Raw genomic sequence first — 72,089 nt, 5'->3', positions numbered from 1 at the left:
CTCATATACAGATGTAGGATCTTAATTTGAGCCAGTAGACTACAGCAGGAAAATAATCCTGCAGCAACAGAACATTTGTATTATTATGGGGATTATAATCTATGGCCATTTTGCAGGGGTTGATACATTTTTCGTGAGGAAAAATCTAATCTGAATTTTCAAAACTGAAATTATAATAATAAAATGAAATAATAATAATGAATAACGAATCAATAATTACAAACATCAGAAGCCTTTTTAAACCTCAAATACACTACACGTTTTAAGTGTCCTACATTGCAGGAAAGTTCTTCTGCAACAGGGGGATCAAATTAAGATTCTACATATGCATAGAGCCTTTTCAGAGATGAGGGTACTTTGCTTTTGTTGGAAATCACAGGCTGTGCATTCGCTTGCAGCACCCATGTATCTTGCACCCATGTTTGTTTTGCATATGATTTTAAGGGAAAATGTTGTACTATAGACAATATTACAAGCTATGGATTTTAGTGATAAAGTGAGTTTTTTATTGTGCTCATCATTCCACTTTTGATTACACATAATACACATATCCCTGACTGAAAAATTAATTACATCCTTTTACTAAAGAAAAGCAATAGCTATTTAAAGTTGGGGGTGCACTTACCAGAGGTTCCATTCTTCAGGTGAACCATCCAATGGTAATCTTTTTTACTAGGGGACACGTCTTTTTAAAGAATTTCATTTTTGTGGGACATTTGATTTCACACAGTTTTGATTCTCTGGTTAACAAAGACGTAGCTAGATAGATGAGGCCTATGAGTAATTCCCTAAATTATTCTCCTATGATGGGTGGAAACACACTAATCTGGCTGTCATGGATTGGTGGATGGGTCAAACTTCTGATGCCAGCTTTAGTTCATTTAGAGAGACCCCATCAACGACCATTAGTTTCCAATTGATGCCGTATCTCAAATCCTTCCAGCAGGCTGATTAAAAGCGAATGTTTAGGACACTACGGTGAACGCCCATTTCTTTTGCTTCATGACATAGTGCCTCCCTTCAGAGTAAGCGAACATTATAGAGTGTGAGCAGAACACATGTGGCGGCTGTCAATGATGTAAAAAGGTATGTGAAATGTCACTGTCAGACAAGAAGGAACTCTACCCATCACCTCGTACTACCCTCAGATCGCTTTTCTCACGCTATGGGGTCCACAAAGTCTCTTTATGCCCCCTTGTCTGAATACTCACCAGGATTCGTTGACATTCCACGAGGGTGTCCGTCGCTGTTGGTGTGATGTCACTCCTAGGTGAAGGGCAAGAAAGCAGCCTTAGGGTGAACCTAAACATCTGAGCGAATGTGCAACTTTGTTTAACAAGGGGAGGGGATGTCCTCATGGAGAAACGCCCACCCTCATTGGAACATCTGAGGAGTATTTGCTCTGATAAGTTTGTGACCTCTTGGTTGGTGGATCAAAGGGCGGCAGTGCTTTCAGCGAGGACCATGTGGCTCACCCAGCCATATGCATAAGGAGGATATTTTCTAAACAGTGGTATCAACTGCAGTGGGACGTTAGGTGCATTGCCTCCTTGACTGCAGTACTTGACCGCATGGAAAGCTGTGGATGTCGGAGATGCCTCAGGACAGCTAATCTTGACAGGTTGGGGCCTTAACAGACAGCAATCAGTTGCTAACAAGCAGCCCTTGAGCTATCAAGGTCCAGGAACCTAATAACATTGGCTATCTGGTGTTAACGCCTTTTTATCCACTCCTTCCACCTCCATCTCCCCACCCACTCCCTGGCCCTTTTTCTCCTTGTAACACACTGTTACTGGGCTGTGATTGATTGTTTGGAAATAGCAGTAATGTAGCCAGGCAGGAATGCCATTACTGTGAGATTCACACACCCCTACGAAATTCCAGTGCGTCGGTGAGACAGAGCGTCAGAGACAGACTTAAAAACGCCTGGAATTTACATTAATTCATGTTTAAAAGCTCAGGGAGGAATTATTGCTCACTGTTTACAGAAAGGCGTTCCAGGAATCAATTGACCTCTTTTTTTCTCTCTTGCTTTCCCTTGGTCTTCTCCTGGGTCCATTTGGAGGCTCCAATGCAAACACTCTCTTTCATAAACAAGCTTTTAGGCCTGTCCTCTCCGACTGTCCGTCTCATAAAGTTGATGAAGCTTCACGGACCACTGGCTTACATGAGAGTGAAGGTTAAGTGTTGCGCCGCACTGTAGTCAAAAGTCACCTGTAGAAGAAAGGGGGTCTCTATGACAAATCCTTTTACTTGGCTTCAGACAAAAAAAGAAAAGCAGGAAGTATTAGGAATAGAAATCTTTTGATCATCTTACAATTCTTCCGCTTTGACAGCTGTGTCCTGACGTTGTGTCTGTAAGATGGACTTTTGCTCTCTGGATGACATCCATCTGTCTTGACACACACAGCACAGGCCTAATCAAGGTCTAATCAAAAATCAGTGGCTGCCGTTGATTTACTGAATACCCGGGCTGCGGGGTGGTTGGAGTTTTGTAAACAAAGTAGAATGATAGAAATACGATGCCAAGTTTTCGACCCGCCAGTATTTTTTTCTTTAAGATATATAGCAATCTATGCATTTATACAACAGCATAAATACACCTATTTCACTTTTGCATGTCAAAAACCGACTGACCATAGCTGCACATGCTGCCATTGTTTTAAACAGATTCAGTGGTGTAAAGTGCTTAAGTAAAAATACCTGAAAGTATTACTTAAGTAGTTTTGGGGGGTATCTGTACTTAACTATTTATATTTTTGACCATTTTTACTTGACCACATTTCTAAAGAAAATAATGCACTTTTTACTTCATACATTTTCCCTGACACCCAAAAGTACTCGTTACATTTTGAATGCTTAGCAGGACAGGAAAATGATCCAATTCACACACTTATCAAGAGAAAATCCCTCATCATCCCTACTGCCTCTGACCTGGCAGACTCACATGCTTCTTTTATAAATGATGTCTGAGTGTTGGAGTGTGCATGTGGCAATCTGTAAATAAAACAAAAAACAAAATGGTGCCGTCTGGTTTGCTTAATTTAAGGAAATAGACATTTTTATTCCTTTACTTTTGATATATAAGTATACTGTAGCAATTACATTTACTTTAATTACATTTACTTTTGATACTTAAGTATATTTAGAACCAAATACTTTTAGACTTTTACTCAAGTTATGTTTTACTGGGTGACTTTCACTTTTACTTGAGCCATTTTCTATTAAGGCATCTTAACTTTTACCGAAGTATGACAATTGGGTACATTTTCCACCACTGATTAGATTATACTATTTAGAACGAGCAGCCAGCTCACAAACTAACGGGTGACCCAGGAGGAACGTAACAAGCGTGCAGATGCAATAAGTGAAAACACATGATCTAACTGGGGATATCTAGCTAGCATAATGTCACAAAGCATGATGTGCTAGCCAATTAAGTTTAATTCTGAAATAACTTCATATTTTTGAGTTAGTCAGATATTAGTTTAGAAAGACAAGAATTTGGAATGTGAGCTAACTAGCTGGCTAGCTGTTTATCATTAGAAGAAAACGGGTTAATTTGACAGCTAGTGGGTGGGAGAGAAGGGAAAGAGGTGAATATCTTTTTTGTAAATTTGCGAATCTGTAAGTACCTGAAGAAATGTGTCTGGGGTATACTGTGCTCTCTAACTAGATGGTATACGGTGCGCTCTAAGTAAATGGTATACTGTGATATGGGGAGTGTCGACCAGTGATTGAGATTGAGGCTTTTGAATTTCCGAGTTACACAGACTCCTAAATAGGTGAAAGTATTGGGAGCTACTGTGAAAATCTGGAGATTCTATCGCAAGGGATTGAGAGAGATGTGATGGGGTCTGATATTTACAGTAGGAGGTTGTCAGCATACAGAGACAGTTTGTGGACCTGCACTCCTCGACTTATACCTGTCATCCCCAGATGTATAGAACACACTTTATTGCAAAACCTTAAGACACACACATGGACATAGCAAGAGGGGACTAGTAGAAGTGGTTTCTAGGAAAGACGGAATTAAAGAATATAATACACAGTGGTAATAAGGTGATAGCAATGTGTTATGTTAACCGTAATATAGAAAGATAGCTTGGAGTTTGATGGCTATATCAAATAGGAGCGGACTCATTGAACAGCCCTGACGATTTCCTTTATTTGATTTAACCTTTATTTAACTAGGCAAGTCAGTTAAGAACAAATTCTTATTTACAATGACGGCCTACCCCGGCCAAACTCAGACGACGGTGGGCCAATTGTGCGCCGCCCTAAGGGATTCCCAATCACGGCCAGTTGTGATACAGTCTGGATTCAAACCAGGTTGTCTGTAGTGATGCCTCTAGCTGAGATGTAGTGCCTTGGACCACTGTGCCACTTGGGAGAAATATTGTGAGAGGGTGCTGTTAGTACGAACAGATGCTTGAGGAGCTGAATACAGGACCTTTATCCACGAGACAAAAGTAAGGCCAAATACAAATCTTTCAAGTGCAGTAAAAATGCAATACATTCAAAGGCCTTCTGGGGAAACAGAAGAATTTGGTGAGTAAAGAATATGAAATAAGCGCTGTAGATTACCAAATGATTGTCTGCCTGTGATAAAGCCTGCCTGATCCCGATGTATTATTGTAGACATAACTGCTTCTAGTTGGATAGCCAGAACCTTAGTAAGTATCTTATAGTCACAGGAAAGCAGGCTTACGTGGCACTATGACTCACATTTCAGCGGGTCTTTCCCCTTTTTCAGGAGGACTGATATTATGGCCTGTGACATGGTTGGGGGGAGTGGCCCCTGCGTAAGTGCCTCAGCATAGACATTGCATAATAAGGGTGTCAGCTTAGGATACATATATTTTTAACTCAATTGGGTAACCATCTGGACCCGGGGCCTTACCCGTTTTCATTGATTTTATTGCCCGGTCAATCACTGCTACAGAGATGGGCTTCTCAAAGAATCACAAAAGAATTGACAGTGTGGTTAAAGAGCAATCATTTGCTTCTGATGAGTAAAGGTCCTTATAGATATTTTCTAATTGATAATTAATACACTTTTGGTCTGAAGTCATCACACCTGCTGGAGGTTGGGATTTCAGCTATTAGGCCAGATGCTGCTGATTGCCTTGGTCCTTATGAAGTTTGAGAAAGAGAACCACCAACTGGTGATGGTCCCCGAAAGAGGTGGCGGTTAAATATAGGTACATATGTCGGGGTGGCAGGTAGTTTAGTGGTTCAGCGCATTAGGCCAGTAACCAAAAGATCACTGGTTCTAATCCCCAAATCTGCTATGTGAAAAATATGTTAACGTACCCTGGAAAGCACTTAACTCTAATTGCTCCTGTAAATTTCTCTTTTAAATTGATCACTCTTTTGTCACAAAGAATTTTCCTGCTGCATGACGAAATTCAAATGAGCCTAGTGAGCCTAGTGAGCCCCTGAAAATGAGCAGTTCTCTTTATTTCCATGTGGGGGAAGTCAAGTCATTGGGATCAGGGCTTGCAATCAAAATAATTTCCTTGCTCAAACGCTGAAACGCTGGGCCTAGGTCCTATGACTGCAACATTCAAATGTACAGAAATGCATCTGAAATGCAGCCACACATCAACAACCATTATAACTAGACCCCCCCCGAATGACTTGATTTATTTATACATTTCAAATATGCACAGTGGAGGTATATTTTACCCCAGATCTTGATAAGAAATGACCATACCTTTTGGATAAAATAAATGGGAAATAAAATTAAAGCTTGTCAAATAAATGATACAATACCAACCAGAGGGTTATCTTTAAAGACTGGTTGCAAGCAGGATTAACGTTAAGGCAACACCGATATCGTCTTTTAGGGAGCGGTAATGAGGTGACCAATGACCAACCATTGGTGATTTTAGTACGTATTGATGGTTGATGGAGACATCAGCTGGCGATAATCTAGTGTCCTCGATGGCTGCAATAGGCCCCTTGATATTTGATTATATTCCAATAGGCTACATTCTAGCCTGGCTATTGTCACATAATGAACGGTGTGGAAACTGTTAGTAGGCTACGCTACTGTTGTGTGATGAGCTGATTTGGGCCATCAGTTGATTGACAGAATGATAAACTTTCCTCCAGTGTGGATGCTCGTCCACGTTTTATTTAATTTGTATTATTTTTGTGGTACCTTTTAACCCCCATTTTCGTGACATCCATTTGGTAGTTACAGTCTTGTTCCATCGCTGCAACTCCCGTATGGACTCGTGACAGGTGAAGTTGAGATTCATGCTTCCCCCGAAACACGACCCTGCCAAGCCGCACTTCTTCTTGACACACTGCTCGCTTAACCCGGAAGGCAGCCACACCAATGTGTTGGAGGAAACACAGTACAAGTGGCAACCGTGTCAGTGTGCATGCGCCCGGCCCGCCACGCCACAGAAGTCGCTAGAGCACGATGAGACAAAGACATGTAGTCTGTAGTGACACCTCAAGCACTGCAATGCAGTGACTTAGACCGCAGCTCCCGTCCCCCACATTTTATAATTTGTCATTATAGTTCTGTTCTTTGGTGTGGATTGAAAGCTTGTATTGTGTGGCTTCAATATTTCATTACATAAAGTGATTTTGTTGAGCTGAGACACTTTTCTTTGATGTGTAAATTATCAGACTATTCGTTTCACTTATTGAAAACATTTAGATAAATGCAATTAACTTGTGGGCCTAATATAGGCTCAGGCTGGTCACTAGATTACCCAGCACTCATGAGGCTCAGAGACGGAGCCCGCTGCTTAGATCAGGGTTTCCAAAACTCGGTCCTGGGGCCCCCCCTGGGTGCACATTTTGGTTTTTGCCCTAGCACAACACAGCTGTTTCGTTGGTTATTTGAATAAGCTGTGTAATGCTAGGGCAAACACCAAAATGTGCACCCAGGGTTAGACCACTGTGCTATGGCAGTTCACAATGCTCTAGCAAACACTCAGTATGCTATCAATAATGATGATACATAGGCGCGCCATATTTATTTTTTAAAGCCTTCCCAAAACCACAGCCCTAAGCTTATCCACTAGGAAATGAATGCCTAAATTGTTAACTTTTGTGTTGTTTCTGTTTTAACCCTGTTACCATGTGTAATAAATGCGTAAAAAAAATCTATGTGTCAAAGGGCAGTGGACCGGATTCAAATCCATGCTGACTCTGGCATACTGTATGTGTACTGAGGTCAGTGGCTGTAACCGCAAGACCACACATGCACTGAGGCATCCAAGATAATTTATTCTGCCTATTGCTTTCCTTAAACATATAATAAAACAATTGATAAAAAAATACAGTATTTTCCCAAATGAGAAATACATCTACCCCCTACAAATATGTCAATGTATTATAATCCACATAAGAATTAAGAACAGGAGACACACTGGAGCCTGCACCTAGCCTACATAAGGTATGGTACTGCATTGTATACAAACACTTCTTCCAGCTGGTCCCTTACGCCAATTCTAAGTATTTCTTCAGATGCAAGATTATTTTCCTCCTGCGACGGAAGGGATCAAATTAAAACTTGACGTCTGTACAATCGTCCCGGCTCCTCTGTTAGAAGGCGTGGTTGTCACACCCTGATCTGTTTCACCTGTCTTTGTGATTGTCTCCACCCCCCTCCAGGTGTCGCCCATCTTTCCCATTATCCCCTGTGTATTTATACCTGTGTTCTCTGTTTGTCTGTTGCCAGTTTGTCTTATTTGTCAAGTCAACCAACGTTTTCGTGTCAGCTCCTGCTTTTCCCCAGTCTCTCTTTTCTTGTTCTCCTGGTTTTTGACCCTTGCCTTTCCTGACCCTGTACCCGCCCGCCTGACCACTCTGCCTGCCCCTGACCCTGAGCCTGCCTGCCATCCTGTACCTTTGCACCTGTTGCTGTAATACATATTGTTACCTCGACAAGGTCTGCATCTGGGTCTACCTTGATACCTGATAGTGGTATGGACCAGTAGGAAAACAAATGTACAGAACACACTTTATTGCACACACTTAAGACACACACACAGCAACGTAGCAAGAGGGGACTAGTAGAAGTGGTTTCTAGGAAAGAAGGAATTAAAGAACTGCTGAAGGCTAACATGGCAACCAATATAAACAGCATGTACAGATACAACTGCTATTAGGGCTAGGCTAACCGGGTTGGCTGCTGGGGCTAATATAGCACACGGTAATATATACAATTACACGCTAGGCTACAAATTGGGGCATAGCACAGTGATATATGCCGTTTACAATTAGTGGCAATGCTAATATGTGAACAGTAGGCCTCTAGAATATGACCATGGGGGATGCTATCTTAGGTTGGGCAATAGATAGGCTGTTATGTAGTAATAAACTAACAGTCAAACTATACATACACAACATGGATAAATAGCAGTGTCCTGTCCTAGTTCACTTACATAGGTCAGTGATGCACTAACACTACATTTACATTTAAGTCATTTAGCAGACGCTCTTATCCAGAGCGACTTACAAATTGGTGCATTCACTAGCGTGTGTTGGAAGAGTCCAGGGATGCAGGAGAAAGGTCCATGGGTTGTGGCCCAGCTGTTGGTTTGCAGGGCAGAGTTCCTCACTCTGCCACTGCTGCTGAAGACTGAGAGAAAGAGGCAAGTATTGGGGATCTGTCATTGGCTGACCCCATAGTTTGATAAGGCAATCCTTACAACCTGGCCTAGCAACAGAGATGTGTTGTGCCCGTTTATGGCCCCTTAAGGCATCAGTATGCTTCAGTTCGGCTGGCGCATAGCAAAAGTAAAATAGCCGAACTGAATGAGTGTGCTGCATACTCCCTTAAAAGACCTTTGCTTGAAAAACGAGAATCTGTCATTCATTTTGACGTTTTTGTCAAGATCTTAGTCACGAATTTGACATCTAACTAAGATGTTCAGTGCAGTTTTCTCAGTGAAAAAATGTGCATGAAAATGAGTCGTCTCTTGTTGAATGACAACAAAGACTTAATTGAACGATAGGACTAAAAACAAACAAAGGATAACTAATGTAAAATATACTGTTTCCGTAGAATGTATATAAAAGTAAAAGCTGGAAGTAGAAGCCTAAGTATTGTTGTCCATTAGTTTACTCCAATTAGGAGAGGGGTGGTAGGTTTAGGAGAAAATAATAATGGAAAATATATTTTCACAAATATATACAGTACCAGTTAAAGGTTTGGACACACCTATTCATTCCACCGTATTTCTTAATTTTTAAAAAACTATTTTCTACATTGTAGATTAATAGTGAAGACATACAAACTATGAAATAACACATATGGAATCATGTAGTAATCAAAAGTGTTAAACAAATCAAAATATATTTTATATTTGAGATTATTCAAAGTAGCCACCCTTTGCCTTGACGACAGCTTTGCACACTTGGCATTCTCTCAACCAGCTTCAACTGGAATGCTTTTCCAACAGTCTTGAAGGAGTTCCCACATATGCTGAGCACTTGTTGGCTGCTTTTCTTTCACTCTGCAGTCCAACTCATCCCAAACCATCGCAATTGGGTTGAGGTCAGGTGATTGTGGAGGCCAGGTCATCTGATGCAGCACTCCATCACTCTCCTTCTTGGTCAAATAGCCCTTACACAGCCTGGAAGTGTGTTTTTTGTCATTGTCCTGTTGAAAAACAAATGATAGTCCCACTAAGCGCAAACCAGATGGGATGACGTACCACTGCAGAATGCTGTGTGCATTGAATTCTAAATAAATCAGTGACAGTGTCACCAGCAAAGCACCCCCACACCATCACACTTCCTCCTCCATGCTTCACGTGGGAACCACACATGCGGAGCTCATCTGTTCACCTACTCTGCACCTCACAAAGACACAGCGGTTAGAATCAAAAATCTCAAATTTTGACACATCAGACTAAAGGACTGATTTCCACCGTTCTAATGTCCATTGCTCTTGTTTCTTGGCAAGCAAGTCTCTTCGTCTTATTGGTGTTCTTTAGTAGTGGTTTCTTTGCAGGAATTCGACAATGAAGGCCTGATTTACGCAGTCTTCTCTGAACAGTTGATGTTGAGATGTGTCTGTTACTTGAACTCTGTGAAGCATTTGTTGGGGCTGCAATTTCTGAGGCTGGTAACTCTAATGAACTTATTCTCTGTAGCAGAGGTAACTCTGGGTTCTCATGAGAGCCAGTTTCATCATAGAGCTTGGTGGTTTTTGCGACTGCCCTTGAAGAAACTTTAAAAGTTCTTGAAATGTTCCGGATTGACTGACCTTCATGTCTTAAAGTAATTATGGACTGTCGCTTCTCTTTGCTTATTTGAGCTGTTCTTGCCATAATATGGACTTGGTCTTTTACCAAATAGGGCTATCTTCTGTATACCACCCTACCTTGTCACAACACAACTGAAATTTAAAACATAAATGTACTTTTAAGAAGGCACACCTGCTAATTGAAATGCATTCCAGATGAATGCCTCATGAAGCTGGTTGAGAGAATGCCAAGAGTGTGCAAAGCTGTCGTCAACTTTGAAGAATCTCAAATATAAAATATATTTTGTATTTGTTTAACCCTTTCTTGGTTACTATATGATTCCATATGTGTCATTTTATAGTTGTGATGTCTTCACTATTATTCTACAATGTAGAAAATAGTAAAAGAAATGAAGAAAAACCCTGGAATGAGTAGGTGTGTCCAAACGTTTAACTGGTACTGTATATATTTAAAATAATATATATATTTATAAAACATATATATGGGGGATTGGAAATTATGCAGAAAATTACATTGATAGAAGCCACAATCTATTTGCAATATTAAAGCTCATCAACACCCCCCTCAAAAAAAAATAATACAGCAGTGACTGTTGACCAATCACTGCTGAAGGGGCGTAGACTTTGGCTCTGAACTTGGGCTTGCCTCCAGAAAAAATGTTGTGTGCACAAACAGCCCCCCCCCCCCCCCCCACCAAAAAAACACAAAGACCAAAACGAACCAAAACATCACAAAATGTTGTCATAAACTCTACCCAACTTTTTTGTCTGCAAAGCATGTGGACGCCTTTAGGCTCCAGCGGGGTGCGCCTACTTGGTGCAGTTAGTAGTCCCACCGAGTTAGAAGTCCCACCGAGTTAGAAGTCCCACAGAGTTAGAAATCACAAAGTTGTGTCTCTGTCCCAGGGCTAGAGAGAAGGTTTGAGAGAGGGTTTTCTACAATGCTGGGAATAGGCTAGCCAGTGAAGGGCAGGTCCTCTCTGGATGCTTTCCCACATGACAGCGATGTCATTGTGTGGCCGCGTGCCGATCTATTGCTGATTAGCACAATGGCCTGAGGTTGGGCGTGACGTGATACTGACAGTGATGTCATGGAGTCCAAGACTCCAAGGTCCAAGGTCGACTGCAACATTTGCGTCCAGAGGACCTCAAGTCATTACTTATTGACCTGGTTTGGCACTGATATCGATTTTCCGTTCGGTTCGTCAACTCTCCGTCCGCTCCCACACAGCGATGTTTTCTGAGACATGATGGCATTACCCATAAGACGTGCTTGGTGGGATGAACGAGCCTGATACGCCTGTGAGGCCACTGTTTTCACTATGTGGGACACCAGGCTACCTCAGTCAAGGCACTAAATATTAGGTCATTCATTTCAGGTACCCTTCCCTATGCAACTCTTTAACAGGGTCTCAGTTATCATGTGCTGGGGTATCCCCTAACTGTGTGTGTTTGTGTTTGTATTAGTGTGTGTGTGTGTGTGTGTGTTTTTTGTTTACAAGTGTACAAGGATAGTAAAACAAGGAACATTTGGACAAGTGGGGACATTTTGCCGGTCCCCACAAGGAAAAATGCTATTTTAGGCTTAGGGTTTAGGTTTAGGATTACAATTGGGGTTAGAGTTAGAATTAAGGTTAGGGTTAGGGTTTACGGTTAGGTTTAAGTTTAAGTTTAGGGTTAGGTATAGTTTTAGGGTTAGGGTTAGGGTTAGAGGTTTGGGGTTGAGGTTAGGCTTAGATTTAGGGTTAGGGAAATTAGGATTTTGGATGGGAAACAATTATTTGGTCCCCACACGGATACCAATACAAAACTATGTGTGTGTGTTGAGAGGGGTGTTGTTCAGGCCACCCAACCACTTAGATACTCCCAGTGGCGCCGTTCCTTCATAAACTCAATGAACTTGCATAGTGGCATCGTTTGCTACTTGTGAGTGTTTGAATGGGCTAGTCTGTAAGTATGTATGAGTGTGTGTTAGAGAGTATGTAAGTGTGTGTTAAGTGCCTTTCCTGCTAGTGTGGGGCCTTTTCTTCTACCATTGTTCACACAGTGACTGGATACAGCTGCTGCAGCTCCTATGGTACAAGAAGCGCTTCTAGCACCAGTCCCAAAGCTCACTTCTGCTACAGAAACCAGGGGAGAGCGAGGCCAGCGTATATCTGCTTACAAACTATTTGCTAAATGTTTTATTCCAGTGTCTCAGATGACAACGGCACAACTGTCTGAGTTTGCAGCTCAGCCTACGCGTGTATCAGTCAGGTAACAAGTACAAGCATGCGGGAGGCAATCGATCAACACACAAGTTGAATGATATGTCAGCAACACAAAAAGCCCGACAAACGGTTTACAGACACCCAAAAGCTGATGTCAAGTTGTAATGCAGGAGGGAGATGAATCACAGGTCCAGATCATCAGCTAAGAAGAAAGTATTGTTGATACTTATTGTCAGAGAGCAGTGAAGATATCATTCATTTATGTATACACTAGGTGAATGATAGGGGGCGCTGTTTTGAAGCCACCGTGCCGCCATCTTGCCTCTACCCAAACGTTCAAAAAAATATTTTGGAAGCTATAGAAATGCATTTATTCATGTCTATATTCATGTTTGCCACATTTATTCTATTAAAGACACCTTAATGCATACTTTGAAATTATATTATGTGAGCTAAACATCAAAATAAGATTTATTTTATTTTATTAAAACAGCATAATTTTTGGAGATCACTAATGTTAGTGAGTCCAATACAACAAAAAAGGACTGCTCCTACTTGGGAGTGCCAATATGGCCGAACGGTGGCTTCAAAGCCTCTAAATGGCCATACATACAGTGCTTTTGGAAAGTAGTCAGACCTGTTGACTTTTTCCACATTTTGTTACGTTAAAACCTTATTCTAAAACGGATTAAATTAATTAATTTTCTCTCATCAATCTACACACAATACCCCATAATGAAAAAGCAAAAATAGTTTTTTGATTTTTTTGCAAATTTATAAAAAATAAAAAATAAACAGAAATATCACATTTACATAGTAGGTATTCAGACTCTTTACTCAGTACGTTGTTGAAGCACCTTTGGCAGCGATTACAGACTCAACTCATCTTGGGTATGATGCTACAAGCTTGGCACACCTGTATTTGGGGAGTTTCTCTCATTCTTCTCTGCAGATCCTCTCAAGCTCTGTCAGGTTGGATGGGGAGCGTCACTGCACAGCTATTTTCAGGTCTCTCCGGAGATGTTAGACTGGGTTCAAGTCCGAGCTCTGGCTGGGCCACTCACGGACATTCAGAGTCTTGGCTGTGTGCTTAGGGTCGTTGTTCTGTTGGAAGGTGAACCTTCGCCCCAGTCCTGAGCGCTCTGGAGCAGGTTTTCATCAAGGATCTCCGTTCATCTTTACCTCAATCCTGACTAGTCTCCCAGTCCCTGCCGCTGAACAACATCCCCTACAGCATGATGCTGCCACCACCATGCTTCACCGTAGGGAGGGTGCCAGGTTTCCTCCAGACGTGACGCTTGGCATTCAGGCCAAAGAGTTCAATCTTGATTTCATCAGACCAGAGAATGTTGTTTCTCATGGTTTGACAGTCTTTAGGGACCTTTTAGCAAACTCCAAGCATGCTGTCATGTGCCTTTTAGTGAGGAGTGGCTTTCGTCTTGCCACTCTACCATAAAGGCCTGATTGACGGAGTGCTGCAGAGATGGTTGTCCTTCTGGAAGGTTCTCCCATCTCCACAAAGGAACTTTGGAGCTCTGTCAGAGTGACCATCGGGTTCTTGTTCCCCTCCCTGACTAGGAAGAGTCTTGGTGGTTCCAAACTTCTCCCATTTAAGAATGATGGCCACTGTGTTTTTGGGGACATTCAATGCTGCAGAAATGTTTTGGTCTCCTTCCCTAGATCGTGCCTCAACACAATCCTGTCTCGTAGCTCTACGGACAATTCCTTCGACCTCATGGCTTTGTTTTTGCTCTGATATGCGCTGTCAACTGTGGGACCTTATATAGACAGGTGTGCGCCTTTCCAAATGATGTCCAATCAATTTAATTTACCACAGTTGGACTCCAATCAAGGATGATCAATGGAAACACAATGCACCTGAGCTCAATTTCGAGTCTCATAGCAAGGGTCTGAATACTTATTTATTTCTGGTTTTTGTTTTTAATACATTTGCAAAAAAAATACAAATGTTTTTGCTTTTTCATTATGGGGTAATGTGTGTAGATAGAGGAGGAAATTGTTTTATTTAATCCTCTTTAGACTAAGGCTGTAACGTAACAAAATGTGGGAAAAGTCAAGGGGTCTGAAAACTTTCCGAAGGCAATGTAGCATCAGCAATCCAGGGTTTACATACATCATTGGAGGATATACCTAGGCTATTGTGCACTTTTGAATCTTTGCCAGCCTTTTGTGGGGTTGAATAGGCAGATTGAGGCAGACATATTTTGTCAAAATCAAGTGGTTGTGAAAGCAGTGGGATTGGGAGGCATGGAACCACAGAGGTTGGACTGTAACTGTATACAGTGTGTGCAGCGAAGCCTCCCGACAGAGTAAACCTGCAACATTTTGATTCCACCTTGAAATCTGGAATGAGATGATGAGTATCAAATGGAAGATCTGGATAAGATCTAGTTATACAACCAAATGTGGTGCAACTATAGGCAACCCCCTAGGGCCAAGTTAACTGGGATGATGTTTTCTCAATATAGCGAACAACGCAATGAGCAAACCATACACCAGTCAACGATTGGTCGCCAATATTTAGACTTGTGATTCAGCAAACCAACCATTGTTGCCAATCAGTCACAAAGTCCCAAAGTGGTTCCCTTACAACCAATTGTAATTTCAATGCCAGATGTACCTATCAGTACTTTTGCAGGAAGCTGAACAAATTAACCTTCATAAAAACTATAATTGGAGCAGCTGGATTTGTAATGTTGATCCTCTGCTTGTACCATGTGATGAGGAGGAGGATAACTCCAAAGCTACAACAGCTGTTTGAACTAGTACAAATATTCACTGCAATTCATGAGTCACCAAACGTGGAATGTGTACAAGACAGGATGTACTGTAGGTTCACATGCAAGAGGGGTGTTTAGAACTTCGTAAAATAAAACCACATTGGCATCTTTGAATCAGTCTAGGATGTGAATCATGTCTATAATGAAACATGCCGAGACTCATCATCACATGAAAGCGTACAGCCACTGACAATGATTTAATTATCCCTCGACTACATTACTATGCAATTGCTGAAGTGCCATGTAACAACAATGTCGTTAATGCAGAAATAACAGCAACTAAATGTGGAACACTCACAGTGTTAACATGGTGAGAATAACATTAGTGCATGAGCATTCCAAACTGTCACAAGCCATATAGTCAGCAGAGCAATTCCATGTATTGCATAACAATCCCCACATGCTTCGTTTTGAGATGACAGAGTCCTAACTGCAAGGACATGGCTTCTATAAGATTCAGATTCAGTTGGAACTGTCTTCACTAGAAAACTGTATTCTCAAGATAGCTAGTCTAGAGCTGTCAAACTTGCTTCTCAACAAGCATATTTGAGTCATGTCAAGTTTTCAATTCAAGTGTTAGATTGAATTAGCCCAATATGCAGTGAGATTTTTAATTGAGTGTTGAATTGGGTTACTTTGATTCTCACAGATTCAGCATGAATTCAGCATGAACTTTGTAAACATTTTTGAACTGTGATGAAATGTTAAATATCAACGTGATCTTTCTCTGTGTTAACATGTTCTCTGTGTTAGTAAGTGCAGCATGCCCCTGTCTCATGGCAGATCTTTCTCTGTGTTAACATGTTCTCTGTGTTAGTAAGTGCAGCATGCCCCTGTCTCATGGCAGATCTTTCTCTGTGTTAACATGTTCTCTGTGTTAGTAAGTGCAGCATGCCCCTGTCTCATGGCAGATCTTTCTCTGTGTTAACATGTTCTCTGTGTTAGTAAGTGCAGCATGCCCCTGTCTCATGGCAGATCTTTCTCTGTGTTAACATGTTCTCTGTGTTAGTAAGTGCAGCATGCCCCTGTCTCATGGCAGATCTTTCTCTGTGTTAACATGTTCTCTGTGTTAGTAAGTGCAGCATGCCCCTGTCTCATGGCAGATCTTTCTCTGTGTTAACATGTTCTCTGTGTTAGTAAGTGCAGCATGCCTCTGTCTCATGGCAGATCTTTCTCTGTGTTAACATGTTCTCTGTGTTAGTAAGTGCAGCATGCCCCTGTCTCATGGCAGATCTTTCTCTGTGTTAACATGTTCTCTGTGTTAGTAAGTGCAGCATGCCCCTGTCTCATGGCAGATCTTTCTCTGTGTTAACATGTTCTCTGTGTTAGTAAGTGCAGCATGCCCCTGTCTCATGGCAGATCTTTCTCTGTGTTAACATGTTCTCTGTGTTAGTAAGTGCAGCATGCCCCTGTCTCATGGCAGATCGTTCTATGTGTTAACATGTTCTCTGTGTTAGTAAGTGCAGCATGCCCCTGTCTCATGTTGAAAGCAGGTTGCTCATGCATGATTAGACTGTTCAGAAAACTTAGCTGTAGGAGTGTACCAAGTTGACATCTGGTCTTCTCTTTCCCCCTCTGTGAACAATGTAGCTACACCTTCTCCTAGTGACTTCCATAGAGATAGTTAGAGGACACAATATTGCTATCTGTCCTATTATGGTGTCTGTGAGAGCATGGGCAGCGCCATTAAGGCCATCTCCATTTTGAAGTAGTACATATGTCTTCTCCTACTTCTATGAGTTGGTAAACAAACTGAAAGGGTGCACACTGCCACCTGGAGTGTGTTGTTTGAACAGGTATAAAGCCAAGGTTTGAGATTTACTGCCACCTGCAGTTTTGGAATGTTTGCTCACAAGTATAATTAATTGGTTGATCCCTCCTTATGACCTAGATGGAATTATGTGATCCTTCCTTAACCCATATGAAGTCCCACCCAGTTGACTACTTCAAAAGGGTGAAAGTCCTCAATGGCGCTGCCCATGCTAAAATGGGCTTTTGGGCACTAGAGTCCTCTACCTATCTCTATGGTTCCTACCCACCTTCTGCAGGTGAGGGCTGTATAAGCCCTGCCTTAGGCCATCACAGCTACATAAACTTTGAGCTTAACATAGAAGAAGACTGTTCTGACACATTAGATCCACTGTCATCTCCACATACTCAGAGAGAGCTCGTTTTCCAGAGGCTTTTTTAAGGATTGCTGCCAAAGCTAGGTCATCAGACAAATATGTTCGAATTATCTTTTGCAAAGGTCAAATATTTATTTAATTCACACCCACTTCTTGATATGATAGCTGAAGCATGCTGGCCAGGTAACATGGTGAAGACTTGAGTTAAGGCAGATGTTTGAGGGCAGTTCTTCAAAAGGAGTTTTTAGCCAATTATCAGATAAAACAACTTTTATCTATTCTCTATAGGTAACATATACAATGTTGTCGACATAGATAACACTTGAAATGATTATCACTTCTCTCTGCTGCGTACATCACATTTAAGAACTGGACCTTATGTTTTCGTAAATGATTTCCTATGGCTCCCTTTGAGTTCTTGAGAGTTCAAAATCAGTATAGTTCCTCACAGCTAAATATGTAGCCTAGTTTACAACACACAGGTTGTTGTGGAAATACATATGTTCCCTGAGGCTGTGTGTGGCAACCACACCTATGGTACAAGATACAGCTTCCATTCATCATCACATGAAAAGGTCAATAATAGAAATGGATGAATGAATACTGTATTGATCCTCAATGGGGAAATGTGTCTTGGCACAAGTAGCACACAGAAACACAATATAGAAACTAATCAAATAGATGTGTGTAGCAGCTGGGTAAACAAACAAGCAGCACAAACATTGCTGTGGCAGGTTTGATTTAATCAGATCCCCATTATAACAAAAGTACGTCATAGCTTTTGCATAGGTGTCAGTTCAATGTTTGTCAGTAAAATCATTACAGAGCCAGACCTGTCACTGTTCCCCCCCTGCTACAATTACATGAACAGAATCATTTGACTGTAATTTCGATCCTCTTCCTCAACCATTTGAGAGTGTCATCTCTTCATTCGGACCCAGCTCCTCTGTTTGCGACACAGCCTTTTTTTGCCAGGAAGTGCCGGTTCCAATAGTGAAATCACATGTCCTGACTTCTTCACACGGTTGTCTACTCTGTGGAGAGGCCTTCTCACTCTTTAGCCAGCTGAATGCTCCTACGATCTTTCAAGGCCTGCCAGATCTCTCCAACTCGCCGGCCCAGCCTGGCTCCGACTGCCTCTTCACCATGTAGTAGGAGCTCAGAAACAAAGGGCCTGCTCCGTTACCTAAGAGGGAGCAGAGTCTGCGCCAAACCCACACACAGACGCCAAAGGGGGGTCCACCGAAGGCTCCGCAAGACCCCATACCTGTGTCAGAGCCTATTAAGGCTGAGAAGGACCCCAGAATAAAGTGGACATTTCTTTTCTCTCTGCTTCTCTCCACTTTGTTTCTGTGGGACCTTCGAAACGCTTCAGTTCTTATTCTCCCCATCACCGACAAAAAGGCCTGAGGCTTGGTCCTTTTGGGAGAAATTCACGAGAAGGAGCCATCCAAATGACGAAGAGTTGGCCAGGCAACTTCTCCCTTGGTTGCTCTTACCAGTAATGCATTGCAGAGATGGACGAGCCGATAGGTTGTGAACATACATGTGCAGGGCCTCTGAGTAGGAGTGAAATGAGGAGTGGTGGTGGGAATGTCACACCGTTTGCTTTCCTTCACACACTTTAGGGCGTGAGTGTGAGTGTGAGTGTGTGTGTGCGTGTGCGTGTGTGATCTGGCAAAAGAGATTTGCAAATATAACAAACAATGAACACCAAGTTGAAAACTGCTTAGCAACCAGAAACATACCCAAGACATGAATATATTTCACATCCACAAGTGAAAATACTACGATGTCTACCAGCACATTATCTCTACATATTTATGACTACATCTTACAAAAAGTCATAAATACTCCTCTCGGAATGTCATCAAGCATATTGCATGTGTTTCATCAGTTGTAATCAATCCACAAGGTAAGGAATGCAAAGAAGTTCACAAATTCTATCATGGACATTCTGTTTGGGCGAGGTAAAACACTGATACAAAGACTGATGATACGTTATTTCAACAGTTTTAATATGCAGTCAGGGTAGACAGCAACTTTCTAAATGAGTGCTAATTGAGGACACTAAATTATCATTATATGTACAACGCCTGCATAATATAATATCTAGTCATGCATGTTGTTGTTGTTTTGTGTTGCGGTGCCATGCCGTGTGTCGTTTTTGTGTTACAGGCTTTGTCCTCATGACATACTGAGCATGTAAAGATACAAGTAATTATCTAACTGATAATAAATGTATTCGAATACATTTCTAGATCCGAATTTGTGCTTCAGTTCACAGATCTACTATCATCTCAGCCAACCTAAATCTTGAGCTTTGGTATTGGAGAGGGGTTACTGAAATTCCTTTCTTAGATCAGCAGACTAATACGTTCATATATATATATATATATATATATATATTATTTTAAATATACAAAAAAATTAAAGTTGACACACCTACTCATTCAAGGGCTTTTCTTTATTTGTACTATTTTCTACATTATCGAATAATAGTGAAGACAGAAAAACTATGAAATATCACATATGGAATCATGTAGTAACCCCAAAAAGTTTTAAACAAATCAAAATATATTTTATATTTGAGATTCTTCAAAGTAGCCACCCTTTGCCTTGACGACAGCTTTGCACACTCTTGGCATTCTCTCAACCAGCTTCACCTGGATTGCTTTTCCAACAGTCTTGAAGGAGTTTCCACATATGCTGAGCACTTGTTGGCTGCTTTTCCTTCACTCTGTTGTCCAACTCATCCCAAACCATCTCAATTGGGTTGAGGTCAGGTGATTGTTGAGGCCAGGTCATCTCATGCAGCACTCCATCACTCTCCTTGTTCAAATAGCCCTTACACAGCCTGGAGGTATTAGGTCATTGTCCTGTTGAAAAACAAATGATAGTCCCACTAAGCGCCGTCATTGTAGGCCGTCATTGTAAATAAGATTTTGTTCTTACAGTGGCAACAAAAAGTATGTAAACCCTTTGGAATTACCTGAATTTCTGCATAAATTGGTCATCACATTCTCAAAAAGATAATTGGAGTCAGGGGTTAGCAAACCTGGAGTCCAATCAATGAGACGAGATTGGAGACGTTGGTTGGATCTGCCTTGCCCTATAAAAAACACTCACAAAATTTGAGTTTACTATTCAAGCCTGATGTGAACCATGCCTCGAACAAAAGAGATCTCAGGACACCTAATATTAATAATTGTTGACTTGCATAAAGCTGGAAAGGGTTACAAAAGTATCTCTAAAAGCCTTGATATTCATCAGTTCATGGTAAGACAAATTGTCTATAATGGGAGAAAGTTCAGCACTGTTGCTACTCTCCCTAGGAGTGGCCGTCCTGCAAAGATGACTGCAAGAGCACAGCGCAGAATGCTCAATGAAGTTAAGAAGAATCCTACAGTGTCAGCTAAAGACTTACAGAAATCTCTGGAGGATGCTAACATCTCTGTTGACAAGTCTACGATACGTAAAACACTAAACAAGAATGGTGTTCATTGGAGGACACCACGGAAGAAGCCACTGCTGTCCAAAAAAAACATTGCTGTGCGTTTGAAGTTTGCAAAAGTGCACCTGGATGTTCCACAGCGCTACTGGCAAAATATTCTGTGCACAGATGAAACTGCAGTTGAGTTGTTTGGAAGGAACACACAACACTATGTGTGGAGAAAAAAAGTCACAGCACACCAACATAAAAACCTCATCCCCACTGTAAAGTATGGTGGAGAGAGCATCACAGTTTGGGGCTGCTTTGCTGCCTCATGGCCTGGACAGCTTGCTATCATTGACAGAAAAATGTATGAGTTCATCAAGACATTTTGCAGGAGAATGTTAGGCTATCTGTCCACTAATTGAAGCTCAACAGAAGTTGGGTAATGCAACAGGACAACAACCCAAAACACAGAAGTAAATCAACAACAGATTGGCTTTAACATAATAAAATACGGCTCCTGGAGTGGCCCAGTCAGAGTCCTGACCCCAACCTGATTTAAGATGCTGTGGCATGACCTCAAGAGAGCAGTTCACACCAGACATCCCAAGAATATTGCTGAACTGAAACAGTTTTGTAAAGAGGAATGGTCCAAAATTGCTCCTGACCGTTGTGCAGCTCTGATCCGCAACTACAGAAAACATTTGGTTGAGGTTATTGCTGCCAAAGGAGGGTCAACCAGTTATTAAATCCAAGGGTTCACATACTTTTTCCGCCCTGCACTGTGAGTATTTACATGGTGTGTTCAATAAAGACGTGTGTTATTAGTTTAAGCAGACTGTGTTTGTCTATTGTTGTGACCTAGAGGAAGTTCAGATCCAATTTTATAACCAATTTATGCAGAAATCCAGGAATTTTCAATGGGTTCATTTACTTTTTCTTGCCACTGTAACGGACATGTCTAGTTAAATAAAGGTTAAATAAAAAATTAAAATAATAAATAAAAGCGCAAACCAGATGGGATGGTGTATCGCTGCAGAATGCTGTGGTAGCCATGCAGGTTAAGTGTGCATTGAATTCTAAATAAATCACTGACAGTGTCACCAGCAAAGCACTCCCACACCATCATACTTCCTCCTCCGTGCTTCACGGTGGGAACCACACATGCAGAGATCATCCGTTCACCTACTCTGCATCTCACAAAGACACGGCGGTTGGAACCAAAAATATCAAATTTGAACTCATCAGAACTAAAGGACAGATTTCCACCAGTCTAATGTCCATTGCTCGTGTTTCTTGGCCAAAGGCAAGTCTCTTCTTCTTATTAGTGTCCTTTAGTAGTGGTTTCTTTGCAGCAATTCTATCATAAAGGCCGGATTCACGCAGTCTCCTCTAGACAGTTGATGTTGAGATGTGTATGTTACTTGAACTTTGTGAAGCATTTATTTGGGCTAAAATCTGAGGTGCAGTTAACTTTAATGAACTTATTCTCTGCAGCAGAGTTAACTCTGGGTCTTCCTTTCCTGTGGCGGTCCTCATGAGAGCCAGTTTCATCATAACGCTTGATGGTTTTTACGACTGCACTTGAAGAAACTTTTAAAGTTCTTGAAATTGTATGGATTGTATGACCTTCAAATTGTATGATCTTCATGTCTTAAAGTAATGATGGACTGTTGTTTCTCTTTGCTTATTTGAGCTGTTCTTGCCATAATATGGACTTGGTCTTTTACCAAATAAGGCTATCTTCTGTATACCACCCCTACCTTGTCACAACACAACTGATTGGCTCAAACACATTACGAAGGAAAGAAATTCCACAAATTAACAAGAGAAACCTGTTAATTGAAATTCATTACAGTTGACTACCTCATGAAGCTGGTTGAGAGAATGCCAAGAGTGTGCAACGCTGTTATCAAGGCAAAGGGTGGCTACTTTGAAGAATCTCAAATATAAAATATATTTGTTTAACACTTTTTTGGTTTGTTTATGATTCCATATGTATTATTTCATAGTTTTTATATCTTCACTATTATTAGAAAAACCATTGAATGAGTAGGTGTGTCCAAACTTTTGACTGGTGCTAAACTTAGCAAAAAAATAAATGTCCCTTTTTCAGGACCCTGTCTTTCAAAGATAATTCGTAAAAATCCAAATAACTTCACAGATCTTCATTGTAAAGGGTTTAAACACTGTTTCCCATGCTTGTTCAATGAACCATAAACAATTAATGAACTTGCACCTGTGGAAGGATCGTTAAGACACTAGCAGCTTACAGACAGTAGGCAATTAATTTCACAGTTATGAAAACTTAGGACACTAAAGAGGCCTTTCTACTGACTCTGAAAAACACCAAAAGAAAGATGCCCAGGGTCCCTGCTCATTTGCGTGAACGTGCCTTAGGCATGCTGCAAGGAGGCATGAGGACTGCAGATGGGGCCAGGGCAATAAATGACAATGTCCATACTGTGCGACGCATAAGACAGCGCTACAGGGAGACAGGACGGACAGCTGATCGTCCTCGCAGCGGCAGACCACGTGTAAAAACACCTGCACAGGATCGGTACATCCAAACATCACACCTGCGGGACAGATACAGGATGGCAACAAGAACTGCCCGAGTTACACCAGGAACGCACAATCCCTCCATCAGTGCTCAGACTGTCCACAATAGGTTGAGTCAGGCTGGACTGAGGACTTGTAGGCCTGTTGTAAGGCAGGTCCTCACCAGACATCACCAGACTATGGGCACAAACCCACCATCGCTGGACCAGACAGGACTGGCAAAAAGTGCTCTTCACTGACGAGTCGCGGTTTTGTCTCACCAGGGGTGATGGTCGGAATTGTGTTTATCATCGAAAGAATGAGCGTTACACAGTCCTGTACTCTGGATCGGGATGGATTTGGAGGTGGAGGGTCCGTGATGGTCTGGAACGGTATTTCACAGCATCATCGAACTGAGCTTGTTGTCATTGCAGGCAATCTCAACGCTGTGCGACAAATATTTACACATGTTAAGATGGCTGAAAATAAACGCAGTTGATAGTGAGAGAACATTTGTTTTTTTGCTGAGTTTCTATATATATATATATGTGAACTGCAAGCTATTACTTTGCATTGCCACCTGCTGGTGAAGAGTGAACCAATTCCATATCACTTAAAAATGGCTATTGAGAAAGCCCAGAGCACAGCGCCATTTCCTGTGTTGTATCCATTATGACATTACTAACATCTACATCTACAAGAGAATATGTTATATTCCATTGAGCCCAACTGAAAGTCTATAGGATTATCTAGAATCAGGTTGTTTACAACTTGTTCATAAAACATAAACAATACACCCATATAGAAGATTTGTAGCAGATTTTCTGAGAACATGAGACTATTCATAACTCAAATGTTACTGTTATCATCACCACCGCCAGCCAACACTAAAAACCCTGGCATGACACTCCTGTTAAAAATGTGTTTCTTCTTCCCTGTCTCCTTAACGGGTGCAGCACTAGAGAAATACTCACTGATTTAAAATTCCAACCATTACATTTCCAATTAGCTTGTTTTTCATTGTTTCATTGTTTTTTATTTGTTTTTCTTTGCAGTGAAGAACATAGCGTTGCATTCTGTATCTGAAATGTGCTTTATAAATACAGCTTGATTTGATTTGATATGAAGGGTACATGTGTCTGGAACACACGGACACTCATATATCAAACTGACTCAAATGGGAGACATTTGGCCGAGAGCGCTGCGCAAATGAAATATGACCGAGTTCGATTTACAGTGTGAGGGTTCTGCATGTAGGTGATGAATGAGCTTAGTATCCTACCCAGGGCCTCACACGAAGGAGTGTCTCTGCTCAAGTCCACTGTGATGATCATAATGATAATCAGCAGACCGCTGTAGCTGATACCTGCACTGTTTCTGTCCTGCACCCTAGTCAAAGAAAAGGAGCAGGTGCATGATGTCCTCAGAGTGTGTGGGTCTGTGTGTGTTCAGCTCTTGTAATTAGTATATTTTCTCAAAAATGTCAATCTGTTGTTTATTTGTATGGGGAGTGGCACAGCTGCTTTTTCATCCAGTAAGCATTGCCACAAGTGTCTTTCAGCTGCATCGCCAGAGGGATGGAATTCAGTTGAACACTGCACAGCATTGCGCAAAAATAACATTTCCGCTGTGCAGAGGAAATGCATGCATCGATTAAAATCTAAATGTTTGGTTTTCAATGAGTAATCATTACAGGTGCACTTATTTGATTTATTACTATTGAGATTTCCTGCTAGGCTGGGCGATATTTGAAGGTTTAAGAGTCATACTACCCTCCAGCAACAATAGAGATATGGAGCACACTGGGCTCTTTCAACTGCCTTAGACACTGTTATCTCCTCAAAGCCCCATCCTAGACACTTGGCTCTAATTGGTTAAACACCACCAGTTCCTCACATCACCACAAATCTGTCTCTTGATATATAGACCCCTATCTCCACGGACGCTGTGCTCTTCACACATTGCTATGACTGATTGAGCAGCTCAGCAGATAAATGTGAAAATCCATGCTTTGGGAAAGGCACAGCTCAGACGACAGACCACAGTTTATCACACTGAGGTATTTGGATTGTTTACAGCAAATTGTTCGCTATGTGAATAAAGTAACAAAAGTAAAGAAAAAAGCAATTGTTTCAAGTTTACTTCCATATATGTGGTAATATACCATTTGTAACCCGTAATACTACATTTTATTTGTATAGCACTTTTCATTTACAGGCAGAAATCACAAAGCTTGATGTCTAGTGATGATTTGTTGCCTCTTGCAGAAATATGCAACTGTCATTACAGCCATCCTGTCATTACAGCCATTAACTGATAAAAGCATTAGAAAATACTTTTACTAGTCCAGAAACTATGTGAACTTTTCAGCAGTCTGTGTTTGATCAAAGTCCAGTCTTAGTCAATCTGGTCACAGTCTGCATGGTTCAGTGCAAAGAACAGGGCTTCTGCAGTTGATCCCCATTCCAATATGGGGAAATTGTTACTGTTTTTATTAGTGATCGTGCAGTTAATTGAAGAACATGAATAGGATATAGAAAAAGGAGACTTCTTACGGCAATCACATTTTTCAGCCTCTTTCATTGATTGGCTGAATTCAGTCACTCTTTTTTTCAAAAAAAAGTTTTATTGCATTTTAAAACACAATCCACCCACTCAACTATCCAAGCCCCCCCCCCCCCCCCCCCCCCCAAAAGTCCTCCCTGAAAACCTTATTAATTGTTTGCACTACTAAAGTCTACCAACCTTGCCAGCTGGCATGCCAGCTATGATAGTTAGACAAGCTAGCTACTCTAACTTAATTGATAGCCTGAAATGGCTTCTTGGTAGCTAGTTATGAGGTTGGGCACGTGCCTATGTGCCCCCTATGGCCATGACGCCTCTGAGGTCATACACCCTCCAGATCAACCACACACATCTTCAAATCTCCACTACATGGAGCCGGACCTCAGTCCTCCTGCAATCAGCCCAGAGAAGGTGACGTGAAAAGGAGAGCCCCAAGACTTGATGGGAGATCACTTTTAAGAAAGTCTCTCATTCGACTAAACTCTCTTCTCTTTAGCCTAAGTGGTCTTTGTTCGACATTTTCCCCTCAGTTGTTTCTGATGAGGACTTGGGGTCAGTCTGATTGTGGCAGGAAACACTGCGCTGATCAGAGGTGCAATTTGAGGGAAAATGAGGTTGCATCAGATTACCTCATCATCTCTGTGGCCGGGGCAGGGAGAGCAGAGAGCCCCTAGGCTGCTCCGAAGCTTCTTCTCGGGCCAGAAGTTGCACACATGGGAAGGGTGTGTGTGTGCTGAGGGAACTTGGACAGACTCAAGGGAGGTGATCATTAGAAAAAAATCAGAGGATGAGAGTCTGGGAGGTATGGGAGACGGGGTGGGATGTTTTGTCTAAACCCTGGTGGTCACTATGATGCAACCTTGGCATCATCTTCTTTACCTTGACTCTTCATAACAGTAGTAGTAAAACACAGTTTCAAATAATACCTTCATACTGAATGGCTGACTTGAGAGAAATTCTGAAAATGCCACAGAGCACAATGCTCCAGGGTCTGCACTATGAAGCATTTTAATCATATCTCTTACGTCATCATAATATAGGGCACTATAACTCCTGTCCAAGAACAAAAAAACAACCAAGGCAAGCTTCTGAAAGAATCCATTGTCCAAATATTTACCAGCCTCCTTTTGTCCTGGTCCCTTTAATCAGATCATAACTTTGATCCACCCACCTATCAGGATATTAAAGGCTCTTGACTCACAAGTTCTCCATTAGCTCGTAAATTTGGCCACTGTTGCGCACAGGTTGTCCTCTCCAGTGTTCCACCATTTTAGCTCGGTGCCAAGCCACGCTGCACATGCACACACAGAACAAAGATCCAGCCCGCAAGTACAAATTCCTGCTTTCTTCTTTGGATCAAATAGGCTTTGAGCAATAGCAAATTGTTTTGTTTAAACTTTTTTTCACATGCCTCATTGCCATGCCTTCTATCTGTTTGTCTGTATTAAAATCGTATAAATCAATCAAATCTCATTTTTATTTGTCACATACACATGGTTAGCAGATGTTAATAAGAGTGTAGCGAAATGCTTGTGCTTCTAGTTCCTACAGTGCAGTAATATCTAACAAGTAATCTAACAATTCCCCAACAACTACCAAAAAACACAGCGCTAAAGGGGTGAATGAGAATATGTACATGTAAGTATATGGATGAGCGATGGCTGAGCGGCATAGGCAAGGTGCAGTAGATGGTATAAAAAACAGTACATACATGGAATTATGAGTAATGTAAGATATGTAAACATTATTAAAGTGCCATTATTTAGAGTGGCTTTGTTTAAAGTGACTAGTGATACATTTATTAAAGTTGCCAGTGATTGGGTCTCAATGTAGGCAGCAGCCTCTCTGAGTTAGTGATTACTGTTTAGCAGTCTGATGGCCTTGAGATAGAAGCTGTTTTTTAGTCTCTCGGCCCCAGCTTTGATGCACCTGTGCTGACCTCGCCTTCTGGATGTTAGCGGTGTGAACAAGCAGTGGCTCGGGTGGTTGATGTCCTTGATGATCGTTTTGGCCTTCTTGTGACATCGGGCGCTGTAGGTGTTATGGAGGGCCGGTAGTTTGCACCCGGTGATGCGTTGTGCAGACCGCACCACCCTCCGGAGAGCCTTGCGGTTGAGGGAGGTGCAATTGCCGTAACAGGCTGTGATACAGCCCGACAGGATGCTCTCGATTGTGCATCTGTAAACGTTTGTCAGGGTTTTGGGTAACAAGCCAAATTTCTTCAGCCACCTGAGGTTGAAGAGGCGCTGTTGCGCCTTCTTCATCACACTGTCTGTGTGGGTGGACCATTTCAGTTTGTCTGTGATGTGTATGCCGAGGAACTTAAAACTTTACACCTTCTCCACTGCTGTCCCTTCGATGTGGATAGGGGGGTGCTCCCTCTGCAGTTTCCTGAAGTCCACGATCATCTCCTTTGTTTTGTTGATGTTGCGTGAGAGGTTGTTTTCCTGAAACCACACTCTGAGTGCCCTCACCTCCTCCCTGTAGGCTGTCTCGTCGTTGTTGGTAATCAAGCCCACTACTGTTGTGTCGTCTGCAAACTTGATAATTGAGCTGGAGGGTGAACAGGGAGTACAGGAGGGGGCTGAGCACGCACGCTTGTGAGACCCCAGTGTTGAGGGTCAGCGAAGTGGAGATGTAGTTTCTTAACTTCACCACCTGGGGGCGGTCTGTCAGAAAGTCCAGGACGCAATTGCACAGGGTGGGGTTGAGACCCAGGGCCTCCAGCTTGATGATGAGATTGGAGGATACTGTAGTGTTGAATGCTGAGCTGTAGCTAACGAACAGCATTCTTACATAGATATTCCTTTTGTCCAGATGGGATAGGGCAGTGTGATGGCGATTGCATTGTCTGTTGACCTGTTGGGGCGGTATGCAAACTGCAGTGGGTCTAGGGTGGCCGGTAAAGTGGAGGTGATATGATCCTTGACTAGTCTCAAAGCACTTCATGATGACAGAAGTGAGTGCTACGGGGCGGTAGTCATTTAGTTCAGTTATCTTCGACTTCTTTGGAAAATAAACAATGGTAACCATCTTGAAGCATGTGGGGACAACAGACTGGGAAAGGGATAGATTGAATATGTCCGTATACACACCAGCCAGCTGGTCTGCGCATGCTCTGAGGATGCGGCTAGGGATGCCATCTGGGCCAGCAGTTTTGTGAAGGTTAACACATTTAAATGTTTTACTTACGTCAGCCACGGAGAAGGAGAGGGGGGTGGGGCAGTCCTTGTTAGCGGGCTGCGACGGTGGCACTGTATTATCCTCAAAGCGGGAAAAGAAGGTGTTTCTTTTGTCTGGGAGCGTGACGTCGGTGTCCGTGACGTGGCTGGTTTTCTTTTTGTAGTCTGTGATTTCCAATAGACCCTGCCACATGCGTCTCGTGTCTGAGCCATTGAATTGCGACTCCGCCTTGTCCCTGTACTGGCATTTCGCTTGTTTGTTTGCCTTGCGGAGGGAATAACTACACTATTTATATTCAGTCATATTCCCAGACCTCTTTCCATGGTTAAATGCAGTGGATCGCGCTTTCAGTTTTTCGTGAATGCCGCCATCCGTCCACAGTTTCTGGTTAGGGTAGGTTTTAATAGTCACAGTGGGTACAACATCTCCAATGCACTTCTTCATAAACGCACTCACCGAGACAGCGTCTAGGTCGATGTTGTTCTCTGAGGCTGACCGGAACATATTCCAGTCCGTGTGATCAAAACAATCTTGAAGCGTGGCTTCCGATAGGTCGGACCAGCGTTGAATGGTTCTCATTACTGGTACATCCTGTTTGAGTTTCTGCCTATAAGACGGTAGGAGCAAGATGGCGTCGTGGTCAGATTTTCCGAAGGGAGGGCGGGGGAGGGCTTTGTATACATCGCGGAAGTAGCAGTGGTCGAGGGTATTGCCCATGCGCGTAGCCCAATCAATATGCTGGTAGAATTTAGGTAGCCTTGTTCTCAAATTTGCTTTGTTAAAATCCCCAACTAGAATAAATGCAGCTTCAGGATATATGGTTTCCAATTTGCATATAGTCCAGTGACGTTCCTTGCTGGCCGTCTTGGTGTCCGCTTAAGGGGGAATGTACACAGCTGTGACTATAACTGATGAGAATTCTCTTGGTAGGTAAAATGGCCGGCATTTGATTGTAAGGAATTCTAGGTCGGGTGAGCAGAAGGACTTGAGTTCCTGTATGTTGTTATGATTACACCGTGAGTCGTTAATCATAAAACATTAACCTCGCCCTTCCTCTTCCCATAGAAGTGTTTATCTCTGTCGACGCGATGCATGGAGAAGCTCGGTGGCTGAACCGATTCCGACAACATATCCCGAGAGAGCCATGTTTCCGTGAAACAGAGAATGTTACAATCTCTGATGTCTCTCTGGAAGGCAACCCTTGCTCGAATTTCGTCTACCTTGTTGTCAAGAGACTGGACATTGGCTAATAGTATACTCGGGAGCGGTGGGCGAGGTGCACGTCTACGGAGCCTGACCAGGTGGCCGCTTCGTCTGCCCCTTCTGCGGCGCCGTTGTTTTGGGTCGACTACTTGAATGAGATCCATTGTTCTGGGTGGTGGTCCGAACAGAGGTGGTGGTTCTGGGTGGTGGTCCGCTTCAGGAAGAAAGTCGTATTTCTGGTCGTAATGTTGGTAAGATGATGTTGCTCTTATATCCAATAGTTCTTCCCAGCTGTATGTAGTAAGACTTAAGATTTCCTGGGGTAACAATGTAAGAAATAATACATAAAAAACGAAATAGTGCATAGTTTCGTAAGAACTCCAAGTGAATATATAGATATATTAATGGTAGATTTATGACTAGGGAGAAGACAAACTAGAAATATTGTCTTAAAAATATATACACTGTCAATTTTTATCTAAAGTACCCACTTTGTGTGTTTAGTTGTCAGAGATCCCACTATAATAACACCAGACACCCAAACAGCAAGGTGTGTGAGTCGTAGGTGAGCAAAGCCCTCCGTTTTCACATTTCAACGCAGAACAAACAGTCTGTCTCGCTAGTCGAATCTCTAGCCCTAATCTCCCTTCTTCCCATACTACAGGAAGCCCCCCATCCCCCTGCAAGCCCCCACCCTAAAGCCAAGGGCGAGCAGAGCACGCAGAGGCACACACCTCTGCCTGCGAAGAGCAAACAAGGGGATCTATAGTTCACCAAAGCAGGCCCCGCACTCAGGCCTGGGCAAAAGTAAACAAAAGCACTGCGGGGCCATAATTGATGGCACCATTCCCTTTCATACAGTAAATAGATGTCAAACAGTGGGGACAAGGCAGCCAGATTACCCAAGATTTGCAACACCACCAGATTACCCAAGAATGCCTGCTTTTGATCTCCCACCACTTAGCCTGTGATTCCCTGTCATTATTTCAAGTGGCTGCTTTTTTTTGCCAGAACAGTTATAAAAGGCTCTAACGATTTCTTCATTTTGCACTGTGGTGTGGTGGGGCAGACACAGCGGTCAGGTTCACCTTACAACACCTGTCCATGCATTTGAGAACAGAATAAAAAAATTGGGCTATGCTGTCATGTCGCTATTGAGATTTATGGGCAAATCGGCTTGCTCACCCTTGAGTAAAATAAATAAAGAAGTAAATGTGTGTTGATGTTTATTAACTCCTATGACTCTAAGGTTGCTTAATTGCATTGTCAATATCAATCATCGAGTCTGAATGTGAATGAAATGACACGAACAATGAGAATGAAGGAAATCTGTGAGCTGAAGTATACACACTTTTAATGGAATTAGAAGTGTGCATACTGGAAAACACAAAGAGTGATGGGAAATTGTAATTTCTCCTTAAGGAGTTTTAAGTGGCAGGGCCGGCGATGGCTCTCAGCAGCCAGTCGCATGCTACGGAAGGAGATACTGAAACAAGATGAAAGACAGCCTGCATGCAGGGACAAGAGAGAAGATGAGACAGAGAGAATACATGTCTCCAAAACAATTCCATTATTGACACAGTGCAGGCAATAAGGGCCCTTTTTTAAAAACCCCATCAAAGTTCTTTACGGGAGGCCATAAAGAAAATAATGTGCTAGGCTACAGCTACTGGCTCGTGCAGCATCAAAGGACTGCCGTTATCTCTTAGCCAAGCTCCCAAATTTTTTTGGGGGGGGGCATCTCTGTGATTCTGCACGCTTTGATGTGCCGATTATCTGGACGCGTCAGCGCAACGTAATTGGGCTAGGTGAGTAACCGTGTTCTGCTCAACCTGCATGCTGCCTGGGATTTGGCTGCTGATCCTTCAGGTTCTGTGTCGAGCATGTTTTCCCTCGGCCCCCCATCCTCTTAAATGTCTGTGAAGATAAGATGGGTGTGGGGTAATTGAGAAGGTTCTCCGTGTGGAGATACAGCAGATGGGAAGTGTGATGCCTGTTCCTTTTGGGGTTTTACGTAAGAGAGGTGATGCTGTGAGTCCTCTGTGGAGGCATGTAGTGGTGGCCTTGTCTAGTGCACGCTGGAGACAATGGCATTGAAGTGATATTTACTGTAAATATCAAACTTTCACCATGACATGATTATTATAGCATAACACCTGTTGAAATGCTGCAATACCTTAGATGGTCAACAAGCACAACGCTCCCAGATAACCGTGGAGAAATGAGTTTGTGACTTTCGCAACGCAGGGGTGTAATTCTGTTCGATGAGGAATTGTTGATGAACTCTGGGCACATGTAACAAATCACCTTATCAAGAACTGATTGTGAGAGACAACCTACTCCCTTCATGTAAGGGAGGTAAGAGGCCCAGAAGGGAAAGATGAGGAAGAGGGAAAAAGAGATTTGGGGAGTTCTGGGGTTTCTCACACGAGCCAGAGAAATCAGAGAACAATGGCAAAGTCTTGCTTCACTAGGTCCTCCCACTAGGTACTCTACTAGGTCCTCCACTAGAGATAAAACTAATAAAAACACAGCCAATAGACAGGTTGGCTGACACCGTCATGAAAATGATGCGCGCACATCGATGGGTCCGGAAACAGTGCTTTGTTATGATTCTGAACGGTCAGTTAGCTAACCAGAATGACCAGAAGCTGCCATGTGGGGAATCATAGGTGGCTGGTTTCAGCTAGTTTCATCTTGTTCTTAATACCATGTCTTGTTTTGAGATGTTTGGACTGATTTCATGTCCCTGCTAATATGGCTCAAATTTGCTAGCTAGCTAGCTAACCAACCCCTGTAACGATGTATTTGAGAGACAACAAGTTCTCAATGTGCAAATGTATTTATGTTTTCAACAGACATTTGGAGACAATATATAGTTTACATGTTGTCAACAATCCTAGCCAACCCTGTCTGTTTTGCCCCATAGTTGCGCACGCTTTGGTTTTGTTGCTGAACTACCAACCTTTCTATAGGCTTGTTTGAAGTTTAGCAAGTCCACTGGTCCCTCAGGACTCAGTGGCAGAAAGTTACTCACTCATTCACTCACTAAATTCACACACTTGCACACACACTCATCCACCTACCTGGAACTTTGCAGAGACAGGGCTGCTTGTCAAGGATTAAAATCAGATATGACTACTCAGTCCAGCTTGGTTGACCAATGAGCTAATAGGCCATATATACCCACCAAAAGAGCATGTATGTTCTAAGAGTACGTAGTAGACAACGTGCTGTGAGTTTCCTGCCAGGAAGGCCTAAAGGGCCTTGAACTACATCATCCATTCTGCCCTCCACTTCAAAAACAGCCTTTGGAGTGCTGCCTGGGGGTTTTGGAACGCTGCCTGGGGGCGTTCGCCATTAGCTTGCCACTTGGCGGCCAATTGCTGGGAGCAGCGGAGACAAAAGCCACGCCCACCCCTGCATGCTCTGATTGCTCCGAGAGGGCCGGGGATTAAAAAAAAAACGATGTGCCCCGGTTGGGACGGGATGGGGCCTCGTTTTGGCATGGCAGAGCGCAGATTCCCCGCAGAATGTTTGTTTGGCTGTTTTTGGCACAGGCCGTCCAGGACTTGGTCTTTATCAGTTATTGGATGTCAGTCAATTGATTCAGTGTGCAACGTTGGAGGATTCTTTCCTGTTTTGATGAGGACGTTGACATTCCACGATACTAATTTAAAGCAAATATTAAATTGGTAGACGAGACCCCACACTCAGCGATGTGCTGCAGGCTATATTCTAGTGCTATCTCAACAACAAACATGTTTCCTCTTTCTCAGCCAATGCCTTACTACAGTGCACACCTGAACTAGCCGTTTCATATGTCAAATCAGAAATAAAGGTGCACTGTATTTCCTGCCAACTAAAGTCTTTATTTTCTTAACCATGATATTTGTCTATAAACCTATTTATTATCTATTACTTCCTGCTATGCAAATTGTTGGGTGACATGTTCCACACGGTGCACTTATATGGATGGTGTTTCATCTTTGGACCTCTCCGTCTTGCCTGGCAGGTGTTTGAATCAGATAAACTCATCATTTCAAATAAAAGAGTGAGAAGTCAAGCAGATTTACAGACTGTCCAAGAAAAAAAGGGCCTCATTGTCTATGTTCTACGTGAGGTAATGAGAATAAACGAAAGGCTCAGTGCGCCCTCTCTGACATCTCTCTCTCTCTCTTCCCATCCCTATCTCTCCTGGCTGACGTGTTTTGCCATACTGTGATCTCCTGTCTCCGGGCCCTCAGGTAATTTGTATATTGCATGGAGTCAAAAGCTCTGTCAATCAGATAAGCACTGACCTAGCAGGCCTTATAGATAAGACATTACACAGCAAGAGGGAACGGCAGACAGTGGGTACACAAGGCCGACTATAAAGGCTCAGTGAAGCGAGGCTGATCACGACGGCTTTTCAACCACATAGGGCTGCCAAGAATTAAGTATCGCTTGTCCTCTTCTTGCCATCTCCCAATTTAGATTGACTGGATCAAATCTGGATCTGGTGGATACTCGTCTTTCCTTTCAGGTCCAGAGTTTAGACAGGTTATATGATATATGCTATATATGTTATATGATGTGAGTGGGCCTCGGTAAATAAAATAAAATAGTATTTGTCACATGTGCCAAATACAACAGGTGTACTTAACCTTGAAATTCTTGCTTACGAACCCTTCCCAACGATGCAGTTCAAAAAATAAAAGAATAGTGACACAAGAGGAATAGAATACACAATAACGGAGCTATATATTTTATTCCTCTTGTGTGACTATTTTGTATGTCTTACTCTGCATTGTAAATTACTAACTTTAGAAGCCTTTTAAACATAAAACGTAAACGTAAAACGTGTTATGTGTAAATCATGTACATATTTCCAGAATCAATTAAATGCAGCTATTAGGCCTACAGCTTTTTGACATTGCACCAAATGGGGTGCAAAAGACACTGCATGCGTATATTCCATTGGCTTACCAAACAACAAGGTGCTTTACTATGGAGTGGGAGACAATGTGCCACACATTTTGAATGAGTGCGACATTGACAAACTACAAAGGGTGAGACAACATGAGCTTTTGTTCAAGACAACATTTGGGTGGTGCACAGATAGAAAGCCACTGGGGGATTTCACTACAAATTCTAAATAAACGTTCAAGACAGCCCAGAGCACTTTCCATCAATGAAGGAGCGACTCAAAAGTTAACTTACGTGATTTTTTTTATTTTATAGATGCTACTTCTCTGAAACTTGTCACAGCAAACCTGCGCTCAAAGTGACCATACAATATCATTCCATACGGTACAAATGACATCTTTTAAAAGGCAATATGTAGTGGTGATCTCTAAAGATTCACCTAAGGGACAATTGGTTAAATTTAAGGACATAATTGATAGTTTTATAACTAGGACTGTTGTTACTGAGAATACCATCTCTTCTAAATATGTCACAGTGTAGCCTACCCCTGTGGATGAGTAGCCTATGCTCTATAACCGTAGTGGTGATTGCAATCTCCAAACTAAGATGTTGGCCAACAACTAACGTGAAAAACTATTTATATGGACAATTTCTACCCAATAAATGTTGCTGTTGTCTAACAATATTGAGTCGTATGCTTCCAGTGCCATCTACTGACAAGAGACAGGTAGCACAGAGCCTACCATTCAAACTATTCAAAAACTTTTCTGTGTGAGCCAAAACAGTGAGCCATATGGCTCTTATGTCATAGAAGGTGCCAGTGCTGTCACTAGTAGGCCTACTTAATTTCTCCATGCAAATATGATTTATTATTGAAAGTAGTATAGCTTTGTCCTACACGCAGCGTACAACCCATCATGAGAAGCTGTATGCTAAGAAATGCAAGCTGAGTAACAGGACTAACCGTTCTGTAATTTGTGTTCTGCTTTTAGTTTAGTATAGTTAGTTATTCATTAAAATACTTAACACATAGTTTTGAGTAGGAAGCGAGTGAGAAAACAGAGTAGGAAGCGAGTGAGGGTTCGAGGGCAGGACACGATGAAAGATGATTGAAATTCAGCCACAGAACGGACTTGGAGCATGCTCTTGAACACACTCCTTCCACCCGGAAATACGAATAATTCCCAAAGATGGCGGAGCAAGGGCCAATGGCGATAGCTATGCGGCTAAGAAATCAACTCCAGTCCGTATATAAGCTCGACCCGTTACGAAATGAGGTAGGTACCAATTAATTTCGGACTCTATAGACCAGTGAGAATTGTTTGAGTTGATCAGAGCTGGATCTAGCCGCATAACTAGTTACGACGAGGAAAGGCAGCAATGCGAGCGCTTTCTCCCGTCCCTAAGTGATGGGGAGAGAGCTGCCTACCATGTGTGCGCAGGCGTGTGGAAGAAGTCTACTCGTGTTGTTGTTCTGGGCAGCTAATGCAGGTAATTCGTGCAAATGTGTACCGTTCAAACTACCCATTCCCCCCGTTGTACACCAGAAACGCGATGCATTGTTTGTTAAAATACTAATGTGCGTTTTGCATGGATAAAATATTTTGACTGATGTTAGTTCTTACACTTATTAACTAGTAGCAGCTAATTGTGTTTGCTAGGCTAGCTAGCTTCTCGTGACGGGCTTGTCAAACCTTGTTTGTAAAGTGACTGTCTTAACGTTACCTGTGTCCAATATTTGCAATTCCGTGTGTAGCGTACTGGGTTGCTAACTAACTTTATACAGATATAACGTAAGGTTAGATGCTACACTTATTTGCCATTGCGTTAGCAATCATAACTAGGTACAATGTTGCAGTCACCTGACACACCCACCTGCTCAAAAGTAGTGGAAAAGAGCACGCGCAATCGACAGTGTTATTCGAATGAACTCACCAGGCTCCTCTAGAATATCATCATTCTGCTATTTATTTTTACACCAAGTAGCAACAATGTAACGAAACTGCATGGGATACTTTATATTCTTGAGATTTCAATGGCAACTTAATATTGTTGCAGGAGGAAGTGAAGTTGAAGATCAAAGACCTGAACGAGCACATAGTGTGTTATCTCTGTGCTGGGTACTTCATCGATGCCACAACTATTACCGAGTGTCTGCATACATGTAAGTGGGCCTAGCCTGTACTTTCTATGTTTTGGCTTATGACGTTACCTCTCTAAGAAATAGGCATACTTTTATAGACTTGTGGACTAGCCTTCTTACTGCCTGTGAATGCGTACAAATCAAAGTTTGTTGGTCTCGTACACAGATTTACAAGTGCAGCGAAATACTTATGTTTCTAGCTTCAAAAGTGCAGTAATACTTTTTGTGTATATATAGTGTATGTGGACACCCTTCAAATGAATGGATTCGGTCATTTCAGTCACAACTGTTGCTGACGTGTGTATAAAATCGAGCACACAGCCATGCAATCTCCAGAGACAAACATTGGCAGTAGAATGGCCTACTGAAGAGCTCAGTGACTTTCAACATGGCATGGTCATAGGATGCCACCTTTCCAACAAGTCAGTATATCAAATTTCTGCCGTGCTAGAGCTGCTCTGCTCAACTGTAAGTGCTGTTATTGTGAAGTGGAAATGTCTAGGAGCAACAACAAGTTGGCCATGAAGTGGTAGGCCACACACTCACATAATGGGATCGCCAACACTCACTACCGAGTTCCAAACTGCCTCTGGAAACAACATCAGCACAATAACTGTTCGTTGGGAGCTTCATGTGAAATGGGCTTCCATGGCCGAGCAGCTGCACGCAAGCCGAAGATCACCATGCGCAATGCCAAGTGTCGGCTGGAGTGGTGTAAAGCTTGCCCCCATTGGACTCTGGAGCAGTGGAAACGCATTCTCTGCAGTGATGAATTAAGCTTCACCATCTGGTAGTCCGACAGACAAATCTGTGTTTGGTGGATGCCAGGAGAACGCTACTTGCTCAAATACATAGTACCAACTGTAAAGTTTGTTGGAGGGGGAATAATGGTCTGGGGCTGTTTTTCATGATTTGGGCTAGGCCCCTTAGTTTCAGTGAAGGGTAATCTTAACGCTACAGCATACAATGACATTCTACGCTTCCTACTTTGTGGCAAGTTTGAGGAAGGCCCTTTCCTTTTAAAGCATAACAATGCCCCTGTGCACAAGGTGAGGTCCATACAGAAATGTATTTTGATCAGTGTGGAAGAACTTGACTGGTCTTCACTGAGCCCTGACCTCAACCCCATCGATCACCTTTGGGTTGAATTGGAATGCCGACTGTGAGCAAGGCATAATCCCCCAACATCAGTGCCCAACCTCACTAATGCTCATGTGGCTGAATGGAAGCAAGTCCCGCGGCAATGTTCCAACATTTAGTGGAGAGCCTTCCCAGAAGAGTGGAGGCTATTATAGCGGCAAATGGGGGACCAACTCCATATTAATGCCCATGATTTTGGAATTAAATGTTTGACGAGCAGGTGTCCACATACTTTGTCATGTAGTGTACATAGTAATATAAGTTTGTATAGTGCATTTTAATGTTATTATAAAAGAACATCCTTTTTCAGGGACATTAATGGCCAATGTCTCTTCTGCTTCTATTTCAGTCTGTAAAAGTTGTATTGTGAAATACCTCCAAACCAGCAAGTATTGTCCAATGTGCAACATAAAGATCCATGAAACCCAGCCTTTATTGAACCTGAAATTGGATAGAGTGATGCAAGACATTGTCTACAAACTGGTTCCAGGACTTCAAGAAAGTAAGTACATTGAAATTCATACAATAATACTTGTTCTGATTTATTACATAGTACATTAATGGTTTTATTTTGTTTCTCCTGTTTACTTAGGGGGAAAAGCTCTTAACTCCTAATCATCTAATTTGATAAGTTCTCATGCAATGAGAACTAGTTTAACAGCGTTACTTAAACACCTGCGTCATTACATTATCAATTTATCTTGATAAAAATGTCTATTTTTTTATTTTACGTGGTAGTATTTCTAAGGTCCTTATTTTCTGTTCTTTGTAAACAGGTGAAGACAAGAGAATAAAGGAATTCTATCAGTCGCGTGGGCTTGAGAGAGTTGTCCAACCGTCTGGGGAAGGTAAGCCTTTAGATTTTAATTAGATTTTTCATGTTTTGTGAATCTACAGCTTCTACTTTTACATGGTATCTGTGTGTCACCCCTAGACGCCATACCAGATGCAGGATTACCTTTTACCAGCTTTGACCACTCCAAGGCCCACTTCTACAGATATGACGAGCAGGTCTCGCTTTGTCTAGAGAGGCAAAGGTAAGCTTTCGTGCCATGTCTTGACAACTACAGTAAGTAGCCTACTGTCTATTCTCAGACCGCAGGTGGATTATCACTGATACTTAGTGCTTAAATTCATTTTTTTGTTTCTACATCCCCCCTCAGTGTTTCCGGTAATTGCCAACTATTGTCCAATAAAAATACATAAGAGCCGACAAATAAAAACATTGCCACCCTAGAATATATCCTGTTTGCATTGGCTCTGCATGGAAATTGGTTCAGATTGTCTTTTAATCGCATCATCTATGTACTCTGCCTGTCTGTCTTGAGCTCTCGCTAACATTTCAACTGGTACCGGCCTGCAGAGTTTCCTGCGCCAGTGAGTCAGTGTGACGGGCAGAAGTGTTTAAGTATTTTATGATGTTTTGTAAACTGGTGACAATGATTTGAGCTATAATAGCCTACCATGCAAAAGGCAGGTGTCCTGCTGGCTTGTCAATATGCTGTTGAAACCTGGACGTTTTACATCATGAGGCATGTCTTACTTTGCTTCAAAGTAGCCTGTAACCAAAATCCCATCACAGAAATGTGATGGCAATTATTTGATGAAGACTTCCTCATGTGTTCATGTACTATGGGTTTTCTTTCATTGTCTAGCAGCCAAAGGTATTATCCTAGTCATTTTAGCAACTCACGGTAGTTCTTTATCTCGCCTCTTTCAAAGGGATGTTTCTATCTGCCCATGAATTAACACACAATACCCCATAATGACAAGGCAAAAACAGGTTTAGAAATGTTTGCGATGTATAAAAAATAATACTTGTGAAATCACATTTACATAAGTATTCAGACCCGTAACTCAGTACTTTGAAGCACCTTTGGCAGTGATTACAGGCTCTGGTCTTCTTGGGTATGACGCTACAAGCTTGGCACACCTGTATTTGGAGTTTCGCACAATCTTCTCTACAGATCCTCTCAAGCTCTGTCAGGTTGGATGGGGAGCGTCACTGCACAGCTATTTTCCGGTCTCTCCAGAGATGTTTGATCGGGTTCAAGTCTGGGCTCTGGCTGGACCACTCAGACATTCAGAGACTTGTCCCAAAGCCACTCCTGCGTTCTCTTGGCTGTGTGCTTAGGGTTGTCCTGTTGGAAGGTAAACTTTCGCCCCAGTCTGAGGACCTGAACACTCTTGGAGCAGGTTTTCATCAAGTATGTCTCTGTACTTTGCTCTGTTAATCTCGATCCTGAATAGTCTCCCAGTCCGTCCCGCTGAAATGTCCCCACATCATGATGCTGCCACCCATGCTTCACCGTAGGGATGGTGCCAGGTTTCCTCCAGACATGCTTGGCATTCAGGCCAAAGAGTTCAATCTTGGTTTCATCAGACCAGAGAATCTTATTCGTCGTGGTCTTCCTTTTGGTGCCTTTTTTTGAGGAGTGGCTTCTATCTGGCCACTACCATAAAGGCCTGCTTGGCGGAGTGCTGCTGAGATGGTTGTCCTTCTGGAAGCTTCTCCCATCTCCACAGAGGAACTCTGGAGCTCTGTCAGTGACCATTGGGTTCTTGGTCACCTCCCTGACCAAGGCCCTTCTCCACCGATTGCTCAGTTTGTCTGGGCAGCCAACTCTAGGAAGAGTCTTAGTGGTTCCAAACTTCTTCCATTTTAAAATGGAAGCCAATGTGGTCATGTGGCTCTTCAATGCTGCAGAAATTGTTTGATACCCTTCCCCAGATCTGATCCTCGTCACAATCCTGTATCGGAGCTCTATGGACAATTCCTTCAACCTCATGGCTTGGTTTTTGCCCTGACATGAACTGTCAACTGTGGGACCTTGTATAGACAGGTGTGTGCCTTTCTAAATCATGTTCAATCAATTGGATTTACCACAGGTGGACTCCAAGTTCTAGAAACAGGATGCACCTGAGCTCAATTGAGTCTCGTCGCAAAGGGTTTGAATGCTTATGTAAATAAGGTATTTCTGTTTTTGCCTTGTCATTATGGGGTATTGTGTGTAGATTGAGGATAAAAAAATAAACAATTTTAGAACAAGGCTGTAATGTAACAAAATGTGTAAAGTCAAGGGGTCTAAATACTTGCCGAATGCACTGCACATTGCAGCGCTTAAAACTTTAAGAAATAATTATCAAAATTTTTAAGCTGAATATTCTGATCTTGTTCCATCAGCCTTGTTAATTGATACAGCGTATACCTACACTACTTTGACACACATTGTGGGGATTAAGGAGTATATGCAATACCCACTGAAATAACTGGGTATCCAGCTTATACCTGCATGTACCCTCCACTACACCACTGATTGGCAGTGAGCACTCCAAAAAAAACGAGCTTAACCTTCACACGGTGGCATTCAAATGGGTTTCTATTAGATATAGCCGGTAAATTTCACGTTTTAAAATGAAAATCCCGTCACAAATGTTTCCTGGAATTCTGTCCATTTCAAAATGCCCCTTAAAATCCCTCCCAGTGTTTCATGCTTAATCATGTACTCTCTTGTCCCTACAGTTCATCTCTTTCTGAAAAAAAAGATAAGACCAAACTGACTCTTCAAGTAAGTTGTATGTGGAATGGAACCACATTATGCCACCAGAGGTCTGTTAGTTTAACTTGCAGTGTTCTGTTTGGATCGGGTCTCCACAAGCAATGCTTCCCTCAATTGTATTTAATTTGAATATCTGTCAGTCCCTAATAGAATTGCCCACATTTCTTGGTATTTCCGTTTTTAATTCTGTAATCGTGTGGAATTGGAGTTGTAGTAATGTTGCTCTGCCTCGTCTCTGCAGCAGAAGTTTGTGCGCTGCTCGGTCCGAGCTGAGGTGAGACACCTGCGTAAAGTGCTATGTCATCGACTGAATGTGGAGAAGCACCAGGTCAGTTGATCATTTAAGAGGGACATATCAGCACCATTTTACATTACATGTGCAGTGTACCTATTTGCAAACAGTCCAAAACTACAACACAGGAACCATGTCCTATGACTACAAAAGTGTAGCCTATTAGGTAATCCCTTGTTGTGCAACTTTTCAGTCGAGTGCTTTGAAAATTATACACAAGTTAGTTGTATTTTGAGTATGTGAATGTTTCAGAGAATTGGAAATGGAGCATATGTGCGCTTGTACAGTTGACCCAGGACCAGTTGTCATGTTTTGTCCTCACTGTGTGGTCTCCATTTCATCACAGATCCAGATGTTGTTCAATAATGAGTCCCTTCCAGATCACATGACCATGAAACGGCTGTGGATCTCTCACTGGTTTGGCAAGGTACCTCCAAGTTGAGCCAACAATTTCATACTGAATTCCTTTACACTTGAACTTTTTCCATTTGGACGTTCTGCGGTGGAAACGGCATTGTTGGATTTAAGGAAATAAATAATATTCCAAATCAATATTCTGTAGTGACTTCATATTATACAATGTCTATGGCAATTTTACTCTCAATTCAAACATGTTTTCTAGCACAAGAAGGAAGTCATTGTATGTTACTTAGACAACTACATTGTTTGGGAGTAAGACATATAGTCTCACACACTAATTAAACATGAGAGTGCATATATATTTAAAGTTAAATCATGCTGACACTGATCTCACTGTATCTTCCTTCATAAATCCAAATAATGAATTGTAGTGCGAGAAGAGAAAATACTTTTTGACTTACCTTGAATGCTGTAACAGGGTTATAATTGATTTGGGAGTTTCCTCAGATTAGTTGGATTTATGTTCACGTAAGATCACTTGAGACATATGTAATTAATTGGGTATTTTTATTCCAGGCTCAACCGTTGGTCCTTCACTACACTATTAAGGACAAAAGGACAAGATAGAACTTTTCTTGCCTGGCTTCCCATCCACATCACTCTGGCCAACTGATGTTTCTTGTCCACCACGAGTCTGGGTTCCCCCCCCCCCCGACAATTTGTAGAATGCAAACACATTCTGATTGGTCCCAGAAACCGATGGGTTGGGCCAGAGCCGGCCTACATGATGTCATCAACTTTGATACTCTTTGTTAGACGATCCAATCGCTTATGAATTTGTTTTGTAGAAAGGCCTTCATTTTGAAGTCAGACAAACCACTTCTAGGATGGCAGTTTCAGACTGAACGTATGTAGCGATCGATAGACTCATTGGTTTGGCAACAACCACAGCCAACGTGTGTGCGACTATGGGGCAAAACAGACAAGGTTGGCTTCGATTGTTGACCTGTAAACTAGTCTCGATGTGCAAATGTATTTGTTTTAAATAAACAGTGAGCACTTGTCTCTTCATACATTAGTTGTTGGTTAGCTAGTGAATTTTTGCCATCTTAGCATTGACATGAAATCAGTCAAACCTCAAAACAAGACATGGTATCAAGAACAAGATAAAACTAGCTGAAAAGAGCCACCTACGATTCCCCACGTGGCAACTCTTTTCGTTGTTGCTAGCTAGTGACCATTCAGAATCCTCACAAAGCACGGCTTCCGGCCTCAGAATTACATTTGGGGTGAGTTGTCAGGCAAGGACTTCCCCCTTTCTAATGACCTCAGCAGCTGTATATATTTTGTATTAAATATATTCTATTTTAATAGTGTGTATATATTTTGCTTTTGTATTTTTGAAAATAAATATTTTAAAGTTGGACAAATGTGCAGTGTTTTTTTTTTATTTACGGTTATCTGTGGAGATTTGCACTATGTTCAATTATAGGAAGCCAACATCAGAATGGAAGCAACTATCAATGAACTTGTGCAATGTTGTCTCAACTCAGTCATGGAAGTTATAACCTCAAATAAAAGCATTGAAGCTTTAGTAGTGCATTTGTTAAAGGAGTGAAATTATGTACACTTTTATAGACCAGAAAATTAAAGCTTGTCACTAAAATTGTAATTTATTAGTTGACGTTTCAGTGGTGCAAGTCTGGAATTATCAAATTGGAGTAGTGCTAAACTAACACTGAAGAACTCTAAATTCTGGTAAATAATTTTTATTCTCAGAAGCACCTAAACTCCTATGAACTGTACAATATACAGTGGAACTGACATTCTGTACATACTTGATGCTATTTTACAGCCCCTTTATGGCTGGTGCTGATGAGTCACGCTGGATAGGAGTAGCTGATGTCCAGGCATGCCAACATTGGGAATCGGTGCTAACTCAGCCCATTTGCATTAACTCACTATTCTCAAAGCTATACCCAAATCTCATACTAGATACCTTTGTTTTAATTTGACTGTCAGACGATTGGTTCTAATGTTCTTTCTTCATTAAGTGATAACATCCCACTAGGTGGCAGACTTGATTCATTCTACTTTTAGGTTGACAGAGACCATCCCTATGACGGGCATTATCAGTGGAGCTATGGTGCTGCTTGACATGTTTAGAATAATTTTTCTCATGCCATCTGTGTGTCTTTCTAATATTACTCAGTCATACAGGATGATTTGTGCCATTGAGTCAATGTTATTCTCAGTCATGGACTTTTTTGTTTTACACACACCATACATTCCATGTAATATTTTGTAGCACACTATTTGGGCTTTAAAACCAACGGATGGGTATCTGTAACCATATCAAAGGGCATCTTTTCGTGTAAAACTAAAAGTATGTCGAGCAATACATATCCACTGTATGCTAAAGAAATTACCAGCTATTTACTTAAAGTATATGATGAAATTGTAATGATACAATAATGACCTATTACCTGTTTATTTGGGATTCATTAAAACATGCACCACTAGGCACCATGCAGTTACCACTTGTTGAATTCTTTGAAGTATTGTTAGTAGAAAGTACACATTGTACCACAATCTCCAAGTAAATACCATAAAGTGCCATCTCAAAACTGATATCATAAGTACATAGCCTACTTCATAGAAGGTGCATATGTGAGTACATTCCTTAACTAACCATCAAGAACAGTGGTGCCAGGCCAATGTCATCATGGGCTGTGGGAGTGGGGATATTGCATGTGCATAAGATTTGTAGGCCTAAACAAACTCAAGGTACCTAAGTGTGGCTAAACAACCTCCCTTAAAAGTATTACTTTTGATCACTCAGTTGTTCTTCTCCATAAGTGTTCATTTGCAAATACTTGAAATTGTGCATGCCACAACCAGAGGATTATACTACAACGCAGGATAAATGAGTTAGCCAGCTAACTTTGATTTTTTTTTAAATCCAGAAATAACAGATTTTGTGGTTAATTAACTAAGCTAAAAATATGTTTTTGGTTGTTGAGTCAATTAGACATTGCCCATTAATGGCTTATCTTGCCCCCCCAAAAAATCAAAAAGGTTATTTCACATTTTTTAGGCAAGTTAGCTGGGTAACTCACTAATATTCTTTGTAGTATACCCCTCCAGTAAAACATTTGTAAGCCTAACAATATGTAGGCCTACCTCCACTGTAATTACACTGAACCTGCCAATGTAACTACTATGTTAACACACAGGAATTATTAGGGACACAATGTAAAGAGCCCATGCTTAGAATCTATAGTTCAAGTAAGACTTGAGCACAAAGTAGCCTGTTCATCTGTAAAAATAAGTATTGCTATGGTTATTTCATTGTTAATACATTACTATTAGAAATAATTATTATACTCACACGTTTCCCCCTTCTTCGTTTAGCTGACATTTGATTAAACAAATGGATCTGAGCATTTGTAACAAAAGCCTGACCACCGGAAAGACTGCTTATTCTATTTTGCGGTACAGATATTCCAGCATGCCTCTTGCATTTGTATGAAAAACATCAAATGAAAGCCGTTGATTTAACGTTGTTAGACTAAAGTAACGTTGTGATAAATATTATGAATGTTACATATGTTATCGAATGACATGTAAACGAAAGCTTGGTTTTATTTGCCACATACCAATTATGTATCATTATTTATATTCAAGCTTCTGTAGCATTTGCTGTTCATGTAGACTGCTAAATAGTTTCCCTTTCAAAATATTGTGATGTGTGTGATGAGGCAAGCAGTGAATCAGATGCATTATATCGCGTTGTGGGTCACATTGTTCTTTACCCAAACCTAGAAAAAACTTGTAGGCCTATCTGGCAATGTCTGGCTGAGTCACTCCACAATGCACCTATAAAATCTAGTTGACTTTTCAAGCACAACGATTGCAAGCGATTACCAATTGTGTGCACTGTCTGAAGAAACTCCCTTGATCTGGTTACAAGTGTTACAAATGTGCCGAGAGATATTCAAGCAGACTGCAGTTAGAACAGCAAGGATGCGGGGGAGAAAGGCAACAACCCTCCTATTTCCACCGCCTCCTATTGAGATTTATTCATTAGGAACCCCATGCTAATCAATTGCTATTCATGGTCGTTTTTCTAAAACACACCAATTTTTAGAGACGCAGATGCGTGCCATTATTGCTGCCGGCTCAGTGAAAACTGTTTATGTACGGTAAGGCGGGTTAACCTAATCAATCATGTTGACCACTGTGTTAAAGACAATTCTTAAACCATATGGCAGTGGAGTAGTCGCAACATTCTTTTCTGCCGCCCCGGGTCCTTACCAACTTGTGTCAACTGTCAGGGAGGGAGTAAAAAGGAAGAGCTTGTTTAACTGCCGCTAATTGTGCAACTTTACGCACAAAGCCACATTACACACAAAGAGCAGTAGGCCTTCAATCAACAGAAGGATATCCAGATGTTCAAATCACGTGTAATAACCAATATTTAGATGTTACCATAAGGAAAACAATATTCAATTCTAGATAAATGTTCACGATAATAAAATGTTGCCTTGCCATTGTGTTATGTCACAAATTGTAGGCTAAACCAATACACATCGAGACAGATGTAATTGCAGATAATATCATGAAATATCATACCCTTTATTTACATAATGTTGATTAACTAGAATGGTACAATAAAATTAGGCATTCGTTATTTAATTTATATACAGAACGTATAGCGTGTAAAAGTTTTGGCATATGTTTAACTGGATATTGATAATGGATTTTTACATGACTGCTATTGCTTGGAAACACTTTTTTTTTTTTTTTTTAATAAAATGTACATCAAGATTTAACCTACACTCCCCTTACATGGGCATTTTAAAAATTGCAATTGGGTCTGAACTTGGGGACATTCGAGTTGAACATCTTTAATGTCCTTTAGCAGCTGAAAACGGATGAATTGTTAAAAAATTGCACCCCCCCAAAAAAAGATACATCGAGAAAAAAACACACACTTTGCAGTCTTGATCGTGTACTTTAACACTAAGTATGTTTCATTACCTATTGAAATAAATATGTATTCCTCAAATAATTTGGTGAAATTGAAACGGGGACATCTAGAAGGCTTTACAGTCCAAATAATTAAATGTAAATGGAGAAGAGGAGAAAGTAAACTTTCCTTTTAAGTTTAACTGCTATCAACGTCAATATCCGTGCAAAAGTTTTGAAAAATGCGCTTTCTTAAAACATGGGCCTACTGTCAATCGTCCACCTCAATCTCTTCGTCCTCCTCTGAGAATTCGTCCGTGGTTTGGTCTCTGGATGAGGAGGGGGACTGAGGAAATGCTCGGTGTCCTTGTGACGACGGGGAGATGCTAGGGGATATTGCTCCAGAGCTTCCTTGCAGGTCGTCAATGTCTTCCATGTTGACTAGCTTTTGCAGGGTTTGTGGTGGGACTTTTTTGAGCGACTCCACGTCTGCTTTCATCTCTTCCAAGTCTCTCTTGAGCTTGGCCCGTCTGTTCTGAAACCAGGTGATGACCTGAGCGTTGGTTAGCCCCAGTTGCTGAGCTATCTGGTCTCGATCGGCCGGAGACAGGTATTTCTGGTACAAAAAGCGCTTCTCAAGTTCATATATCTGATGGTTGGTGAAAGCTGTCCGGGACTTTCTCCTCTTTTTTGAGGTTTGCCTCTGTCCAAAGGCGTTTACATGCTCACGACCTTTAGGGAAACGGAAATACAGTCACTTTCCAAAACAATATCAGAACAACATGTCTACAAGTGTCCTAAAGTGTGCAATGATAGAATCAGCAGCGTTGTAATTGAGGTCTTGTTTTATCGAATATGTAAAGCAGATGCAAACAATTGTTGTTATTATTTTGGTTATGGTTTGGTAATAACTTGCGTACAACATTCTATCGAGACAATATGCAACGAATAACAGATTCATGTTTGACATTGTCCATGCATCATTAGGATTAAAATATTTATCAATATCAGGATTGAAATAATTAACATGCTACCCAATAAAACAGCCTATACAACGTTGCAACTTAATTACATTTTAAACCAGGAAGCACAATAGAGGTCAGTTTAGAGAGGCCTCCTTTTCCACCCCAATTAAACTATGAATTAATAGCCATGGGTAGATAACATCACACAGACTAGGCTTGGCAATAGCTTGAGACATATTGCAATGCCTTTAGAACCACACTCACTGTAAACGTTTGACAACAGTTGATACGATAGGTTTTCACCAATGGCTATTTCGACTATTATGCACGCTTAGGCAATACAATCACTCACTGAATCTGTAAATGTAAAATGAAAACGTTATGTCAATTATGAATAGGAATCATTACCTTCAGCTGCTTGTATAACGCTGACTTCCAGACCTTTAAATGTTTTGCTGGCTAGTTCCTCCAGAGCGCATAACGGCGAAGAGGGAGTGCTAATACCGTTCCTTGCTGCATTTGAGCCGGACACTTTTTCAATAACTCTCGGCGGACAGAGATTTGCAACTGACTTCTTCACCGAGGGTTTGCTTAGGATATCCTCAATACTGAACGGCGTCAGAGGCTTGTTTGAGTTGGCCGGGGGTGGAAGCTGGTCCAAGGGACCCCGTCTCCTCTCCTCACCGCTGGACTGCAACACGGAGCCTGCCTTCATGTCTTTACTGGAGGTCATTGCAGTCCCAAGGAATTACTGCTGACAAAGGCTGATTATTTCATTCAAATTGTCGTTTAAACGTCCACAAGTGTGTCCTTCAAGTGTCGTCTTCTTCGCAGCCCACTTTTTATCACTTTCAGTCGAATTATGCAACTACACTTTTCTGAAATGTTTTCTCCAAAATAACCATGGTTCGGGCGTAGGTTGCAGTTTCACAGGCAACCAAATCGTATTTCCTTGCAGAGAGAGACAGTTCCTCTGCGAAGTTCCATGAAGTTCTTTAGAAAGTATAACTGTACTGGCTGGGGGCGATTCCCTGCAAGGAATAAGCTGTCTCAAGGAACAAGAAAAAGCAAGCAACCGCTAACGAGTTATTGTTGATTGGGCGAAGTTCAATTAGAAAACACTAGCTACACTACTTGCTGACCCGCTGCTGCGTCTTAAAGGGCCAGACTATTATAATTAATTGGACGCGAGAAGAGGAGGAGTTTCGCCTCAGCAATGTTGGGGATGTTTGAGGAGCGGGAGATGGCTTGAAATGTTTATGTATCTTCCGCGCTCCTTCCCACAGGCAACATGCTATCCGTGTATTCCTCTGGAAAGGGAGTTGATGCTCATTTAAACGATGCCATAAGCATTCTTGTGTATAACGGTCGACTTTGTATTATTATGGTACACAGTAGGCCTAATTCAGTGATATTATAAGAAACTGCACTATTGGCACCCTTGTAGCTTAATCATACAAAATGATACGAGAGATTTGAAGGCACTTATGATTCGGAGACAAAAAGGATTGGTGGATAATGTGAGTGCTAGCAGCCCCAAAAGCTTGAACAGGGTAGGCAACATCAAACTGTGCTCACTGCACGGCTAGACCAATTTTCAATTATGCAATATAGTAAGCTAACGCAGGTAACTCAAATGCAGTCAAATTACTTTTGCAATGTGACAAATGTGCATTATTATTGTTATTATTAGGCTACTAATGTCTTCTTATTATATTGTTTTATTGAATGCATTACCATTATGATAGGCAGGACTGTATATGTTATTACTACATTATCAACATAATTATTTTCTTAGAACAAGTAAGCCCACATAATTATTAACATTACATTTTAGCATGCCCATTAAGTTTCAAGAACAAAGCATAGACATGCATTATCCTTCCTGTCTTGAGCTTATAGTTTTGGATCTTTTGGCAGAGGAACCACTAAGATAAACCGTTAGCCCTTGAAACCTTTATCCTTTTTTTGAACATCAGCTATCGGTGCTTTAAAAAACAATAGCTGCAGCCTACTTTTATCTCCTGTAACCGTATAGCAAGCCAAAGAGACGACCTGGGAATGATTAGGAGATAAATAGTGCATTGTAGGACAGTGTTGAGTTACACTATAATGTTCCATAAAATGTCCTAGAATAACATGCTGATAAATCTGACGGCGTGGCCAGTGACAATACTTTATGTGATCTGTTTAGCTTGCAGGTAAAGAGACGAGACACAGAAGAGTTGTCACGCTGCCATTCTCTCCCCATCGTTAATGATGTGAATTAAAATTCTGATGATGTCCGGGCTGTACCATGTAAGAGAGTAGATCAGAGAATGAAAAGGGGGCAAGTTCGAAAGCATCGAGGATCAGGTTGGTTGTGTGTGCTGTTTATCCATTGAGCAGGCTATTAGGACGACTTCATTTGACACAATAACACCTATTGTAGAATATGCACGCATTAATAGTTCGTTATAAAGATTTTTGAAATGGGTTTAACGGCAATCTGAGGTATGAAAATACCCATCATGCTATGTTTCATGCTATAGGTTTCAATAATTGCAATATTGCAAAATAAGCAATGGGCTTCGACAGGAATTTCATCTGCATGCACATAGCGAAATGTTGTTTGTATTTTCGTTTAGCCTATTCAAATATAATATATTGAGAAAAGTGTTTACAATTTGTATTATATATATTTTATATATTTTTTAAACCAGCTCTATTTCATTGTTTATGGTGCACACGTAGGCTATCATAACATGTATATTTGTAGCCTATTAGGCTAATCGCAAAAAGGGAAATATCCTAAATGAAATAGGACAATATCAGCATATGAATATAATGCTTTTCACCATATTTTTTTCTTATAAAAATACATTCGATTGACATGCTTACAAACTGTTGGAGGATTATTTCTAATGTGTTTTACTAAGCAAATGAACACCGTGCTCTCTCGGCAGTGTGGTAGAAAGATGTAAGATCCAGAGGTGGCAATTCTGAGCTTATTCCCACATCCCTACCGTGCGTGTCAACACCATCAACCATCTATTTCAAACCCGAGGTACACTATTGTTAATGTCCAACGTGGCGGTTATTTCATTGCGTTTCAATAATCGACTGAAATGATAAATGTCTTTCTTCCATGAACCATTAACAGTGAATAGAACCTTGCAGAAACACCATATTGTTCGTGCCAAGAACCCCATATGGTGACATTCGCGTAGGGACAAAACCAGGCCAAATTGCATAGGAGTTATAAAACAGCACGAGATTCTATTAGCTTGGATGGAGACCCGCTGTCTTGGATGTCATTTAGCAATATTGAGAGGGAGCTTTTCCTATTAAATATGCACAATTCATTCGAAGGGCTCTGTTGACTACAAACAACATTTGAGGTTATAACATTTCAGAGTGGTTTTGGCTATACAATACAATGGGGGTACAGCCTTCTTCAGCTAGATGCGTCGATTGGACCTTGTTAAATGAACATGCTCGTCTTCTTAAAAAAACACACATCTGTAGGCCCATCCCACTAACGTCATTAATGTGTTGCTTCATCTCATGACTTGTTGTAGGATTTAGCCTAGCTCAAATAATGATTAGTTAAATAGAAATATAGGCCTAGGCCATCTATCGAATTTATATATTTTTTAAACTACAGCCTGATAACTATAAACCAATGTCTTGTTGCTGATCAACAATTTCATTTTTTTGTTTTTTTTTACTATTTGGTTGCGGTCAGTGCTATCTTTGGGACGTCCCTAACCCTGAACCCAATCTTAACCCCTAACCTCAACCATAACCACAACCCTTACTTAACCCGAAACTTAACCCTAACCGTAACCATTTAGAATGTCAACTTCAATGGGGATAGGGAGGTCCCAAGGATCTCGTTTAGCAGGGCTATTTGGTTGCAATCATTTTATTACAATACTGTTCTTCTCCACGTGTTATTATATTTTAACTCTACCTGGACAATAACCCTTGCTAACCTTTTACAATCGCAGTAGCCTATAACATAAAATATGTTTTTATTTACAGGAGAACTTGGAAATGGAAACGAACCAACCATGCTTATTGATGTCGTAGGCGACTATTGTCTTGATGAAAAATATTTACATTTATGCCAACAGACATGGTGCAATTCATAGTGTCTGACTATTCAGGAAAAACGCAGAATGTAACGTTGGTGTTGATATCATATGGTTCTTTCAGAAAGAGATACAGCTGCACTCTACGCCCACCAAGAACACAGTGGAGGGCAAACGAGCCATGGAGCGATGGAATGAATGGAGTGTTATATTTCCCTCAAACGCGGCAAGCATTGATAGTTCTAAAGATAAGTCCACCGATATCTCTTTTCCAAACATGTTTCCAATGATCTTTACGGTCTCAAGCGGAGCAGTGCTAATTCGAAAGGTTTTCTTTGGCTTAATTTAACCGTTAATTAGAAACAGAACACCTGACATCATCAATCATGAACTCTTCTGGGAGTTGTGTTTTATATTCGCCAAAGCTCTATCTCCAGTCAGTCAGTCCCCTTTCCCAGAGCTGCATGGTCCCCGGATAGGTCACATATTGCTCATGGCCTTTCAGTTTTCCTCGTACATTGAAGATTTGTTGGGGCTGGCTATTGGAAAGACGTATTCAGACTATCAAAATATCATCGCCCATAGTCTAGAACTGGCCTTTGGAATAACTGCAAACAGAAACAGCTGGTTGTGAATGTTGTTTTTCTGATTATTTAGGCTGCACTGCATGGTTTGTCTTGATGCTTTGAAGATATTCGAGCAATGATAAAAGTTCCCTGACCTGGTACGTCCAATAAACTTTTAAAACCGGAGAAACATACTGTAGCTCTACCAAATTGTGCTCAAGCATATCATATGCAGGTGCACTGATTCGGTCATTTCTACGTTTTCTCTGTTGGTCTCTGTCCATGATTTAAATACAATTATTATAGACATATAATCTCTCATCGCCAATATTATTTGGGCTTTACAAAAATGTTTGAAACGTGGCGCGTCCAATGCAATACTACCGTGTCGAGTGACACATCTGAATATCCTTAAGGTAGCTAGACCTATTATGGTTTATTCAGCACCTTCTTACTATAATCGTTACTGACTCCTGTTGCAAAACAAAACAGCTGTACTAACAACTTAACTCTAACTTAATACAGGAACACTCACATTAACGTGGGAGTTATGGTGACACATGAGAGTGATACATACTTGCAGTGAAATAGAGGGCTTGCTGACTTTGCATCAGTTGTGTTGGTCTCCATTGATATCCCTATAGGTCCTGTGATTTTCTGGGCATACAGGGTTGAAACATAAGATATTTGTCTATGCAGGCCCTGAATTTACAACAGCCCTAACGCTGCGTTATGACCGAGGTTCAATCTTCAGTACAATAAACTGATGTGGTGTCGGGGAGGAGGGTAGTGACTTCAATGTATATGCATTCTAATGACATTACCCTAGTCCTAGTGTGTCCATAAAGTGCTTGCATTGATCAAATTGTATAATGCCAGCAGGGCATGTTGACAAAATATCAGTAGTCAACCTTTTTGATTACAAATGGGTTTGGACTTTATAAGATGCTACACAATGAAGCAGTAATAAAGACGAAATAATCGTTGTGATATTGTGGGCTTTCATCTCCTCATTCAATCATTATTTTATAGGCATAACAATTCATAACCCATATTTTAAATTGTAAACTGTAAATAGAAAAGTAAATCATTATTATTATTAAAATTATTGATATTATTATTTTTTTTAACAAGAAAAATAATGGTAGGCCTACTAATAACAATAATGCAGTCATTCACAACACTCTGTCACTACTAAAATCACGATTATGACATTTCTTGACCAACGTGGAAAGAGAGCGAGTTACAGGCGATTTCCCTTCAAAATGGTAGTAGGCCTATATATTAATATTTTTTTGCAATGTTATCTAACATCATTATTGACTGCCCTTATTTTCTCTGCACCGGCCGAAACATGTTAGGCCTAAACAAGTTTTATTTAACGCAGCGATCGTTTTAAGCAATGATGCATTTTCAAGGAAACACTACTGTCAATAGTTCGGGTCTATGTGATCTGGAGTTGCTCGTGCGTTCTAAGGATAACCATGGGTACCCTAGCCATTGTAAACAACACATCATCACCACCCCTGAATAAGAGAAAAAGTGAGTGAGCGCAAGAATAACTCCCTGCAGTGTGCGTGTGTGTGTGCGCGCGCGCGCGCGTGTGTGTGTGAATACGGGGAGAGAGAAAGTGGAGGCTTGTGAGTGCGCGCGTACATGACAGGCAACGTGGACGCGTAATCTTGGAGACAAAACATCTCCATCCATTCGCTATGTAGGCGTGCGTGAGTGGGTTTGACGCGTGTAGGGATGGCGAGAGAAACATGAATACCGGTTTCAAGCTCCCTCTCTTAAGCATCTAAAACAACAGCACTCGTAAACGTCGGCCTTTAGGTGCTTAGGCTGTTCCATTGCGCATTGCCTTTGACAGTGTCATATTCCACGGTGTTTAGCACCTGTTGTTTTTCTCTCCCTTCAGCCACTGGGTTGACAAATGTTTAGATTTCCAAACGCGGAACCCCAAACGCGCAGGGCCAAACCGCTTCGCAGCCCTATCACCTTTGCACAGTTGATTTTCTCTCGGCGTTCAGAACTTGAAACCCCCGGGAAGCGGTGTTGTTCGACAGTAATGCTCCATTGGAGTCCATTTAAGACCATAAAGAAGGATGTGGGAGGCCAAGCGCCCGACCAGAAGGGCTTAACGAAGATTACATTGCATTAGTACATGTATCTGCACCGTGGGCATTAATAGGCTTTATTAGCCTGTAATGATCAGAAACAATTGAATCACCTTTAAACTACCCACAATGTCAAACACGACTAATAGATTAGACTGAGCTAACTGCACAAGTCCTACTGCAAAGACAAACACTTTGAAATGTATTCATATTTTGTAAATAGCTGAGTATAGGCCTAAACTATTATTGTTATTATTAGTATTATTATTATATAATTATATTATAATGACATTACATCAGTTATTATAAACTGGGTGGTTCGAGCCCTGAATGCTGATTGGCTGACAGCTTTGGTATATCAGACCATATACCAGGGGTATGACAAAACATTTATTTTTACTGCTCTAATTACGTTGGTAACCAGTTTATAATAGCAATAAGGCACCTCTGGAGTTTGTGGTATATGGCCAATATACCACAGCTAAGGGCTGTGTCCAGGCACTCCGCAATGCTCATGACTAAAAACAGTACTCCTCGGGGCCTTATTGCTTAATTATAAGACTTTTTATTTTACTTTTGATAAATTCCTAGCCCATACATTGGTTGTTCTTTTCTTCCTGATGACACCTGTGAGTTCCAGTAGAGGGTCTGAATTTGATGTCTCCACTCAATACACTGTAGTAGAATGTTCTTCATCAATTAACTACATGTGGAATCACTTCAATCTAAAGTGTATGGGGTGGACATTGGCTCTATTCAGTATTCACTGTGTACTGTAACATAATGTACCCACAATTACAGATGTCGTTTTTCAATAACACACACACACACACACACACACACACACACACACACACACACACACACACACACACACACACACACACACACACACACACACACACACACACACACACACACACACACACACACACACACACACACACACACACACAGAGAGAGAGCTATCTTGATGGATGGATGCCTTTGAACATGGCACCAGTAGACTAATACAGAGAGAAGTGGGACAGATCAAAGGGAGGAACTACACTGTCCCCCCAAATGGACGCCAACTGATGAGAAGATATGGAGCGGTTGAGCCCAAGCCACTTATTTTTGGTTAGATGTGGGGTGAGCAACCATGGTCTGATTCTATTTTCAGGGTTTTGTTTTCTCATGTACAATATGGCTCACAAAATAATGTAGCATTATCCTGTATGGACGATGTGCAGAAGAACTATGTTGTCGTCCATAAAGATCATTTCTAATTGATGCATTTGAAATGATCCATAATGATCCATACATTGATAAATAACCATACATTGATAAACTGAACTAAGTTCAATTAAACAAATATTAATGCCAAAACTGAATGAATTAGGATATACGCTTTTGTCCCCCTCCCCAAAAAACACACAACTTATTTCCATGATCTTTGGAGTTAATCATTCATTATTATATTCAATGGAGATACAGCTGTGTATCAATGTTGTTAACAAATTAGATGTTGTTAACCTTTATTTGTCTGCACTGATTGTCAGTTGCTCTGGATAAGAGGGACTTAAATGTAAAAGGCAAACACATGACAGATGCAGTAGGTGTTATGTGCCTATTATACACTAGAATGTTAGACTGAGGCATGCTCACAACCTCAGCACAGGAGCAGACTCATAACTGGAAGAACTCAGATTGGTTAATTGACCCCAACATAAAGCCTACCTGATCTCATGGACAAATGATCACGCTATGTTTTATTTGGTTATTTATTGAACCTTTATTTAACTAGGCAAGTCAGTTAAGAACAAATTCTTATTTACAGTGACGGCCTAGGAACAGTGGGTTAACTGCCTTGTTCAGGGGCAGAACAACGGATTTTTACCTCGTCAGCTCAGGGATTTGATCTCCCAACCTTACATAATGACGTTTAGCAAAAAAATTGGACTTCTTGAGGTTTTGAAGGTTTGTCGAAACCCTCAATTTTCAAGAATTGCTCGGTTTATGGTTAGGATTAAAGTTTGGGTCAAGAGACCAAAACCCAAAGTTGATGCGCTAAAGATTAGGCTAACTCAAATAGTCTTGAAAAGTAATATTGAACATACACAGCCTCAAGAACAACATCACATACTAAATATACTCTATTCATTCATAGCTGTAGAAAGTAATGCGCAAAGAAAAGAAAATAGAAGGACAGTGAAAAGTTGAAGCTGCTTGTGATAATAAATGATGCTGTCTAGTAATACTACTTAGGAATATATGACTCATGGAACTATGAATACAACTAAACAGTCAGAAAGGTACTCTTCAAACAAGAAGCCAGAAAGTCAGTCATTACAAACATTTGAATGAATGCCCACATGGAAAGCTTCCATATTTCCATAACTATATTAACACACACTACCTATTCAAAACATAACAGAAATGTGTCTACATTTTAGTGACATCTGTTCTTTTTGTTGGACGATAATTAATTTGGACTGAACTGGGACTCATATCCACAGTGTCACTGCACATATTTTTGTGAATGAAGATAAATGCTTCTCTGAGTACACTCTGTACCATGGGAGCCGTCAACAAATTAATCACTTGCAATTCTATCCACGGCTACTTGGGCACCTGGTGAGTCCCAATACACGTTCCTAGATAATGAGGGCGCATCGGTGCAACATTTTACGAGCAGAGTGTCGTAGTTCTTGAAAAGAGAAAGAAAAAATGAATAACTGAAGCCACCTCTCCAGAGAGGTATAGTTTCTTGAGATGGTTCGGCGCCACGACCTGAAGCAGCTCTCCCCTTTCTCACATCAGGATTTCATTAAGCCGTGAGCACTCCTGCGCCACTTTGCTCCCAAACCAAATGAGGAAATAGCTCGTCTGGCCGCTGACAGACCCCGGGTTTGGCCGTAAAGATAAATGACCCAAAGTATTAAAGTTTAACACTTTGACAAAACCCACCTGATCTCGGGGATTAATGCAACGAAAAATCCATCTGCGAGAAGGACTCAGAGGTGAGTAATGGCCAGGCGCTGGGAAGGTCAAACAATATTTAGGATAAGTACATATCCAGCGTTGAGACTTAAACTTTCCCAAGACATGTACACTACATGACCAAAAATATGTGGACATCTCATTCCAAAATCATGAGCATTAATATGGAGTTGGTCCCCCTTTTGATATTATAACAGCCTCCACTCTTCTGGGAAGGCTTTCCACTCGATGTTGGAACATTGCTACGTGGACTTCTTTCCATTCAGCCACAAGAGCATTAGTGAGGTCGGACACTGATGCGATTAGGCCTGGCTCGCAGTCGGCATTCCAGTTCATAACAAAGGTGTTTGATGGGGTTGAGGTCAGAGCTCTTGCAGGCCAGTCAAGTTCTTCCACACTGATCTCGACAAACCATTTCCGTATGGACCTCGCTTTTTGCACAGCGGCATTGTCATGCTGAAACAGGAAAGGGCTTTCCCCAAACTGTTGCCACAAAATTGGATTGTCATTGTATGACGTAGCATTACGATTTCCCTTCACTGGAACTAAGGGGCCTAGCCCGAACCATAAAAAACAGCCCCAGACCATGATTCCTCCTCCACCAAACTTTACAGTTGGCACTATGCATTCGGGCAGGTAGTGTTCTCCTGGCATCCACCAAACCCAGTTTCGTCCGTCGGACTGCCAGATGGTGAAACTTAATTCATCACTCCAGAGAAGGCGTTTCCGCTGCTCCAGTCCAATGGGGGCAAGCTTTACACCGCTCCAGCCGACACTTGGCATTTCGCATGGTGATTTTAGGCTTGTGTGCGGCTGCTTGGCCATGGAAACTCGTTTCATGAAGTTCCTGACAAATAGTTCTTGTGCTGACGTTGCTTCCAGAGGCAGCTGGGAACTTGGTAGTGAGTGTTGCTCCTAGACGTTTCCACTTCACAATAACAGCACTTACAGTTGACTTACAGCACTTACAATACATTTGACGGACTTGTTGGAAAGGTAACATCCTATGACGGTGCCACGTTGAAAATCACTGAGCTCTTCAGTATGGGCAATTTTTCTGCAAATGTTTGTCTATGGAGATTGCTTGACTGTGTGCTCGATTTTATACACCTGTCAGCAACGGGTGTGGCTGAAATAGCCGAATCCACTAATTTGAAGGGGTGTCCACATACTTTTGTATATATAGTGTATCTCATAGATTTATGTGTGGACGCTCACACACATGCACCTGCAGGTAGACTATTGTTGTCCAAATATCAAGAATAGTATACTACTTCCACCAGCACTATTACCACATAAGCACAAATAGTGCAAATATAACTTGTTATATCCACCCTGTGACTTTGAAATTGTGTCAATAAAGTTGTCTACTTTTCATAAACATATGGATCATATGAGTTAGGTCAACGAAAATTACAAATAAGCAATGCTAAAGAATATAAAATGTCAATGTAAGACATTGGTTCGGCTTTTCAAAGTATCCCGTCCCATGCCATTTGAGTGAGCCAAAACTGTAGTACCCTCTGGTTTTGGGTTTAGGCTAGCTCTGCAAAAGAAAGACAAAAATACACATCTAATGTCAGGAAGTAAGTCATCTTTCATGGAGAGCGAAGCTCTCCCCTGTGAAACATCCTTCACCCTGCGAGGCTGAGCACTACTAAGTGTCTTCATCCAAAACAAAGGGTTACTCTGCAGCCTACCTGGCCAGTCCTAACACAACACAGGACATCAGAGGGTTAATAGGCCACTCAGAGTAATGCATCAACATAACTGAAAACCAGCCTGCTAGAGCCTTTAAACACCATACATTTGTAAAGCGAAAACACAGCATGAGCCACTGGGAAGTCAATGAGGGTGTTAACTTTATATGTGCAAACAAGAAAATGACATTACATGTTCTACTCATTACTGAAAATGACCTAGTAATAACAATCATAGACACTGGTTTAACCCCGGTGCAGAACCACAAGCTAGAATGGTTTTCGGGTTCTGGAAAAATAGCAGATTGATGCTTCCAGTTTTCAAAATAAGAGGCATGTGTATGAAGTTATGCTAACAACACCACTGCATAAACACTGCTAAGGCAGTATAGATTTCATTCCAGCCTACTTATCTATCACTGACACTACTAACTGGCTTTCACATCAATGTTTGCTTGTCATTTTTGAACATGCACAAACTCCCCTTTTCTCTTTTATTTTACTCAGGCTCCATCTAAAACGGACAGGAAGTTGGGCAACATAAATAACAAGGGAGTGAAACTACCGAGGAAGGTCTTGGCCCAAGCTTCCCCATAACTTACTTTGTCACTGGGAAATAGGCTCACACCCAGTCCAAATCATAAGCGATGATTCCTCGGAGAACACTGTGCATGTCCCACGGGTGAGAGACCTGTCCTTAGGCCCAAAATAGCCTTCAGTCCAAGCTATGCCCTGTTCCAGGTAACAAACAGACATACTGTATGTTCTAGTGGAAAGTCAAGGTTTCTAATTCGTTTTGCTGACAGCCCTCCCTGACCCAGTAGTATTTTCTCCTTGTGCTGTTTTGTTCAAATGTCCTAGACGAGAAAGGAGAGAAAAGATAAATATAAAAGGAAGGTGCACAAGAGGATTGCACGTTTCCATGCAGTTAAGGAGTCAACAATGAGGATACTTGTTCAAATATTTGGGATTACAGTAAAAGCTTTGGCAAATGAAGAACTGCTGGAGGGGCTTGTGGTATTTTGAAATTGGATTTGGAGGCGATACTTTGGAGTGTGATTATTGTGTTTTTATGGTTGTTGTAGCATTAATTTATTAGTATTTACTAATCCTGGATCCCCAACGTACACTAGATAGACTGCATACAAGTGTAGTGGCTACACTTTTACCACAACACAGACATTATTGCTTTAGTGAAATGTTGTAAAGATGTTTATTTAGTTTGCAACACTGGATATTTTTTTTTTTTTTTAAATCGTATAAATTCTTTGGGCATCCTTACTATGCCCAAAGAATTTATACGATTCTCCTTGTTCCTTTCAACTTGTGTAATGTGATCTTTCATCCTCATGCTTACCTAGTATTTGGTTAGCGTAGCCCCTGGGCAGTAATGAGCATGTGGCCAACCCATCACTAGTCACCGTGAGTGTTTCAATGTTTCATTCTCCTCAGTTTAAATAGGGATATACATATTTTCCAAATGTGACAGCAGGTCTTGTGTGGCTTAGGTGGTAGAGCATGGTGCTTGTAATGCTAGGGGGGTGGGTTCGATTCCCATGAGGCACCAGTATGAAAATATATACACTCACTACTGTAAGTTGCTCTGGATCAGAGCATCTGCTAAATTATTGTAAATGTAAAGCATAAAATGGTCCTTATCTGTGATTGGGTTTGTGGCCATGTCTAATGGTTAGCACAGGTCTAGTGCTCTTGCTTATTATGCAGGGTGCCAATAGAACCAAGTCTGCACTCAGGACAGCTTTTAATTACAAGCAATTGAATCAATTCATCCAGAATGGAGTAGCCCTGCAAAAGTAAAGGTAGGGGGGAACATTGTGGCACTGTTGGCCTGCAGCACCATGCCTATTTCTCATTGTCAACCGGTACTTTGAGTTCTGGACAGATATCACAAACTGCCCTTTAATTTTTTTTCTTTCTTGACACTGTGCTCAAGGGCTGTGATATATCCATCAGTGACCACACTCACCATAAGGAAGCTGAGAGAATACATGCGATGGAGATTATCAGGACAAAACCCCATCAGCTTGTCAAGGGATGCAGACAGTAGACAGTATTGTATCCACATGTATTGAACACAGAGCTGTCAACGTGTCTGACGGTCCCATTCATCATGTACAAAGCCAGCGCTGTCAGAGCCACAATGCACCCCATCTATCCCTGCCCTAAGTGACAACTCTGAGATGAGCATTAGGGCAGCGGAGGATGTATTCAAATTATTTGTTTTTTCTCTTTGCACAAGGCAATTTCCTCAAGGCACTCAGCCTAGGGGGATCGTTCAGAGTGAAACCTTACGGCAAAGTAAAAAAATCCTTTGGCTCCTATAGTTGACCTAGTATCTTAACCGATCTTACCAACTAATACAGTAGGAGATTGATTATATATTCTTTGGATATTACAGGAGTTGCATTTTTTAGAACAACTAATTAGTAGAATAAAAAGTAATGGAGGATAGATTATTCAATTAGTTTAACCAGAGCTTTGTGCGTGTGTGTGTGTGTGTGTGTGTGTGTGTGTGTGTGTGTGTGTGTGTGTGTGTGTGTGTGCGTGTGCGTGTGCGTGTGCGTGTGCGTGTGCGTGTGCGTGTGCGTGTGTGTGTGTGTGCGTGCGTGCGTGTGTGTGTGTGTGTGTGTGTGTACATATATATATATATACAGTGTCGCAAAAAAGTATTTAGTCAGCCACCAATTGTGCAAGTTCTCCCACTTAAAAATATGAGAGAGGCCTTTTGCCCCACTGTGTATATATATATACAGTATATACTGTATATAGGTGTGTGTGTGTTTGCATGCACATATGTGTTTGTGTGTGTTTGTGCGTAAGAGTGGGCATGCACGTGTGTGTGAGTGTCTGTGTGTGTGGCCTGAGTCAGCAGACTAGTTGTAATTACCTTGAGGCCTGCTAGTTGAGGGCTGTGCAGCACTGCAGGAATCTGACAGGGGGAGCATCATTTCCCCTGTAACCCAGAACCAGAGAAAGCAATAAAGCTACTCAATACAGGACAATAAAGGAGAGTCATGCCACATTTGTAGAATACCGAAAACAAGTAACCTGTTTACGCTGTACAAACAGTAGCAAACGAATCAAACGATTTATGCTAGCGCATTGAAGTAATCATATCAGAGCCTTCATAAATTATGTCTCAGTCATACACATGACGGCTTATTAAGTGTTAAGAAACTTTGTGGTTTTAAATGTCTTTAAGAGGACGTAATCAGTATTTTCAATAGATTGGTCAAAGAGATATGGCAAAGTGCTCCAATGATACGGTTCCAGAAAGTCCCATTCCCTTTGATTCATACCTGTAAATCACAGAACAAGTTATATTGCTGTTATCGCTTGAAGACTTTTAGGTTTCATTCAGAAGATGGCTCTTAAATCTAATTGCAAAGACTGATCTACCATCCTATTGACATTTTGACTGCGTTTCAAGCAATATGAGCTTTTCTAAGGTCTCCGTCATCATAATTTCTCCCGAGTTAATGTCATACTGTAATATAGACCACATCCACAGTATTGGTTAGATATACAGTGACAGAGTGATGTGCTGTGAAATGCAATATGTTCATCAAAGAACAATTTCATTTCTTCGTCTCCAGTTAATCATTTATTATTAAGTCTAAAAGTAGTAGAAAATCACTTTTTGTATGGAAAAACTCAGTGAGCCTTTCTTCCATATCTGCAGAAGAAGACATGAGTAGGAGTAACATTTTGGTTTTAGGGCTTAGTCCACATCCTAAATGGAGCAGAGGATGAGGGAATCTTCTAGATACCTCCATCTCTCCTATGGGGTATCCTCCTCTTGGGTAAGAGTAGTGCTCTGCAAACTTCAGCCTGAGCCAACACTGGAGCTCATTTGGAAGTCTGTGTGCTTGTCCCTGGTGTGCGACGGCCCCGCCCTAGCTCCTCATGGTTTTATTTTTAATTAACCTCTAAAAGATAATCTGTTGTTGCTTCCGCTGTTCGTGTCAGCGGGGTTAATGATTTCACGAGCTCGGGGAGAAACGGCAGGGGACAGATCAATGCACCTCAATTTCCCGCCCCTCGTGTTCTGTCTCACTAGCCGGGGCTGCGGTGAAAGCACTGCCTGGCCCTTCTCCCTGTCCGCTCTCTCCCTTGTTCTCAATATATACACTCGCACACACACACACACACACACACACACACACACACACACACACACACACACACACACACACACACACACACACACACACACACACACACACACACACACACACACACACACACACACACACACACACACACACACACACACACACACACACACACACACACACACACACACACACACACACACACACACACACTATATGCATGCAATGTCACCCCCTTACTTGGGAAAGCACTTGTAAGTGAAGCTTTACTTAGACACGTAAGAGATTAGATAAAACGGCCAATATGCTCTTACATGATCCTATTGATGACACACCAGTGAAGGCAGGGTGTAATTGGCCAACTTTTTGTTCTCTGAATTAGTCGCTATCCTCCATTCTTCCTGACCATGCCTAATGTTTTAATTCAGGCAGGCTTGTACTCTGTAATGCACTTTTTGCATAAACAAACGCATCAGTACTGCACCATAACAATTGCATAACTTAAAGGCGATTTGCTTTCCTGTAATGTGTGCATACTGGCGGCAGAGAAGTCAGGCTCAGGAGAGCAAAGACTATGTTACAACGGTGCAGTTTAATAATAAAATCACAGAGAACAAACACAAATAAATAAATACAATGAGACAAAACCCTTCGCACCCCAGCCATAACGTGCACAAACTCTTACAATCAACAATACCGGACAAAGACATGTGGGGAACAGAGGGTTAAATACACAACATGTAATTGATGGGATTGAAACCAGGTGTGATGGAAGACAAGACAAAACAAATGGAAAATGAAAGGTGTATCGGCGATGGCTAGAAGACCGGTGACGTCGACCGCCGAACGTCTTCAGAGGAAGCCGTGACATTTCCAGGGATACTACAAAGTCAGAACTGCAGTATACTGTAAAACAACCACAGATTTTTATCTAGATTCAGGAAATCACATTCCATTAATGGTGGTGTCTCTCAGGGTGACTCATTGATCACAGCAGCCCATGACCGACTCAATACTCAAGCTTCTGTATTGGAACTTGGAAATTATTTTAGGTATAACATGACGGCTTATTGATGCAATGTCAGACTGTGACAGATATGTCCCTAAGGAGAAACTCTGGGAGAGAGGCGTCTTCACCCTCCCTAAGTCAGACAAAGCTTTTCCAAATCCGTCACAATCTTGTCCTTTGATTTTGTATTCTCCGCCACCTATTCGTTTGGGGTTTGAGGTGTTGTTGATAGTGATCATTCAGTTTAATAGTAGCATATTAGCCATAGTGTAATTACCCACAATTATTTAATTTAGGGTGAACACAACACAGTAACAGCTTAATCAATGTCTGGCTAAAACATGGGATAGTGCTGCAAGGCTTTCAAATCTTTAGATTTACCCAGTATGTAAGCATTTGCTTTCGAGTAATGTCGTAGGGGAAAACAAAAACTAATTAATCTTGATCCTGTCAATATTGTTGTGAATAATGTGAGATCGTATTAACCAGTTTGAACGTATAATGAAACAATATTGAATTTATGCCAATTTAGATATTTCTTACAAGGTATTAGCTTACAATGGAGGCTGACCAGTTCAGAGAAGCACACCAATACAAAACACCATTAATTAATACCGTGTCTAATCATAGATAAAGACATTAAAGTAAAGTAGACCCAACTCTGAGTCATCACAGTGAATGGGGCCCCCATTGAGCTCATGCTTCCCTGACTCCGTCTGTGAGACACTTACTCTTCCAATCACAGCGTTCGGCCTTCCCTTCCCCTTGTCCCTGATATGTAACAGAACCATCAGATGGATTGGACGTCTGTAATCATACTCTGACTACACACACACACACACACACACACACACACACACACACACACACACACACACACACACACACACACACACACACACACACACACACACACACACACACACACACACACACACACACACACACACACACACACACACACACACCAAACCTTCACATGCTGGTTTTGGAAACATCAAAACTGACTGTAGGGAGTCTGAGACTTAAAAGTGTGCAGCACGCCTTGGCCCACAGGTATGCAGTGAAGGGGCCAGCGGTATGAACCCCATGCTGGGTCCCGCTCCCATTTGGATGTCTCTATCTGTGGAAACTTTTATTTTTCACCCCTTGCATCCCCACCAGTCCAGCAGGCCTCCGTTAAGAACTGCAGCCAGGATGTATCAATCAACCACACGCCAAGGGAATTACCTCATTGCACATTGGCAGTGCTATCTAAGCAGCGACAGCATTTGGGCTTTGAGATAAATACCCGCTCTTTAAATTACATCCTACTCTGTGAGAACCTCTGCTTTATCACTCCGGAGTACGACAGGTTCGGGCCATGTCCTTGTTGCTTTGGCTTTTCTAGCCACTTCTTCTGGCCCATCTCCACCCCCCCGCGTTTCAGGACAACTTTATGAAATCAGAATGCACGGAATAAGGCAGTGGGTAGTGCCAAATGTTTGTCTTTACAATAACAGTAAACATTTCATTGTCATTACATGGTCTAAGTCACAACCTCAGTCGGATGAACTCTTCAATTTCATCCAAGAACGCTTCCCTCTCTCCTCAACTCATATTATATAGCACTCCCTCTTGTGCCATAATGTTTGCAACAATGACAGTGAAGTCAATGGCAAGATAGCTAGATTAGCCAGCTAGCATTTCTTCTAATGTCTCTCACTCGTCTGATTTTCTTGCACAATGTGTCAGTGCTCAAATGAAAATATATCCCAGCGGTGCCGGCAATGGTGTTACCCACTCTACACGTATAAGCTTATAAGGAAACTGAAACGCAAAGTATCTTTCGTGGGTGAAAGGGAGAATGGAAAAATGCTTGCATATTAAAACACAACATATTTAACACTTAAACATGCATTATTGTACTCACACATACTGTACTCAGAAATCCACACAATAATATAGGCCTACTCACATAACCACACAAAACATTTGCTCACTCATAAGCACAAAGTGTCAGGGTCAGGCTGTTGAGATTACAGATTGTACCTTTAGGTGGAAGTTTTAAGGACAGAAAATGCCTGTCATCCCTCAATCCTCCCCAATGCCCATCATCCCCCAGGAGTGGTGGAGTTAAACTGGGTTTGATGTTCTGCTGTCTGAAAATCATCTTTTACACATTCCAAGAGCCAAATGCAATTTGGGCTGTCACCAGTGGCATTCCCTTTAAGTATCCATGCCTTTGACTATTACGAGCCTGAGATAATAGTTATCTCTCAACTTTTCACCCGTACTACACTGCTGCTAACAGACGCAGAGGAATGGCAAAGATTCCATATCAAACGTTCCCTCCGCAATCTCTCACTCAGCTCATTGGAATGGTCTTGATTAAGATAGCTCTTTCACACAAACAGTTAAAGGATGGGAAAGCTGAACGAAACATCTTAACCCAATTAAAAATGCCTGTGAGTTCTTTTAAAGTGAGAAGAGCAATTCCCTTCAGACAAGCTGGAGAAGACGATGGATAATAAATCACCCTCTCAAGTACGACGTTTAGGCTTTAAGCATGAGGTTGAAGCAGAAGCAAAGGAAAATGTGATGACCCCGCGACCTCCCAACTCTTAACCCCTTCCCCGAGTCCAGGGCGACTTCCAGAGCGCTCCCACAAAAAGGCCCTGGTTGGACAGCCCATTTGGGCTTTGTCTTCGTGACCCTCACACGCGCCTGGGGTCTCGCAGCTCGCCCTCACTTTTCAACACACCTGGGGGAGGGAGGGAGAGAGAGAGAGAGAGAGAGAGAGAGAGAGAGAGAGAGAGAGAGAGACAGAGAGACAGAGAGACAGAGAGACAGAGAGACAGAGAGAGAGAGACAGCTGGGGATGGGTGGGCTTGCTGATAAAAATTAAACAAACCAAGCAAGAATTTATTCCACATACTAAATATTCTTCATTTTTTCCTCTAGTTCACTCCCTCCATGTACAGAAGATAGGAGAAGTAGCAGATGAGGGAAAGATATGTTGACAAGGGGTGCTAAGTGGATTTGAGTAATGGGCAGTTGGGCGATGTGTTTGTTTAACCATCTGGTAGCAACTCCCTCAGTTTTGTGATGTAGTGTCTGTGGAGGGAAAAAGCCCAGTGCCTAATATGCCATTTATGACACGATGGGTGGTCACACAACGAGCAACTGGGTTCATTGATTCATTATACAGCTCACGTTTAAATCAGAAAAAGATTGGAACCCTGAATGAGTGACATCACCAGGGACCTCCAGAAAAATGTGTTGAAAAAACAAGAATGAAAAATACACACGTATGTGAACACCCCTTCAAATTAGTGGATTCAGCTATTTCAGCCACACCCGTTGCTGACAGATGTATAAAATTGAGCACACAGCCATGTAATCTCCATAGACAAACATTGGCAGTAGAATGGCCTTACTGACGAGCTCAGTGAGTTTCAACATGACACCGTCATAGGATGCCACCTTTCCTACAAGTCAGTTTGTCAAATTTCTGCATTGCTAGAGCTGTCCTGGTCAACGTCTAGGAGTAAAGTGGTAGGCCACACAGGACCTCCGAGTGCTAAAGCGCGTAGAGCGTAAAAAATCGCCTGTCCTCGGTTGCAACACTCACTACCGAGTTCCAAACTGCCTCTGGAAGCAACATCAGCACAAAACCTGTTTGTCGAGAGCTTCATGAAATGGGTTTCCATGGCCGAGCAGCCGCACACAAGCCTAAAATCACCATGCGCAATGCCAAGCATTCGGCTGGAGTGGTGTAAAGCTTGCTGCCATTGGACTCTGGAACAGAGGAAACGCCTTCTCTGCAGTGATGAATCAAGCTTCACCGTCTGGCAGTCCAGACTTTGTGGCAACAGTTTGAGGAAGGCCCTTTCCTGTTTCAGCATGACAATGCCCTCGTGTACGAAGCGAGGTCCATACAGAAATGGTTTGTTGAGATTGGTGTGGAAGAACTTGACTGGCCTACACAACCATAACCCCATTGAACACTTTTGTTTGGGATGAATTTTAATGACAACTGCGAGCCAGGCCAAATCGCCCAACATCAGTGCCCGACCTCACTAATGCTCTTGTAGCTGAATGGAAGCAAGTCTCCAGCAATGTTCCAACATCTAGTGGAAAGCCTTCCCAGAAGAGTGGAGGCTGTTATAGCAGCAAAGGGGGACCAACTCCATATTAATGCCAATGATTTTGGAATGAGATGTTCGACGAGCAGGTGTCCACATACTTTTGGTCATGTAAACTTGTGGTTGTGTGTTTCATGAAAATGAGCATGCTAGCCTACAACATATCAATATTAAATATCAAGAGCATCAAAACATTAAGAACACCTGCTCTTTCCATAACATGGACTGACCAGGTGAATCCAGGTGAAAACTATGATCCCTTATTAATGTCACTTGTTAAATCCAATTCAATCAGTGTAGATGAAGGGGAGGAGACAGGTTAAAGAAGGATTTTTAAACCTTGAGTCAATTGAGACATTAATTGTTTATGTGTGCCTTGCAGAGGCTGAATGGGCAAGACAAAATATTTAACTGCCTTTGATCGGGGTGTGGTAGTAGGTGGCAGGCACACTGGTTTGTGTCAAGAACTGCAACGCTGCTGGGTTATTCACGCTCAACAGTTTCCCGTGTGTATCAAGAATGATCCACCACACAAAGGACATCCAGCCAACTTGACACAACTGTGGGACGCATTGGACACATGGGCCAGCATCCCTGTGGAATGCTTTTGACACCTTGTAGAGTTCATGCCCCTACGAATTGAGGCTGTTCTGAGGGGGAAGAGGGTGTTCCTAATGTTTGATACACTCAGTGTAGATGAAAATGATTACCATTCCAGTACAACTTTACATTGAGTGCCACTAAAACCTATATAAAAAAGTCTAACTACATTGTAATATAATGCATGTAAATATCTGCATTTGTAATTACACAAATCGAAATAGCAAACCAGTATTAAATGTGTAAGTACTGTGTAACAATGTGTTATGTGTAACAATGTGTAATTATGCAGACCACAGCAAATGTTTGTATAATTTGTATGAGTCAGATTCCATAATGGAAAGACGTATGATAAAACATGAAGTAGGCAAACTAACATTTCAGTAATACAATGAGATCTTTTCTAAAGACAACGCTGTGTCAAAGACTATGTGAAATCGCAGTCATCATTTCATAAGGCCCCTTATTGAATCAGGTGTGGGATGGGGATTCCATGTGGATAGGATTCTGTAAGAGATGGCATTGTTCATTTTCAGCAATTACATGCAAGGCGCCTGTAACAAAATTAAGTCTCTCTTATTGAGGCAGTGACAGCGCGTTCTGAAGTAATTACCATGGCTTTTAATAAAGTGCCGTCCGAATTCACTTTTTAATCTCGCTCTCCTGAATTATTAAGCAGCTGTCCCCGCCCCATCTTTGGATCACAGGTTTCCCCCTCACACAGAACTGATTGGAGGGAAGAGAAAAGGCCTTACAAGGATATGGTGGCATTGGAGCCATAATAGTCCTAATGCAATACATTGTTAGATTTATAGATACCAACAGGGAAATAATCTGTAAAAAGAGATGAAAAAATGATTTATTTATTTGAATCATTTTTATAGATAGGTTTTTATTTTATAAGATTTGAACTAGAGTATATGTACACTCTTAGAAACAAGAGTTCCAAAAGGGTTCTTCGGCTGTCCCAATAGGAGAACCATTTGAAGAACCAATTTTGGTTCCAGGTAGAACCCTTTTTGTTCCAGGTTTAACCTTTTTGGGTTCCATGCAGAACTCTCAGTGGAAAGGCGATCTAAACATGTCCACTTCATGATCTTCCAGTCCGTCCATTCCTCACAGCCATGCCACCAGTCATGAAAACGAATAAAAGCTGGATCTTGTTTTGAAATGAAAACAGTCACAAGTTAGTGTTAACAAACATGGAACATCGACCCTCTATAAAAACCAAAACGTTTGGATCAATAAAAGCCATTCTCTAACTGGGGAAACAGAGCTGAAAGTCCTTATTTCTCTTTTAGCAGCTTTGCCTCGTATTTTTCTTTCCATCAGGAGAAATGTCAGGAGAACTGTAAACGTATTAAAGGTCAGCCAAGTACTAACAGACCAAACCAGGCCTTCGTTATGCATGCTGTTCTCCAAAGCAGGGGTCATGGACGCTCTTTGGCACTGGCCATGACATTTGGTTTGTTTTTTTATTTATTTGAGATCGGCACACCCCATAGAAGTTGAGCACAATTTATGTATTCATGTGAACTCTTTCCCTCTTCCTCTTAGTTTTTCTCCACATTACCCTAAAATCTACTATAAAAACAGGCATTCAACAATTCCCTACAAGCTAAAATAACACATGTAATTCAGATCTGAGCTTAGCTTGGACGTGCTTTATTGGATGATCAAGTGACTGCATTAAAGCACGGAGCAGGTTAATAAAGTTTGGGTCCGCAGTGTAAATTGTCAATTTGCTTTGACTGGTGGTCGGCACTGTTGACAGTGAAAAAGCACACTCTGGTGACTCAATTGACACTCCTTCCAGTTCAAAGGTTAATGAATGGTTATTCCTCCATCCCAGCAGGAGATGCCTTCTCTCCCGGGGCCAGCCGTGTGAAAGGAACTAGATTTAGGGAGATAAATCTCAGGGAGATAATTTGCCTTGATTTAATCAGGAGCAACGTTATCATTGGAGACAACAGAACATAACCAAAGTCACTGACTTACAGATTACAGGATGTATTTAATGATTAATATGTGGTTTAATGCTCATTATATACTTTATGTAAAGGGTAAGATTCTGATCTTAATACAGATGTAGCATTGAAATATATCACAGTAGGTCTTGGGATTCGTTT

The 72,089-nt window shown here is 41.6% G+C and overlaps 2 protein-coding genes across 10 annotated transcripts; one reads left to right on the top strand and one right to left on the bottom strand.

Moving 5' to 3' along the window:
• The first annotated feature begins 36,373 nt into the window (after positions 1-36,373).
• LOC129858299 (polycomb group RING finger protein 1-like) lies at positions 36,374-44,135 on the top strand. 9 transcript variants are annotated; one of them, XM_055927448.1, is made up of 9 exons: positions 36,374-36,493; positions 37,275-37,380; positions 38,849-39,001; positions 39,276-39,347; positions 39,434-39,536; positions 42,023-42,068; positions 42,304-42,387; positions 42,698-42,778; positions 43,288-44,135. In XM_055927448.1, exons 1-9 carry the CDS (start codon positions 36,407-36,409, stop codon positions 43,336-43,338), a joined length of 783 nt encoding a protein of 260 aa, XP_055783423.1. In that variant the 5' UTR covers positions 36,374-36,406; the 3' UTR covers positions 43,339-44,135. The 9 variants fall into 9 exon arrangements, with proteins under 9 accessions (XP_055783423.1, XP_055783417.1, XP_055783421.1 ...); XM_055927442.1 differs by having other exon boundaries at positions 37,272-37,380; XM_055927443.1 differs by having other exon boundaries at positions 36,375-36,493; positions 37,278-37,380; positions 42,301-42,387.
• A 3,180-nt stretch (positions 44,136-47,315) lies between these two features.
• LOC129856733 (transcription factor LBX2) lies at positions 47,316-49,801 on the bottom strand. The gene is made up of 2 exons (XM_055924460.1): positions 49,056-49,801; positions 47,316-48,414 (listed from the first exon to the last, which is right to left on the bottom strand). Exons 1-2 carry the CDS (start codon positions 49,378-49,380, stop codon positions 47,954-47,956), a joined length of 786 nt encoding a protein of 261 aa, XP_055780435.1. The 5' UTR covers positions 49,381-49,801; the 3' UTR covers positions 47,316-47,953.
• Between the last annotated feature and the right edge of the window lie 22,288 nt (positions 49,802-72,089).

The sequence above is a fragment of the Salvelinus fontinalis genome, chromosome 6, assembly GCF_029448725.1.
Source record: "Salvelinus fontinalis isolate EN_2023a chromosome 6, ASM2944872v1, whole genome shotgun sequence".
NCBI classification, from domain to species: Eukaryota; Metazoa; Chordata; class Actinopteri; order Salmoniformes; family Salmonidae; genus Salvelinus; species Salvelinus fontinalis.
This window is presented reverse-complemented; position numbering and strand designations above follow the sequence as displayed.

Bases quoted from the DNA above. Each gene is read 5' to 3' on its own strand.
- LOC129858299 (XM_055927440.1), top strand. From the start codon at position 36,407: ATGGCGGAGCAAGGGCCAATGGCGATAGCTATGCGGCTAAGAAATCAA. The intron at 39,002-39,275 runs GTAAGTACATTG...CTTTGTAAACAG, and splicing joins GGTTCCAGGACTTCAAGAAA to GTGAAGACAAGAGAATAAAG. The intron at 42,779-43,287 runs GTACCTCCAAGT...TTTTTATTCCAG, and splicing joins TCTCTCACTGGTTTGGCAAG to GCTCAACCGTTGGTCCTTCA.
- LOC129856733 (XM_055924460.1), bottom strand. From the start codon at position 49,380: ATGACCTCCAGTAAAGACATGAAGGCAGGCTCCGTGTTGCAGTCCAGC. The intron at 48,415-49,055 runs GTAATGATTCCT...GTTTCCCTAAAG, and splicing joins CGTTATACAAGCAGCTGAAG to GTCGTGAGCATGTAAACGCC.